The following is a 72,089-nucleotide window of genomic DNA, read 5'->3' on the forward strand; positions in this document are numbered from 1 at the left end:
CACGGCGAAACACTAGGGCGAACAAAACCCTTATCTAGCAATTCCTGGAGCTGAACTTTCAACTCAACCAACTCTGCTGGAGCAAAACGATAAGGTGCCATAGAAATCGGCGCCGTGCCGGGCACTAAATCAATGGAGAACTCGATCTCCTTATGAGGTGGCAAACTAACGAGATCCTCGGGAAAGACGTCCGAGTACTCACAAACTACCCTCGGCAAAACAACCTGGGTTTCATCACACTCACCACTCTCAAAGCTAGCAAGTAGACCACTAAGCTCACTTCGCCCTCGCGAATCATACCCCGGTGGCAAAACAAAACCAACCCGGTCTCCCAAGAAATGGAACCACTCCCCGCTCAAGGTACATAACGTGACCCTCTGGCGGTAGCAATCGATAACAGCCCGGTATGACGATAGCCAGTCCATACCCAAAATAACATCAAAACCCTTCATGGGCATGACAACAAACGGAAAAGGAAGCCTATGGTCGGCGACCTCTATATCACAACCTCTAACACCTTGTTTCAAGATCAACTCACCACCCAAAGGCGATACCACACAAATAGGAGATGCTAACTGTGCTAACTTCAACTCCAAAACAGATGCAAATGCAGCAGATACAAAAGAATGAGATGCACCCGTGTCAATCAACACACTAGCAACCGAGTTGCAAAACAGAAAAGTACCTCTCACTACCGACGGAGCCGGTACCAAATCCTGCGCGATAACAGCATACACGCGCCCTGTGGGCCCCTGATCCCCCTGCTCACCTCTAGGAGCATACGACTGCTGTACTGACTGGGATGACGAAGCCCCCTGGTTGGCCCTCGAGGCCTGCATAGACTGAGCTGGCTGAAAACTCTGCGTCTGCCTGGAACCAGACGCTCCCGAAGTGGCACTCAACTGCGGGCAAAACCTCTTCAGGTGCCCAGGCTGTCCACATTGATAACAAGACAAGGGTTGCCCCCTGCCCAAACTCTGACTCTGCGGTCTAGCTGAAGAAGAAGCAGCTCTCTGACCCCCACCCTTCTGCGGGCAAACTGAAACCTTGTGACCCAGCTGGCCACACTTGTAACAAGCAAACTCCCCCTGATTGCCTCTCCCCGAGCCTGCACTCGGCACTGGAAAGGTCGATCTAGAAACTACACCCTGAGGCTGCTGAGGGTTATAACCCCTCTGTCTCCTGCCATCACCCTGACCATCCTGGCTCCTCTTGGAGCCCTTCTGCTATTCCTCCTCTTCCTGCATCATAATTTCCATATGAGCAGCAGCATCTACCAGGTGTCTATACTCTCGGATGTAAGACCCACCAACTCTCAACTTGAGGCCTCGCCTCAACTTCTGCTCAAACTCATAGCAACGGCGTTCCTCAGACGCCACCAGTTCAGGTGCAAACCTGGACAGACTGGTAAAAGTAGCCTCAAACTCGGCCACTGACAAGCCCTGTTGTTTAAGCTGGCTAAACTGATCCCTCAGCTTCTCCCTAGTTGCTGCAGACAAAAACCTCTCCTGAAAAGCATTGACAAACGCCTCCCATGTACCCCCAACACGAGCCTTCTTGTACTTCCACCATTGACCCGCATCTCCCTTCAGCTGGAAGGATGCCAAGGTCACTTTCAGTGCTCCGTCCTTGATGCCAAGCATCTCGAACGTCTTACTCATTTGCTCTAGCCACTCATTTGCCTTTAGTGGCTCCTTCGGATCCCCGATAAACTCATCCGGATTAGACCGAAAAAACTCCCTCTTCAAGAAAGAAGGCCCTGCCTCAGCTGCCTGATTCCCAGCTCTAAGAATACCCAAAGCTCCTGCTATCTCTCTGGCCAAGGCACCCATAGCCTGTTGACCCGCTGGCTCGGCCACATTGGCCTGGCCAACTCCCTCCTGCACTGTCGGAACCTCCTCCGGTAATGGTACTTCCTGCCTCGCAGGCCTACCACGCCTAGCACCTCTTCCTCGTCCTGACATCCTAATAAAGGTAATACAGAACGTTAGCACATTCACAAATGTGCCGAAACTAAACACTCACGTCCTAATGCATGGACAACTGTAATTCACTCCATGTAAGCACATAAACACATAAGCACTTACGAATTTCATTTCCGGATAATGATAGTCCCGAGGCGTTACTAGAGTTCCGGTTAGAAACAGCATTGATCAAGTGCCTTTCCAACAAGACTCACAGAAACCCAAGGATCCAATCAACATCCTAGAAACTAAATCCCATATCCACATAGTCACATAAGCATGTTATCAATTAAGCACATAGCATATGACACTACATCTAAGTCTCTATCAAGCGAGACAAACCCATTGTGATCCTAATCACTTCCCACATACCCAAAGTACTCGAACCCGGTACGCTCTGATACCAAGTTGTAACGCCCTCAAAATAATAACATTAAACCCTCAATTGAGACATTCCTTGACAAGCAAAATAACCACATTCTTCTATTAATCAAAGTTTCATTACTATAGTATTACATGTTAACAACAAAAGCAAAATGCCCTACGGGCTTACAGCTTTCCAAGTTAACACTTGGTTACAACAAAAGGATGCTAACTCATCTACACATTAAGCCCTTGGCTTGAATATACATGTAATACATCAAAAAGAAACTAAACAGCAAAAATCAGCTCGCATCTAGCCTCCCAAGCTATGTCCTTGGAAGTGGCATGCTACCTGTACCTGAAAATGATGTTCCCATATAGGGTGAGCCACAACCCAGTAGAAATACACTAAACCAACCATGAACAATGACTAAAAGATTAGCAATTGATAGATGGCCAACACTGATACATCCACATAAATCACATTTTATGTCATACGACTTATGAGTCCAAGTTACCTTTCATTTTCCCTTTTTCACATGTAAGCATATTAGCTCTATCATCATCTCAACAGATATGTATAAAAATTATATCCCACATTCACAGATAAGCATATAAGCTATATCCACATTCTCAACAGATATATATAACAACTATATCCCACATTCACAGACAAGCATATAAGCTGTATCTATACTTCACAAAGATAAGCATATGAGCTCTATCTTCACTTCTCTAGACAAGCATATGAGCTGTATCTACGGAGTTCATCCCCTATCTTCTCCCAATACTATCCGGTTTAGAGGTACATCCCCCATCTTCCCCTAAACCGCGGAGTACATCCCCCATCTCCTCCTCTACACATAACGTATACAAACACATTGGTTCTATATGCAATCACCCAATATATACAGTTAATGTATTCTATCAACCGTCAAATTCCATGACACATTCTATTGATTAGTTTTCGTTTGCCTAATCATCATGCATTGTCTACAACAATCACGACTATCCTCCACCGATAGCCCAAAGCAGTTATCTCTAAACAGAAAATAAATGCACAATGGATATTCAATCAACATTACATTTCGGTGAGTGATAATTAATTCAACTACACCCTTTAACCCCATACATTCTCAATCTCAACAATTTCATTTCATTTCCTCATTTCTCACAATTAATTATCCCAATTAATCAAACAATGTAATTAGGTCATTTCCATAATTAACATTACGACCCTTAGGTCCCATTTTCATCAATGATTCAACATTTGTTCCATTTCTCTATGCCAAACATGCATCTAGGTTTATTACAAATAAAACCCCAACTTTTGCAAAATAACACAAAAGCCCCAAACTTTCACAAAATTACCAAACCAACCCCAACATCTCAAAATACTAAAATTTAAAGACAAAATCCATAGAGAGGAGTGGGATATCCCTACCTCAAATCCGGAGTCCCAAGAGAGAAGATGACAAAACCCAACGTGCTCCAAAACTCGAAATTTTCAGATTAAAATGTAGCCCTCGACGATCAACAACTTTTTGTAAAGGCCAAAGGTGAGCAAATCACTCCTACTAGATCAAAACCTAGAGAGAAGGTAGAGTTCTAGAGTGAGAGGCTCAACAATGGTGTTTTTGGAAAAGTAGGGGAGAGAAGAGAAAGTGAGAAAGTGAAAAAGTGATTTGAAAAGTCAAAACTCGGAACTTAAACCCAGTCGCCCCGCTCGAGCGTCAAACACCCCGCTCGAGCTTCACTCACAGACTCCCGCTCGAGCGTCAACCATCCCGCTCGATCGGCGGATGCACACTCCCAGAACTTTTACAGAACCAGGTCTCCGCTCGAGCTTTCAACTCCCCGCTCGAGCGGCACTCACACAACCCCGCTCGAGCGGCCAATCCCACGCTCGAGCGTCCAACACTGCACAGGAAATACTGGATGGGTGCAATTCCCGCTCGAGCGCCAAAACCCCCGCTCGAGCGGACAGGTCAAAATCTGGGCAACTAGTTTTGGTTTCTAAACTCAACCAACCTGTAACAAACATGCCCAACACATCCCATAACTCAACTACAAAGTAAAAAGGATGTAAACGAGATAATAATCAACTACCAACCTCCACGGACACATGTCCGGATCACTGTACAATAAGGGTAAACCCGGGATCGCTATATATATTTTAATCAAATATAAAAAAAATGTATTTATAATTTACCCATTTAAAATTAAATTTATTCACACCTTGAGACTTTGATTAAACCACGATGCTTCATTTGCACTCCTTGAGACTTGGATTAAACCATGGTTCTTCATTCACACGTTGGAACTTCCAGTGCAGCACCGCCTCGTCTTTTGTGCTTCGTTGTGTTTACAATTTTTTTAGTTGGAAAATTTTAAATATATATAAAATTAATAAAAAAAATTGATAAAAATAATATGGAAATATCATTATTATATGATATTTTGTTTTCTAGTGAAAAGTTTATAATAAATCAAATTGTTATGTATGAAAATTATATATAAATAAAAAATTTATATAGCATTACACTCTTTTTAGATGGAGAGATTTGGTTAATAGTATGACTTATCTTTTTTTATTTTTTCATGTTAATATATCTTTTTAATTTCTTACCTTTTCTCCATTTGTTTATATTAAATTCTCTGCTAAATTAAGTAGAAAATGAACTAACTAAATAAAGGTATTTTAGTAATTTAATCATTACATTTAACAGTGATAATCACTTACATTTGAAAAGATAAAAGGGGTGCAGTGTGATTTCAATAGTATTCAGGGGGTTTACCGTAATTTAATTATTAAAAAATTGGAGACAGACAAAAACATGAAAAATAAAAAGGAAACCTATTAGAAAATCATAGATTAATAAATAAAAATTTGTTCTCTATTTTCATTTCCATGTTGCTCATTCTAAACAATGTATTTAAAAAATTATCTTTTCTATTTTTAATTAAAAAAATAGAAAATCTTATTATTTAAATTAGATATACCGTTCGAAATTGATTTTTGACAACGTGACTCAGTAAATTAACAACATTATTACAAATTTAGATTTGTAAACTTAGAATTTATTTAGAAAAAGATATTGACAATTTAAATTCATTTTATTCATAAACTCCCTAATATAAAAATACATATTCAGAATAAATTATAGATTGATAAGGGTGGGTGCATAATATTTTTTATAAATTAATAACCAAAAAATGAGGTACGGACAAAGAAGCTGCTACGGCGTAAAAAATGATAACAGAAATATACAAATGCTCTACCAAAAAATCAAACCATATATGTATATTACATATGAACCAATAAATATAAAACAAATCTGTGATTAACATAAACATGTACATAAACATGGACATAATCACTCTCATAATGTTTTCAACTTAAACATTTACATAATCACTCTCATATCATTCCTCTCTGGAACTAACTAAAAAAAAGAATAAAAAATCCTTCATCACACTCCAACAAATAATCCCAAATAACTCCACATATATATGTATGTTTGTTTTAAGAATCGGAGATCTAGTGCTTCATGAGCGCGAGAAGAGACAAAATAATCGAAGAGAAGACGATAGCTGCAGATATAGGCAATGAGTAAGCAAATCCAGCGTCCATTGACGGTGACGGTGCTAGAGCCATTTCGAAGTCTTGTGAGGATCCAATAACAGAGAAGATAGCGATGACCAAGAAAATCGTCAAAGCCTTGAATGAGCTCAATTGGGCCATTGTAGATCAGAGAGATAGAGAGGGAGAGAGAATGTTTCTCTATGGAGATTGAATTTGAAACAGAAGAGATAGTAGTAGTAGTGATGCTTGTAATAGGATGGAAGATAGTGAGGCAAGAAGGAGATATATATAGGAGAGGGATTTTCAAAGTAGGGTTTAGTTTTTGAAAAGACTCAAATTAAATGATGAGTGGAGTTTTTTTTTTTTTTTTAATTGGAAAAAAAAATTAAAAATTAAGATTTGAATATCGAAGTTAGTAGGGTTTAGATTTTCAAAATAGGGTTTAGGTTTTCAAAAAGGCTCAAATTAAATGATGGATGGAGGTTTGTTTTTTTTTTTAAAAAAAAAAATCAAAAAATCAAAAAATTAGGATTGGCATATTGGAGCTCTCACAGGCCTTGGGGGTTAAAAACCCCATTTTGCTTAATATGTAGTATAAACTAGTCTATCACCCGTGCTGTGCACGGGATAATTATAGATATTTATATTTGTTTTAGATTTTTTTTACTATATAAACTATGTTTTTAAAGATTTTTTATAAAAATAATTTAACAATCTTATCACTAACCATAGTGTATGAGAGAAATTGAAAAAGGTACTACAGTTACTATACACAGATTATATCTATAATTATTTGTATGAGGGGATTTTAAATGCTAATCAAAAGATTTTGACCAAATCAATAAATGCAGGCATGTGGAAAGACATGTAGATTGAAAAAAGTTAATAAATGCTGATAAGGAGATTTTTACCAAATCAACACCAAATCAATAAATGCAGGCATGTGGAAAGACATGTGGATTGAAAAAAGTTAATAAATGCTGATAAGGAGATTTTTACCAAATCAATAAATGCTGAGTTTTTTTTTTTTAAATAAAAAATTTAGATTGGGATATTGAAACTCCCACAGGCCTTGGGGTTAAAAACTCCCTTTTGCTTAATATATAGTGTAGATAGATAGATAGATATTATAAGATGAGAGAAATAAAGTACTATCTTATTATAATGGATGAGATCTTATAAAAAAAACGTCTAGACATGAATGACCTCCTATTTTATTGTGTTTACAATTATCTATATATGTGAATTGTGATTTTTAAATATATTTTTTTTAAATGTCTTCTTTTTTTCCTTTTTTATATTTTATTAAAGTTTAATATTTTGATAACAATCATATGTGTTAGACTTTTCAAGGAATTAAATGTCTTTTTTTATTATATTGTATTAAAGTTTAATATTTTGATAATAATCATATGTGTTGGACTTTTCAAGAAACTTTTTTTTATGCTTGTTCTTAATGCATTAAAGTGTTATTATGAGGGATAATAATCATATGTGTTGGGAATTTTCAAGGAATTCATATGTGTTGGATTTCAAAGAATTTTTTTATACTTGTTCTTAATGCATTAAAGTGTTATTATGAGGGTAAGACTTGGGAGTTGGGATAAGGTAATAAATGCTAAGATTTTATTTATTTTTAAATCAAAAAATCAGGAAATTTAGATTGAGAGATTGGAGCTCTCACAAGGCTTGGGGTTTCTATATATGTGAATTGTGATTTTTAAATATTTCTTTTTTAAATGTCTTCTTTTTTTCCTTTTTTATATTATATTAAAGTTTAATATTTTGATAACAATCATATGTGTTAGACTTTTCAAGGAATTAAATGTCTTTTTTTATTATATTATATTAAAGTTTAATATTTTGATAATAATCATATGTGTTGGACTTTTCAAGAAATTTTTTTTTATGCTTGTTCTTAATGCATTAAAGTGTTATTATGAGGGATAATAATCATATGTGCTGGGAATTTTTAAGGAATTCATATGTGTTGGATTTCAAAGAATTTTTTTATACTTGTTCTTAATGCATTAAAGTGTTATTATGAGGGTAAGACTTGGGAGTTGGGATAAGGTAATAAATGCTAAGATTTTATTTATTTTTAAATCAAAAAACCAGGAAATTTAGATTGGGAGATTGGAGCTCTCACAAGGCTTGGGGTTAAAAACCCCCTTTTGCTTAATATATAGTATAGATAGATATAGATATTATATTAAAGTTCAATATTTTGATAATAATCATATGTGTTGGAATTTTTAAGGAATTTTGTTTATACTGGTCTTTAATGCATTAAAGTTTAATTATGAGGGTTTTTGACCAAATCTCCCAAAGGCATGGAGGTTGGGAGAAATTAATAAATGCTGAGGTTTTTTTTTTTTTAAATCAAAAAATTAAAAAATTAGAATATATCAAACTTGTAAACTTTAACTTTTTCAAGAAACAAGTATTACTTTGGTATCAAACTTGTAAACTTTAACTTTTTCATCATTTTAATAAATTAAGAATGTTAAATTGCTACTACTTATCTTTCCTCGTATAGAAGCAAGATTCCTAATTCATTCACTTCTTCCATCAAAGACAAGGTTACCATTCTACTCACATAGAAGCAAGATTCCTAATTTATTCACTTCATTTGCACAAACGGTGTGGGTATCTAATCATTGGGTAGTATGGGTCTATAATAAGTACTAGATACACAAATCAATCATAGTTGGGATCCAATTTCATTGTAATTTGGGTGGTGGGAGTTTTGGGGGGTTGTCTACATCCTCAATTTTAGGGTAAACGTATTTTAGTTTTCAATGCTTGTAATTTGTAGCCTAATTCTATTTAGGACAAATTATAATGGTAGTTTCTATATTTTAGTTCTTGTGTCATTTTGGTTTGTATAAATTTAATTGACTTGATTTTAATCTTGAATTTATGACTTTATTTCAATTAGGTCAAATTGATTACAGCTCTTACCAGTTTTTTTAATAGTATTTGTAATATTTTTAAGGCCAAAATTATGAATTTACTCAACTTAGTGGGTTAATCTCAACCAATTCAGTGATAATTTTTCATCAAAAATACTAATCACATTATCAATTGGATCAAATTGATATAAAATCTAAAATTAAGGGTTAAAATTGAGTCAATTAAAAATGTAAGAACCAAAATGACACAATAAATAAAATACACGGATTACCAATATAATTTCTCCTTCTATTTATATGTAGTCATGTGCAGTTATCTTTGTATCTCGTTTTACGAACTCTCCAAAACACTACCAGTAAAGTTAGTTTAATGGATGGAAAGGGTGTTGCAAAGGGAAGGGCTGCGTCGTAGTATTGCTGAATGGATCTCTTCTCATTGTGATTGGGTTAAATTGAATGTGGATGGAGCATTGATTGCTCCCTTCGGTACACCGGCAGCTGGGGGATTAAATCGAGCTTCAAATGGCGAGTGGAGGGTGGGGTTTCAATGCTGCATTGGCATGACCCACTGTCTTGCGGTGGAGCTGTGGGCACCCAACTTGGGGTTACATCTAGCATGGGTTGAAGGTTATCATTTCATCTTGGTGGAATCTGATTCATCAGAAGGGGTGAGCCTCTATCTTAACTTGAATGATGTACATCCACAGGCTGGGTTAGGGAGGCAAATTCAAGAACTTCTTCACAGAGATTGGTGTTGTGATCTGTGGCATGTTCCGGGTGTCAGACATATATCTCACATCCTTACAATTGTTATATCCATGGTTGTTGGGATATTAAAATTCACAATTCGATTCAATTCATATGATTGGATATGAGTTTTAGAAGAAAGTAAGAATTGTTGGGGAACTTTAAAAAATAGTAGTTTAGTTTTTTGGTATTTTTAGGACCTTCCTTATTTTCTTTTGGAAAGCTTGAAATAAACTTAGGGACCTTGTCCCATATTAAAAATGTGACACCCTAAAAATCAGGAACACCAAAAAATATATTAATAAATAAATATAAGGTTTTGCTAAGGTTATGAGTGAAGGAAATGTCACTAATGAGTCTTTTGGTCAATAACCAAGTAAGATTTCAAGAAAGATAAGAAGAGTCAAAATAACCTCCATTGTAAGTCCAAGCTCCTTAGATAGCAAAGTTACCCTTTTGATAGATCTTAATAAGATATTAACACAAGGTCTACATGAGTTGACGAAATATAATGATAGGTTACAAAAAATATATATACATATATAAGCAAAATAATAATTACAAGATATATGTCTTAATTACATCGAGAGTTTTAACACTTACAATCCCAAACATGGTTACAAAAGGGACTGAACAACACTAGTATCTAATTCTTCTAGGGTAACCATACGTCCTCAAATGCTTCAGCTTCGCCTTTAACCGGTTAATAGTTCTCAATACCTGGTATTAAACGCCATGAGTTTGGAATACCCACTAAACACATACACACCCCGTCCATTTTTCCCAATCCAATACACAATTACAATTATTACAGGTAATGAAGCATGATATTCAAGTAAACAAGCATGATATTACAGCTTGGCTCAAGACCTTAGGCCTGGCCCTAGGCCGTCTATTTTGAGGCCCGGTCCATTAAGCCTGAAAAATTTTCCCCTAATGGTTGGCTCGACCTGGTGATGTAGTTCAAAATTTTAAGAATTTTTATATTTTTAGTTTTAATATTTTTGATATATTATGTAGGACAAGATTTTAAAAATTCTTAAAATCTTGTCCTATATCACCTGGCCCCAACGTTAACCTATGTAGTAGCAGCAAAGGTTAATTTTTTTTTTTTTTTTTTGAAAAGGTCATTTGACCATTGCCAAAAACGACCAATTTTTTTTAATTTCTATTTCGACCCCAACTCGTATAGATACCACTCCTCTCACATTTTATATCTCACAAACACAATCACAACCAAATCTCTCTCTCAAACTCTCATTCTCTCTCAACTCTCAACTCTCAACTCTCAACTCTCTCATTTAATTTTCAAGTGTCATTCCTAATTGGCAATTGCAATTTTGCAAGAAGCTTTTACCAGAAGAACTTAATTTTTGTATCGCATGCGCCAGTCAGTAACATTAACTATTTCAATTAATATTTATTAGTTACTCATTGTTTCACATTAATTGTTTGTTGACATATATTACTTCGTGTTATTCATATTTATTATTTTCTATTTATTTTAACTAATTATTAGTTAATATATATTATTTTATTTAAATTGTTATTCAAATGCTTAGAGGCTTCATCAACTGGAAATTTACAAAACATTTTCATATGATCCTGTATGTGCAAAAGATTCTGTAGTTAATTATATTATTAAAAAAGAGTAACTTTTTACTGCAAATGTCCTGATTTTTTAGAAATGATTCACGGAGGTTTCGCACCTCAATATCAAGGTTTTTCAAGAATTAATACCAGAAATAGGATTTTCAAGAAATTTGAGGATATTAAAATTGAATTATTTAACATTTTTAAAGATTTAAAAATAGAAGAGTTTATTTAATATCTGTTCTGTGGTCAAATAATGGTTTAGAATATCAATGAATCACTGCTTATTATATTGATAATGATTAAAAATTAAATAAAAGAATGATTTCATTTAGATTAGTTGAACTTCCATGCAATAGTCATTCACTTGGGGTAGCAATAAGGAATGTATTATATAAGTGAGCTTTGTAAAATAAAACATTTACCATTAGTTTAGATAATGTATCATATTACAATCAAACTATAGTGCATTTGAAATTAACTTTACAATTACTTGTTGATAGTGATTTATTTCATATTCGTTGTTATGTTCATATTTTAAATTTGATTGTTAAAGAAGTTATGCAAGTATATGACACTTCTGCATGGGTAATAAAACATGCGGTTCTCACTATTATGTCTTCTCCTAATCGAATTTCAGAATATTGGAAAATTTGTCAATGAGAAGGCATGCAATTTAAAAAATTAATTTTAGATGTAGGCACGAGGTGGAATTCCAACGTATAATATGTAACGCCCTCAAATTAAACCCATAATATACATAACATTAACATGCATTAATAAAAGAAAACGAATCATTTGAATTATTCATCAGAGTACTTTTATTGAAAGACATCACATGTAACATCAAAATAAATGCCCTAAGGGCTTACATCTTTCCAAGCTAACACTTGGACACTAAAGAATGAGTACTAACTCATTTACAAGTTAAGCCCTTGGCTTGAATGTTTACATGTAATCTCAAATAAAAACAAATAACTAAAGACAAGTCTTCAAAATCCAAAAAAAATTGAATTCTTCCAAGCTAAGTCCTTGGAGGTAGCTTATCACCTGAACCTGAAAATGATGTTCCCATAAAGGGTGAGCCACAGCCCAGTAGAAAAGTACTAAACCAAATATAAGCATCGAATAAAGCTATAGCATTCAATAGATGGTTAACCACGATAATCAATTATAACTTAATACTGTTTCATGACATTAATGTCTAAGACACGTTTTACTTTCCAATATATTAATTCAATATGGCTCAGAACTTGGCCAAACTTACAACAGTGTACTATATATATATCAAATTCACATTCTTCCAATATCAACAAACAAATGAGACTCAGGCTCATATCAAAACACTTCATACTTCCCGTTTGATACACATTTTAGTGCTGTATCAATAACATGTAAAACACTTCAATATAATAAGCACACATAAAAGTGATGCTAATGGAGTCCATCCCCTATCTCCTCCCAAACAATAAATCCGGTTTAGAGGTCCATCCCCTATCTTCCCCTAAACCGTGGAGTACATCCCCTATCTCCTCCCAAACAATATGCATATGCAATGCTCAATCAATACATGTATATTCTGCATTAATTCAATAGTCTAAATTTATGACTTAAACAATTTGATTAGTTTCAATTTTCCCTAATCCACATATAATGTCTACAACAAACACGACTATCCTCCACCGATAGCCCAAAACAGTTATTTCTAGACTGGAAATGAATACATCAACAATTCAATAGGTGAGTGATTTAAATTATACAACTACACCATTTAATCAATGAATTCCTCAATTTCATGAATTTAACCAAATTCCCCAATTTCCTGAAATTAATTATACAAATTAATTCATTATTACAACTAGGGTTTTTCCCAAAATTACCAAAGCATTCCCAACATATCAAAATACCAAAACTTAGAACAAAACTTATAAGATGGAGTAGGAAATCCCTACCTTGAAGAAAAGAACTCGAATGGAGAAGATGACAAAAACCAAAGTGCTCCAAACCCAAGATTGTTCAGATTAAACGGAAGCCCTCGACCCACTCTATCTTTTTAACAAAGGACTTAGGGTAGAAATACACTCTAAGTAGATCAAACCTAAGAGAGAAGGTGTGTAGGGAGAGGGAGAAGACGGTTCTAGGGTTTTAAAATCAAAAAGGAGATGAAAAATGATCCAGAAAGTCGGATCTCGGATTTTTATACCAGTCGCCCCGCTCGAGCGTGGAAACCCCCGCTCGAGCGCCACTCACAGACTCCTGCTCGAGCGGCCAAACTCCCGCTCGAGCGGCGAATGCACACTCCCAGAAGTTTTTGCAGACAGGTCCCCGCTCGAGCTCCCAACTCCCCGCTCGAGCGTCACTCACGACTTCCCGCTCGAGCGTCCAATCCCCCCCTCGAGCGGCCAACATTACACAGGACATACTGGATGGGTGTATTCCCCACTCGAGCGTCCAAACCCCCGCTCGAGCGGACAAGCCAAAATCTGGGCAACTAGACTTGGTTCCTAAGCTCAACCAACCTACTCCAAATCTTCCCAACACAACCCAAGACTCAAAATAAGGATTAAAGGGTGCAAACAACATACTCTCAACAACCAGCTCCACGAACCTAAGTCTGTATATAACAAGTAAAGAAAAGGGAAACCGGGATCGCTATATAATATGTTAAAGAGAGTTTGTAAATAAACAAAAGCAATAGGTTTATTTTTTGTAACAACAGCAATAGGAGGAGTATTGATTCCCACAAAAGATAATTGGTGCCATATAAACTTATATAAAGATTTTCTAAAAGTTTTTCATACTGCAACAAAATTATTTTCTTATATATATATAACTTACCATTTATTTTACATATGTTAGCATAAATAATGAAAGTTTCACAAAATATTTGAGTAATAAATATTATATCGTCATTATTACTGCAATGAAAAAAAAAAATTGATAAATATTTTGATCCATTGCCTCATCTTTTAGGTTTAACCATTGTAGTTGATCATAGGTGTAAAGACATAGGCTTACAAGAATTTTTAAAACTTATTTTCGCTGATGAAAAACAATTTGACCCTATTATGCAAACATGTAAAAAATTATTTGAAGAGTATAAGGATGTCATACTTGCAAATAGACCTACACACACTACACCGGCCTCATCTCGAGGTCGAAGATTAAATATTTTTTCAGCAATTAAAACTAGAAGAATATCTCAAAATGCAACTGTATGTAATTATGAATTACAATGTTATGTGGATAACCCACGTGTGGATGATGAAGATGATTTTGATATTTTGGATTGGTGGAAACAAAATGAAACTATATGGCATGTGCTTTTATAGATGACCCGTGATATACTAACCGTTCCTATTTCTACATTGGCTTCTGAAATAGCTTTTAGTACAGGTGGACGGGTATTGATTGAAGAATCTAAAAATCCTCTATATTGATTTGTGATTATATATCAATTTTATGCAGTAAATAACAATCTCAATCAAACAATCAAGACAAATCGACACAACGATTTTATGTGGAAAAATCACAATTGGAGTGCCTCTAATTGTGATAAAAAAAATCACGAGCAGAAGTCACAAAATAATCCGCTAAGAAGACATAAAGGAATTACACAAGTGTACTCTCAATTACCTAGCGAATCCATACTCGAATCAAACCGATCCCTATGTGCCTCTTACAGCCTCGTCTTCACCTCGGAATTGACTTGTACAGCGTTGAATCCACAACGCCGATATCAAATCCACCACAATGAGCCACTCCAGAATCCATCAAAGCTTCAGGCCCAAATTTCCCAAATTTCACCTAAAAACAACTCTCTCTTTTGTACTTAATAAATAAAACAAACAAACCTTTTGATATAATCCACAAGAATGACCGCTCGAGCGGATCAACGGTCGAGCGGAAAAAAATAACTCCCAGTACTTTTGCAGGCAAGTGAAACTTCTGAAAGGTTGAGATCTCCACTCGAGCGCAAGAATGGCGGCTCGAGCGGAAAAACAACTTCGACTACAATTTAGCCTTTTGCTTCGAGGGCGCTACCTCTTGGGCCTCCTCAAGCTGACCAGGCAGCTCGATCCCCGACATAGTCAGCAAAGTGGCAAACATGAAAGAACTAACTTCTGAAACATTTGTGCAAGGCACAATTTTGGTTGGATCCGCATCTAAAAATTCATAGCCTCGCTGAAATAAAAGTTGCACAAAATTACAACTGAAAGGAGTTTTGTCAAACGGGATTGCCAAGAACAAAAACCTAACAGAGTGATTACCGCAATAGACTTTCACTCGAAATGGTTGAGGCATTTATGATATCGAGAGATCATATACATGCATTTACAAGAAGACAAGATTGTAGTAAAAATGATAGAATTCAAGGTGATTTAAATGATATATCATTGGGCTTCCCAAGTGAATTGTCCAGCTTCCTCGATAATTGATCAACAATTTTTTTTTCACTATTTAATTTTGTAATGTTTTTATTAGATTATTGAGGTGGAGTATAATGCAAATGATTGGTAGGCTAGTAGGCTTGTAGGTGCCAACCTAGTTGGAATGTACTTGACCTATAGTGATGCAATTTCTCTACCATCATCAATAATTTAAATCTATTTGATGTAATGATATAAATTTTTGTAATATTTTATTTCATTTTAATATAATTATTCATTAAATGTTATCTATTTAATTTAATGATTGTAAAATTTCGTTTCATTTTGATATATATAAAATTATACATTTCATTTCTTTTCTTTTGGGAAAGATTAAATAAGTAAATAGGATAACTTCATACTTTTTGAGTCATAACTATAAAACATAATCTAATAACCAAATATCTCATTAATCATTACTAAAATAATGTCATAACTTAAAAAGAAAATTAGTCATAACTAAAGTGCAAAAGGACATAACTTGATACTTAGTCATAACTAAAAAAAATAAGTCATAACTAAACACCACATGAGCGATATCAAATAACTTTCATGAAACATAATAACTAAAGTAATGTCATAACAAAACAAAGAAATTTTATAACTTCATACTTTGTTAGTCATAACTAAAAAAACATAAGTCATACATAACTATTACCAAATACCATCACATGAAATATAACCAAACATCTTGTTAATTTTAACTAAAATACTATAGTACAAAATTTCTTTTATTTTTTTATCCCTTATAAATAACCTATATATATATATATATATATAATATGTCGATTAGTTTTCGCCCAAAAAAAAAAAAAGGCCCACCAGGACTGTCTCGCGGTCCAAGCCCAAGCCTGGCCTGTGGCTTTATTTTGAGTGGGCTTGGGTCTAATTTTTTGGCTCGTGGGCCTGCTTGAATTTTGATAGGAGCTAGCATGGCCCTATAGTGGCCTGGGCCGAGCCTAGACTCGGGCCCGAGTGGTCAGGCCAGGCCGAGCCCGACCAATTTTACATCCCTACCCACAATCTCCTCTAACCTTATCATACTGAAACCACCTAGGGTTCAAATACAACCGATCCATTCAAGGGTACTGAAATAACCACTTGCGCAAGACTTTACTTTCAATAGGGAACATGTCCAGCCAACCAATTCAAATGTAACACAAGTATTATCTCATGAAGTTGCTCAAGTGATCAAAAACCCATTTACCACCCCAATAAAGTTTCTTGTTGAGTTAGGTGTTTCAAGTTAAGGTCAGAACAAGCTATTGAGACAATAATTTATATACAAGTATGAGCATCATCAAAGCACCATTGTAAAGAAATATACTCACAAACATATGTAAATATCATACTAAGGCTCAAACAAGTGAAAAAAAAGCACATTCAAGAAATAAAGAACATGAATCGTTAACAAAAAAATAAATTTGCAAATTCACTGTACTTCAAAGATCACAAGCTAAGAGACAATTTCAGACTTTTTCCGAACTCAGCCTTCCTAGGTTTGTAGAGAATTTTATCTAATTTCCAGATCATTTTTCAGAAGTGAGATAGCTTTCCTATTGGCTGTTACGAAAATCAAATTTTCTCTCAACCTGCTCACTCTCTTTTAACAAAACCAAATTTTATTGAAATTTAACATTTAAAGGAAGGGTTTGATATAAAAATTAGGTCAATGGATTTTTTTTTTTCATTTTTGAAAGTGGGCTGAAAATATCGGTCATATATGCACAAAACTTGAAATAGAAAGAGCAATAGAAAATGAGGCAACCATGGGTAATTTTCCACTTCTCTTATGATGAAAACATGTCAAATAATATATTAATAACTCAAATTTTTTAGTTTGAAGGTGTGCATTTGAAAAAACAATGTAAGATATAGGTAGAAATAGGTGTCTTTGTTCTAACAAGGAAAGAATACATGCAAAGAAGAAATCAAAGCTCAACTTCTTTTACTCAAACACAAGAACAATATTCATACACATTTGAAAACAATATTTTAAACATCTAATATCATGTATTTGGAAAAGAAAAGAAAAGAAAATAATATTTTGTGTTGTATTGTGGCTTACTTATTTGCTAGATTACTAAGACATAGACAAAGTTTGCTCTCTTTTTCTTCCCTCCTCCTCCAAGTTTACACTATCTCTTCACTCTCTCTCTCTCTCCCCTTCTATGTCGTGTGGTGTGTGAGTGTGTTTGAATGTGGAGAATATGCAAAGAGGGTGGTCTTATTTATAGTAAAAATGTGGTGACAGGTCCTAAATACCCTTGGTTCTTATGGAATGGGAAAATTTTGTATTTAGTTAAAGTGTAATGGAATGAGGGGTGATTAGGAGGCCTAATTAAGTGTTAAACATGATCTAGTTATATATTTGTCTAGGATAGAATTAGAGTTACAAACACATCCCTTGATTTATGGTACTTGGTCAATTTTTCTTCCTAGATTCTTGCAAATTTGTTTCAAAAAGTACACTCAGATCTCCTTAAGGGAGGTGGCCGGCCACAAGCATCCCTTGATTGGGGTTTTATCATTTTTTTGGGTGTACAAATTACATGTATATATTGTAGATATTTTGGTGGAAAAAGATTAAAATAATGGGTTGTACTTTTATATGTATAAAGAATGATTTGGGGTCAAAATGAAATTAAAATAAAATGTGAGCGCTTGGGGTTGATTAGAATATCCATTTCAAGTATAGTATTAATTAAAATAGTGTTAGGAAAAATAATTTGGTTCGAATTATCTCTCTTTAAATTAAAAGACACATAACCGAATGAAAACGATAAAAAAAAAAAAGGGTTTTGAGAAATTAATCTATAATTAGAGAGTTAATTAATTAATATTAGAGTGTTAGAAATCACTGCTAAGCTACCAAGATCAATTAGGGTTTATAAAAGGTCATTCGCAATGCGTTTTCGGTTCTAGGGTTAAATTTGCAAGAAAACGAGGAACCAAGAGCTTTTATTATAATAATTCAAAAGTAAAGGCCTTACTAGGATTTATAAAAGTTAAGGATCTCACAGGAAAGAGAGAAAAACATGGAATACTTAATAAAGTGCTACATGGAATATTCCTTTGAATATGGAATTGTGGAATGGATGTTAGTGTGCATGCTCGCACACTGCTTCTCACTATCCTCACATGCACACACGTATGTGCGTGATGTGGGCAATGGGCTGTGTGGTGTTTAATGGTGCATTTTGTACATCAGACAAGTTGGAGCGACGACGTGGATCGCCACATGGCATGAGTGACGTCAACATCGCGTGACAGTGATATGATGTGCGTTGGCGATGAGTCAACTAACCGATCGAACAGTTGCATGTCTGATCTGGAGTAGTTTGATCTTAGCCATTGATTGGAGAAGCGCATGATCATATAAATGAGATGGCACTCGATCGTGATTAAGTGTGACCAGTCAAGGCATTTATTCGGTGTGTGATTGATCCACATCGTAGATCGTCGATCCAACAATCAAATCTCATTGGGTTTGGTCAAGGGACATGCCCATTCGATTAGTTGCATCAAGGGCTATAAATAGGTTGCGAAATTAGCCATTTCATTCATCCAAAAAATCTAGAAAGCATTCTTACAATTCTCTCCCTCTTGATTTAAAGTTTTCAATCAAGAGTTTTTTAAGTAAGTTTTTACTTTCCTTCCTAATAATCATTTCCTACAGATTTGATTATTAATGTCTTGGTTTTCTTAATTATATCAAGAGTATTCTGATCTACTATCGTCAGTGCAAACGTTGGTAAAATTGATCCTTAGATCAGGCTTCATTATATTCTGGAGGCGAATTTGCTGTAATTCCCAGCACACCTTTTAGTGGGTTAATAACACAAACTTGAAGAAAATATTTTTTTGGTTACATAGATAGAGTGATTGCCAATTTTTGAAGACCCAAAGACCACCAAGTGAAGAGTTAAAGTAGATTTTCTCCAACAATCTAAAGATAATATCTTGATATAGCAATGTTTATTCAAAAAATGACTCAAGATTTCATGAAGCTTGACCTTTTGATGGAGGAAATTTTCGATGTTGGCAAAAGAAGAAGCGCTTCCTACTCACCACTCTTGAAATGGTCTATGTGTTGACTACCCTTTACCCGGCAAAGCAAGAAGACGAGACGATGCAGCAAACCGGTGCTAGAACCAAATGAAAGAATGACAACTACATCTGTAGAGGACACATTCTGAATATGCTATCAGACTCCATGTTCGATGTGTATAAACATATGAAAACGACAAAGCAACTCTGGGACATATTGTAGTCAAAGTACCTCACTGACGATGCAATTAGTAAGAAATTTCTTATTAGTAATTTTATGCATTTTACTATGATTGATACAAAGCCATTATGGAACAATTCCATGAGATCTAGCATTTTCTGAGTCAGTTTTGACAAAAGAATATGAACATAGATGAATCTATTATAGTGTCATCTATAATAGAGAAACTATCGTCTTCTTTGAAGGATTTTAAGAAAACCCTAAAACACAAAAAGAAAGATTTTACTTTAGAGGAATTGGCTCAACACCTCTGAGTTGAGGAAGAGTCAAGGCTTCTTGAAAGTAAAGATAACCAAATGGCTTAGACTTTCAAGATCCACATGGTGGACGATGCCAAGAAGTTCAACAAAGAGAAGCATAAACGCGAACCCCAACCCAAGAAAACTACTAAGAAGCCGAAAGGCGCTTGTGTAGACACCCCATTTTAACCGGCCTTAAGACTTGGGTGCTTTATTCTGAGCACCCGATGATGAAAGTCACAATGTGTAGTCTTTTGAATTCCTCAATAGGAAAGCCAAAATGTAAGATTTAATCCCAACTATCCCAACTATCCCAACCTATACTTGTTTTTGCCAACCATTTTTGACCTTCTCAAAACCTTTTTTTTCCAAATAGTTTGGTTGTGTGGTTCCAAACATTTGTACAATGTTTCGAAGCTTGCGTTTTCAAACTCTAAACGTTGTTTTTTTAGTGGACCGAGCAAAGGATAGAGTGGAAGTGAATGGAATGGTGGAATACTTTGAAAATACCTACTTTTCCTTCAAGTTATGCTAGCCTCACACTATTGATCCAACGGTACATTTTTCTCACTGGCCCTATAACTACTTGTGGCCGAATGAAAAATGTGGTCGGCCGAATTAATAATGATACGGCCTGCTAAATTGTCTGGGTACAAGACATTTTCTGGAAATTCAGCTTTTTCTACAACTTTTACACAAATATCTTAGATATTTTTATCCCAAAAAGCCTATAAATACACGTCTCTGGTTCATATTAAAGGGTTGGAAAATTTTAAAAGAACTAAGAGACTTGTTGGGGAGCAAAACACTCCTACTTTCTTGAGCCATCTTCAACTTCCACTTTTCTCACATGCCACCCAAACACCCTTGAAGCCTGGGCTTGGAGGTCCTTGTTGAGGATTCTAAGTTATACTAAAGGGCATTAAGTGTTCTAGAAAGGAGTTTGACAACCAAGAAGTTCAATTTCTCTTCAATAGGTAAAATTTTGACCATTTTTTATCTTCTCTCCCTCTTTTTTCATTATCAACCTTCATACTTCACAATTGCTGTGTTGTACTTATGTGATTGGAACCTTGTGGATGTGGAGGGAGTTAGATAGTAGCCACCCGTCCACAAGTTTGATTTTGTAGTGTAATTTCTTCAATTTCCATACACTTTCTTATCATCCAAGCATGTTGGTTCATGTGCTTCAATCCATACTCACTGTAATGAGTAGTTGTGATTGTTGCATGGAGCTAGTTGGATGATTCTTGAGGTTTGGTGTTGAGAAGGTTGTTGGCTTTCATTGTTATTGATATTTTCTTAGAAGTAAAATAAGAGTTTTTAGGTCAAAAGTGTTGTAAACCCTCTTCTCAATCTATCACGAGCATGGAAAGGGTTGCCACATCCTTATTCCATAAGTTGGAAGAGGAGTCTTCAATCACATTTGATGAGTCTCTTACTTTCAAAGCGAAGCTTCTACCAAGAAATGGTGGCAATCTACTCTCTGCAGTTGATAGTAAGCATTTGGGTATTAATTTACCTTTATCTACAAAGAGATAAATATAGGTTTCCATTTATTTCTTGTGCTGGATTTCTTCCAACCTCAATCTCTGCTTTATTTGATAAATTGCTCTAAATATCCTATTGTATATAGCTTCTTGTATTGTTGAGTGAGGATTGAGACCATCTACCTCTTCTTTGATTGTCTCTATGAGAGAAAGAGGTAGAAATGATGAGCACCTTTTGGAAGATGTGTTATTGTTCTATTTTGTTCTACTACACAAAACAGAGTTCCCTTGGATCTTTTATCCAGCCAGCCAGGAAAACAATCTAGCTAGCAAATCTTTCATCCGGCCGGTTGACCTTTTCCAGGCAGAGCAAAGTAGAACAAGGCAATTTCTGCAGGGTGATCTCCTAGGGTTTTGAGATTGTTGCTTATAATTTTGTTTTCTGCTCTCTTATGATTTGTTAGATTTAGCTTAATTTGGCTGAATCAATCATTGTTGTAATAACTTCCAACCCCACGTCTTTCAATTTATTCATTATTGAAATAATTTTCAACTACACATCTTAAATTCATTCATTTTTATAAAAACTTCCAACCTCACGTCTTTCTATTCCTTTTATTTCTATGCTTTCCATGTTTGTTGTTAAACATGATGTTTTGTTTATCATATCTCTGCCTTGCATCCACTTTTCATGCATATGGGTTTTGGTCATCTATATTTGTGAGATTTATCATTTGAAACATGATTCTGTGTGCTACCTTATGCCTTGAGATGATTTACATATCACGTATTAGTAGTCGAATCTTTAGTTGTATTTTGTGTATGTATTGCATTAGCTATTTGTATATAGGATCATGCATATCTCTATAGCATATTATTTTTGGCATACCATGGATGAATGCTAAGTGAGAATTTCTCGTTTTAGAATCCCGGTTGTGTATGTTATTTTTACTATGTGTGACATCATACCATGTGACTACTTGCTTATCTGCAATATCACCTTGAATGCTGGTGAATGAAGGTTGTGCTGCTTGGGTTGGAATGATATTGATTGCTATGCATGTGGGCTCAATTTTGTTCAAGTTGTACATTTATTCAAAGCAGTCTTTCAAAAATGCATGAAATCAAAGCATGGCCAAGATAAGTGACACAATCTATACTCATTTGCTTTACATAGTATTGTTAGCATTATTAAAATAACCGGAACATGAGCATATGGTGGTTATAAAACTCATATCATGACTTAGTAGAGGCTGATCTTTTGATCAGGTGAGTGGGGGTACTCAATCCATGACCGTCCCCCTTCATACCTAAGTTCTCGAACCGAGACACTTTGGTTATGATGGACGGTGGCCTTTGGCACGAGTCACGCGCTTCTTAGCTTTCCCAAAAGATTAGGTGGCGCTTCTAAGATCTGGTGATGTGGTCCATTTTGGCAAGGTTTTGTAATAAAATGGATTTTCTATAAAAGTTGTCGGATTTGGACTCTCATTTACATTTCACATTGCACTTATGAGACTAGATCAGGGGATTAAGAGTCTGAACTATTAGGCGCACTCGGGTACCCCCCAAAAAAGCCTACAATTTTTTGGCAACTTTTCTAGGAATCTCAGAGAACTTGACTCAAACTTCATGATATGAGATTTATCTTCATTAATATGTTCATTTCATTTACATGCATGGTATACTTAGGTCACTGTATTTTCCATCTGATACCTTAGACGGCTTGTCAGACATGGGCTCTGTCGTGGTAGGAATACAAGCCTCGGATCTAAATTGCTAACATGCCACTTGATCCTTTCTTCACTTATAGGTGTTGGGTAGGATAGGTATATATAGGTGTCTTGCTGGGGTACCCTTTTTGACCAATCCTACCTAGTGCATATACCGAGCTATAACACCTTTCTAACTTAGGACATGGTGCTCCTCCATTTTCAGGATGTTACGATACTACCTATTTAAATAGTAAAACCCTAGATCATTCCAAAGCTATGACATGAAAATCCTAACTTCTAGGGGTGTTTGGAATGCTTGCTTATGTGCGAATGTGAAATCTTGTGAAAAAAAAAGGCACCTAATCTTTGGAGGATCTTAATTTTAAGGGGATTTCTTTCAAAACTTAGGATCATATTAGAATCAAAATTTGGGTCAGAATCTAGGCGGCCATGTTTGATGGAGGATCAGAATTTGGAAATTGTAACTGAATGCGTGAATTTACAGCAAGATCAAAACTAGGAAGCCAAAAAATTGTGTCTTGTTGTGTTCAGGCCAACATGTCCAGTACCATGATTTGATGAGATATTTGTTTTGATACTAGGATTCACTGAGGTTAAGAGAACTTGGTCTTACATACTTTGGTGGATCACCCAGGAGAAGCCATACTCAGCTAAGAAAAAACCTAGTCTAATCCAACTCAAAAAATCTTGTTTCACATAATCTGACCTATCCAAGTAAAAAACACTCAGGTCCATTCAGTCCCAAAAAAGCCATCTCTGAAAATGTCCAGTCCATTCAATCCTGAAAAAGCCATCTCCGAAAACACTCCAGTCCATCTGATCCCCTCCAAAAAAAAAAAAAAAAAAAAAAAAAAAAAACCATATGGGAAAAGCCCAATTCAGTTCAATTCAAGTCCAGTCAACTCAAAAAAGCCTAGCTCTGTCAATCCATCTAGACCAATCGAGTTTAGATACACCAAGCTTACTAATGGTTGAACCCACTACTTCTAAGATGTTGAGAATGATCAAAGACCGTCATAGAACTGTGGCAGATTTAACCTTTGGGGGTTTTGGCCTAGACATCGACCACATCCCATGTTGGGAATTTCACATCAAAGAGCTCTCCAAGCTTGGGGCAAGCTAAAAATGGAGTGGGCCAACCCAAAGTCAAAATTATGATAAAGGCTGATGGTAATAGTAGGAGGGTGGCCCAATTGGACACATTGTTCAAAGACATCTCAAGCTTAGTTGATACCATGACAAAAGCAAATGGGCTTTGCTCAAATATAGCCATTCAATTCATTGACAAGGCTGAAACAAGTAGTAAAAATGAGTCTGGGACAAGTATTGTTCCTTGTGCACATCTCTAATGGGTTATTGTCACTCTGAAGTTCAATGGCCTAAACAAGCAGTAAATCCTTACAGTTGTTGAGAAGGTTGTGGATGAAACTTTTGCTACTTAATACACGAATGCCCATGTAAGGGGTATTGCAAGTGAATTCAGTGAGAGAAGCTAGGCTGAGGACACTTTGAATCAAGGGCCAACAAACAATGGAAGGCTGAACCATGGAGAGCGATACTTTACTAGAAATACTCATCCTAACTCAAATCCCAAACCTATAGGAGTCCTTTCCATGAGTACCTAGTCAACACCCGTCAACCCCTTTGCCAATACTTCTAGGACTGGTGCTCGTCGCTACCAAAGCCGCACCTTCAATCCCCTTTACATGGCCCGGTCCAAAGCTTTTCAAATCCTCATAGAGGAAGGCCATCTCAAACCTCTTGAACCAAAGCCGCTCACATATCCACTCTCAACTAGATATGACCCCACCTAGTACTGTGTCTTCCATCAACAACATAACCATGATACTGACCATTGCTTTCACCTCCGCCATGAAATTCAAGACTTAATTGACAACAAGGTTATCACCCTACCTAAAAATCCTGAGGTTGTCAACAATCTTTTCCCTAACCACAATAAATTACCACCCCACAATATAAATTTCATCATTGTCTTGCCAAACAATCAACCTCGACCCGAGCCAATACATTATGCCCGACAACCAATGAGCCCAAACCTATTATATTTATTCCTAAGCCTTCAGATCTCTACCCATTGTAGACACCCCATTTGATCGTTCTTAAGACTTGGGTGTTTCATTCTAAACACTCGATGATAAGACATTACGCTGTGTAATTCTTCGAATCTTCAGCAAAAGAATTTGGTTTCGAGCTTCAAACCCAAACCTTGAATCCCCTTTGGACCAAAACCTATTCCTCTGGTTTGATCACTTAAAGAGCAGCAAGACAAAAAGTTGACCGGCAGGCCACATTATTTGGGCCGGCTGTACATCCTCTTGGCTGGTTGGCCATGTTCAGCACAAAAGATATTTTTGCACCACAGGCTGCTCCCATGCACAGAATTTAGCTAGCTGCTCTCCTTTGAAGATATTCCCGATGTGAGACGTCGAAATTCTATAAATAGAGCACCTCCCCTCAGAGTTCAGTGTTAGAAAACTATTCCAAAAGCTCTTCACCCTCTTAAATATAGATACACTATAGATACACCATTGAAGCTCAAACTTGAAGCTTATTGTTGAAGTTTTGAGCCTTATTTCAGATACTTGTGGGTGTTTGGATTGGAGTTTGTGAATCAAGAAGCTCTTCCTCTTTTTAAGAGGTTAATCTTTGAACACTTTTCATAACCTTTTCCTTCACTCTTTTGTTCTTCATTCTTTGTTATAATACTAATTTTCAGAGTTACTTTAGGCATTAAAATGTGATTTAAACCTTGTTGAATTTGGAAGGGTTAGTCACCCTTCCATAGGCTTATCCATTAGTTATGATCTCTTTGTTTACTCCATGCTTTTTCTCTTCTCCTTCACCTATTTAGATTGATTTCAGCATTGTTTTAGTTAGTTTTTGTGTGAATATGGACTGTATTTAAATAGATAGCTTAATTCTTGAATCTATCTCTCTTCTTCAAAGTTGTTGTATGCTCTCTTCTAGTTCTATCTTTGAAGCATGGAAATGGATGTCTTATCTATATTCCATGAGTAGGAAGATGAGCATACAACAACTCTTTATAGCTTTCATTCATTTACGTAGTCTCGTTTTGATTTTGCTTTGAAGCCATATGAGAGCCCTTTCATTGAAAATATTAGAAACTCTCTCCTAGTTCCATTTTGAAGCATGGAAATGGATATCAATGTCTGGCAGCAAACAGAAAGGTTTCCGGAGGATGTTCTTGCTTGTGTGCACGTAATTTTCCGATTTTCATTCAATTCCTTTAGATTAGTGGCTTTGAGATTCATATTTGTAATAATTAGTTCATTCATTTGTGTTTGCAATAATTAGTTAATTAGGACATTTGGACCCTCTCGTAAGAGGGAAAATTTGTAACACTAGATGTATGTCTTCTAACCTCCTTTTCTTTCTTTATTTTATTTACACGTTTACCATGTTTGTATAAAGCATCATGTTTTTCTTCATCATTTCTATGCTTCGTATCCATTTTTGCATGCATTAAGGATCAGCTTATCACTTTGATGCTGTTATCATTTCCTACTTGATTATGTGCGCTACCTCATGCTTTGAGTAAATTCACGTGTCATGTTATTAGCCGAATGTTGTAGTTGCATTTTTTATGCGTTGCATTAGGCATTTTGCATATTAGGATAATGCATTTTTTTTTTTCTAACTATCTACTTTTCTTTGGCTTACCACGGCCGAGTACTAGGTGAGCATTTTTGCTTTAGCATATTATATGTGTGTTTGTGTTGCCATGTTGAGCATACTACCATGAGGCTACTTGCTTACTTGGAATATCTCTATGAATGCCTGTGGATGAAAGCTATTTTGCTTAAATTGGAAGAACTTTGATTGCTGTACATATGAGCTTATTTTTTCATTGAGTTGTACATATTCTAAACTCTTTCAAAATCACATAAGATCAAAGCATTCCAAAGTAAGTTTCGTGGTCTGTACTTGTTAGCTTCACATAGTAATGTTAGCATATTAATATATCAAAACATGAGCATATAATGTCTATAAGATTCACATCATGATTTAGTAGAGGCCGATCTTTGATCGGGTGAGTAGGGTGTTCAATTCATAACATTCCCCTCTCATGCCTAAGTTCCTGAATTGAGACAACTTTGGTTATGACAGACAAATGGCCTTTGGCACGAGTCACAGGTTTCCTAATTCTCCTAAAAATATTAGGTGGCGACTCTGAAATTTGGCAATGCAGTCCATTTTTGGCATCTCAGGTGATTAATGGATTTTTCTAGATTTGCCGGATTTGGACTCTCATTCATTTTTCTATTTTCACATTGCATTTATGAAGCCAGATTCAAAACCACGGGAGTCCAAGCTGTAAGGAATTAAATCCAAGGAGACTAAACCCCTCTGAGGAGTGTGAAAAACTAGCTACAATTTGTGGCAATTGTGCTGGGGATTTAGAGAACTTGACATGAACTTCATGATGTGAACTTTTATTTACATATATATGTTTTTTGCATTGCATTGGCATGGTGCTCTTAAGTCATCGTGTTTACCGTATGATATCCTGGAGGACTTGCCGGAGGCCTGCCAAAAGCTTGCTAAAAGGCTGGCCGAACATAGCCAATGTCACATTGGGAACATAACCCATGGATCTGATTACGCAGTACCGCTTGATCCTCCTTTCACTTTTCGGTGTCAGGTATAAGAGGTATAGTAGGTAATCTTGCTAGGGTATCCTTTTGACCAATTGGCCTAGTGCATGTAGTAAGCTCTAGTGACTTTTCCAAAATAGGACAGGAGGCTCTCCTATATTCAAGATGTTGTGATATGCTTGTTTGAAATAGTGAAGCTCTAGATCGTTACAAAGCTAGGACAGGGTAAACCTACCCCTCATAGGGGTGTTTTTGCTCTCTTTGCCTGCTACATGCTATGCATTGAATCTATATAGGGGTTCTTGAATTTAGATTAATGGTTCAGTTATATTAGTTTATAGGGTAGAATTCAAGGGAGCACAGTCATTTAGCTATGATCATATATGTTGAAAATTGGGTTGAGGTGCTATCTGTTTTTTTGTTTCTTTTGCTAGGTAGTCCTAAAACCATAGCTTCAGAAGGTTCTGATATCCTCTAGGTACTCTGGACTCGTGTTGGTAGACTTTGTAAGGTCGAAGATTTAGTTTAGGGATAGCTAGTGTGTGCTTCACTTTTGCCGGTGGCAAGACAAAGAAGGACTAGACAGGGTTCATTGGTTCCACTGTTTCGACATTCACCAGTTAGATCACCTTTGTTCAGTTCATCCTGGGCACAATCATCTACTCTTGTAATGGCTTAGCCTCTGACAAATTTAGGGGATTTATTGATCTGTCTTTAGCAATTAGTAGATTCACTCCAACATGATATGGCCTGACAAACCGAGATCACCAATAGGTTGCAACAACAACAACAGCAGCCAGCTATGGCTTCTGTTTCTCATACACTTGACACTGCTACTCCTATGCAAGGCACTACTGCCAATCCTACGGCCCAGGATCTATCAGCTGAAGGTGTTCTTATTCTTCTAGTCTAGGTAGATCTAATTCCGACCCAGATTTTTAAAGCTCTAGTTCATCAGAGGCACCTTTCGAGGTCGAGTTGGACCTTACCCTACTCAAAGTCAATAAACTTGAAAAGTTGTTCAAGAAGGCACAGGGAGTTAGTTCTATTCCACATATCAAAGACGGGTACACTGAGTCCACTGTTACTCTACCAGAGCAGTTCAAGATGCCTCATATTAACTGTTTTGATGGTTCTAGAGATCCGATCGTACATTTGTGTCTTTTTTCTGATATTATGAAACTGATGGGTTTGACCAGAATCTAAAAGTTGTTGTTTGTAAGGACTATGTTCGGTACAGTTGCCATCTGGTATGCTAAACTAGAGGACTTTGTAAAATAGAGTTGGGAACAGTTGGCCGAATCTTTTGTCTCCCAGTGTTCCTACAACACGCAAATCGAGGTCACAACTTGTGATCTTAAGGGAACACGTTAGGAACCAAAGGTGGCCTTTTCAGAGTTTGTTACTAGATAGAGGGCAAAGACGGCTATGATGGCAAACAGGCCTCTAGAGAAAGAGCAAGTTCGTATAGCTGTGAGAAATCTGCATGGAAGGCTATTGCATAAAATGATAGTCCTCCCACTATTCAATTTTAAAGACCTCCATGAAATTGGGGTTCAAATCGAGGATGCCATCAGACAAGGATCATTGTGGAAGATAATGAGCATATGAGGAAGAATGTTGTTTGCAGTTCCAATGCTACTACCAGTGGTAGCACAACTGCAAAATGCTCAAAAGTAAACACTATCACCACTCCCATCAAAAACCTTTTTGCTGATAATAGCCTAAAACCAACCACTTCAACTTGGCCCTAAGCTCGAAATTTCCATCATTTTTACATGGATCTCTCTCAAGCCTTGAAAATTCTGCTAGAGAGAGGGCACCCAGAGCTTCTAGAACCCTGACCCCTCCCAAGTCCTTTTCCACTAAGACATGACCTGACTAAATACTGTGCCTATCATCAACAACATGGTCATAATACAAACCGTTGCATCCACCTCCGTCATAAGATTCAGGATCTTATCGACGAAGAGATCGTGGCTCCACCAAAAAAGACCTCATGCCACCACTAACCTATTACCTCCACACCTCAACCTAATCCATACACTGCCATCCACCAACAACACCAGCATATACATCGCCCTAACCCATTTACCTAACAGTAAGGTGTTCATTATAGAAAGCACGGATTTATGTATAATGGATGCACTTGAACTCTGATCATCTCAAACCCAAAAACTTGAACTCCAAATAGCCCAATTCCAGTCCAACCTGCTCCAAAGAGCCTATTCTAACCAATTCATCAAGACCAAATCGGTTCAAATACACCGCGGGCTCCAATGGCCAAACCCACTGCTTCTGAGCTGTTGAGCATGACTGAAGATTTTCCGAGAACTGTGGCAGATTTAGCCTTTGGGATCTTGTGTGATAACCCTGTCCCGTATTATGCTAATTAGTCTCTATTATGAAAGTGATTATGTGTTTGATATGATTTAGAGTGCCATTTATGTGAATATATGTGGTTTTGAATTTCTATCTGTTCACCGTAGGAAAATCTATTTGATTCGCTACTCTAGAATTTAAATTGAAGGCCCTATCGGCCATAGAATCCGAAATCGATTACGCCATTGTGATTACTGTAATTTTTAGAGCCTACAGTGAAATTTAATTGAAAGTTTGTTCGGATCAAAATAATTAGATTCAGAACGATTAATTAAGCTCCATTATTTAATTCTAATCACTTTGACTAAGAGAGCCTATAAATAGGCCTCTATACACACAATTCCTCTCTTTGAATTCATTTTTGCTGAGATTACACTCTAGAGAGAGAGTGTGTAGGTCAATTAGAGAGAGAGAGAGGAGGTTCAAGTTGAAGAATTAATTAAGAAGCTTGAAGATCTTGAAGATCAACTCAAGAATTAACCATAATTTGGGTGATTAGAGCTTCTAGTTAACTACTTGAGTATGAATTCATGAGTATAAGTTTGTAAATTTGTGTATTCAAGCTAGTTGGGTGATCAACAACATCAATTGAGATGAAATTGAAGAATTGAAAGCTTATATGTACATGCATGCATAGAATTGCTATGAATTTGCATAGTTGAGCATGAATCGTGTTAAACAAGGAGAATGGGGCACCAAATCTCACATGCATGTATAATCTCCATGAGTTTCATAATTACAAGTGTTATTTGCACTAGAATTGGAGTCAAAATTGATATGCATGTTTGATTAAGGGAAATATGAAGATTATATGAAGTTTGAATGCATGGGTTTCAACCGTACAAGGGAAATGTTGATTAATTTGAGAGTTTGATTATGGTTTTGAACAATTGGCTTCATATTGGTTGTGTCCTCACATTATGTAACATGTTTATATGTTTTTATGTCCAAAAAACTTGAGTTTGAACCTTGGACCTTGAGTTTAAACTTGAAGAACAATTTTGAAAAACCCAGAATTGGGCATGTCCGCTCGAGCGGGGAAACCGCCGCTCGAGCATAAAATGCGAGCTCCCAGAATTTTTGCAGACATTGATGCCCGCTCGAACGAGGACCTTAATGCTCGAGCGGGGAGCCATGTAGTGTGACTTTCAGCTCGAGCGTCCGAATTCATGCTCGCGCGTAAAAATGAGGCAACTAGTACTTTTGCAGACCATGGGGTCCGTTCGCGCAGTAGAAGCCACGCTCGAGCGGGAAGCCATTTTCCAGAAATTTTGAAAAGTGGTTTTATGTTTAATTTTCCGTTCTCTTTCATCTCTAAGAACTCTTAGGCATGTATTGAGCATCATAAATGAGTTAAAAAGATGAAAAAAAAAAAAAAGGAAGCCTAAGAGGGATGTATGAATTAAGAACGGATTGACTCGTTTATGACCCATTATGTTCATGAAATGTGTAGGGTCAAGCACGAGGGCAAATCCATCGGCAAATCACTGTGAGTAATATCTTAATAAAGATATTTGAAGTATGTTATTTGTCCAATTGCTTATTTCCATATAAGTCTTATAAGTTTGTTAAATCGAATTGTGGACAAACATTTGTTATGCCATATGGTTGGGTCGAAGGTCGTTTGACATGAATGATCAGACCAAAGTTCGTTTGACATGAATGATCGGGCCGAAGGCCATTTGACATGAATGATCGGGCCGAAGGCCATTTGACATGAATGATTGGCCAAAGGCCGTTTGACATGAACGATCGGGTCGAAGGCCGTTTGACATGAACGATCGGGTCGAAGGCCGTTTGACATGAACGATTGGGCCAAAGACCGTTTGACATGAACAATTGGGCCAAAGGCCGTTTGACATGAACGATTGGGTCAAAGGCTGTTTGACATGAATGAATAAATGGGCCGAAGGCCGTTTGACATGACTGAATGAATAAATGAATGAATGAATGAATGGGCCAAAGGCCGTTGGATACAATTGTTTGGGCCAAAAGTCGTTTGATATACATGAATGAATTGGGCTCGAGGCTGTTTGTTAAAGAATGAAGTGGGCCAAAGGCCGTTTGATATGTTCGGGCTTGAATCGCCTAATGTACCAAAATAATGCACCGAATAGAATTCTATATGAGCCCAAGGCAGTTCGATATATGTGAATCTCATATGTGTACCTTCCTTATTTGATATTATTCACTAGGCTTTCGCTCACACTTATTCATGTATATGTAGGTGAGCAAAGAGATGTCCAAACACAGCGCCGGTGAAGTCTCTGAGAAAGGTCAAGTTTTGGAGAGTTAGCCCAAACGTCTCACGCATGAGACTTACTTTCGCCTCTTTTGATCTTTTGTTATAATCTCATTATGTTGGCGAAATTGTTGAATTACCTTTGTATATAAGTTTTGGTTAGGTTGACTAAGACTTGAATGATCTTGTGGGTGTATAACATTTTAAGTTGATTTCCCTTTTGCTGTGAGTCATTAACGAATGCAGATATGTGTTATTGATGTGCCATGTAAGCACGGCTCTATGAACAAAATTTTTGAATTTGCTTCCGTTTGGCCCCTTAACTCTGATGGAATACGCTTTAATTGGTTTGAGGCCGCAGGTAATCCCTTGATTATTGGCTGGTTATGACCTTAATCCATAGGGGCGGGTTCAGGTCATGATAGAGTGGTATCAGAGCATGAGTTAATAACTTACACACTTGTCCAAATGAGCAATATGTGTCTAGGAAAGATCTAGGATGCATTCATGTGATAAGTATGAATTCGAAAGCATCAAGAATATGCTTAAATGTTTCAAAGTGAATGGTTATGTGCTATAAGTTGTGATTTGCTTGCATTTCGAATTGTTTGAATATATGTGCCCTTTAGTATATGCATACTTGTGAATCTTTTGTATAAAGAATAATGTAAGTCTAATCAGATGGTAAGAACAAGAGGTGATGAAATAGAGGAGTCTTCTACTGCCAGAATGGAAAGAATGGAAAGATTAATTCAGGAAATGACAGAAACATTGATGCAACAACAGCAATGGCAACAACCACACCCTCCGCCTCCTCCTCCAGTACCACCTGTGCAAGATAATCAGAATGATGATCGAATAATAGCTCTCACCAAAGAGTTTAAGAAAATGAAACCGTCGCAGTTTCATGGGGGATTGGATCAGTTAAAAGTCGAAGCATGGGTTTTCGACATTGAAAAGCTATTTGAAGTGTTTTCCTGTTCAAAGACACATAAAGTGCTTCTAGCCACTTTTACTCTTGAAGATGAGGCAAGAAGGTGGTGGATGCTAATGTGTGAAAACAATAAGGGTGTTGGTTGGACACGGTTCTTGGAAATTTTCTATGATAAGTACTTTCCACAGTGTGTCCGTGATAGGAAGATGTCGGAGTTCATGGAACTTAAACAGAACAACATGACTGTAGCTGAGTATGAAGCCAAGTTCACTAAATTGGCTAGGTTTGCACCACATGTGGTTGACACCGACTACAAGAAGGCGAGACATTTTGAAGGGGGACTCCGGGATGACATCTTAGAAAAGGTGAATGTTCTCAAACTAGAGACTTATATTGAGCGGGCCATAATATCAGAAGCTAACATAGCTAGACAAACTAAACCAACAACTGACTGGAAAGGTAGCACAAGACAAGGCTTCTTTTCGAAGAAGAAATTTTCAAAGAAGCAAACTTTGAGCTCCTCAAGTACTTCGAATTCTTCTCGAGATACATCTCCTATGTGCAATATTTGTAGTAAAAGGCATCGTGGAGTTTGTTACCATGTGTCAGGAGCCTATTTTAAATGTGGTAAACAAGGGCACATGGCTAGAGATTGTAACCAGAACAGTGGAAAATTAGTTGTTAGCTCAACAACATCCATCCCAAAACCGAGAAATACTATGAGATCTACTACCGCTGGAGATATCGTGAGCTAAGGGAGAGTTTTTGCGCTTGTTCTGGGCGATACACGGAATGCTGAAGCCATTGTCTCAGGTACTATCTCTATATGCAATCAGGATGCTTTTGTGTTAATTGATTCTGGATCAACACACTCTTTTGTAACTTGTGCATTTCCATCTAGACTGAGTAGACCCCTAGAACCATTACCATATTTTCTATGTGTGTGTGTTCCATCTGGGGAATCTATGTTATGTGCATCTGTGTATCGATTTTGTGACATGTGTGTTGGGAATGCTATTCTATATGTAGATTTGTTGCCCTTGAACTTTAGACATTTCGATGTAATTTTGGGCATGGATTGGCTAACTAAATATTGTGCCACTATCGATTGTGTGACAAAACGAGTTGTATTTAAACCTACAGAACAAGAAGAAATTGTGTTTGTGGGTAATGGGTTAGTGCCTCCACCTTACTTAATATCTACAATGAAAGCATGTAAATTGATCAGGAAGGGGTGCCAGGGTTACTTGTGTTATGTGTTATCTGAACAATCTTTGAATGTTGAATTGAAAAGTATCCCCATTGTTAGCGAATTTCCAGATGTGTTTCCAAATGAATTGCCAAAGGAATTAGTGGATAGTGAGATAGAATTTACTATTGAAGTTGTGCTAGGCACTCAGCCTATTTCTAAAACTCCCTACAAAATGGCTACCACTGAAATGAAAGAACTGAAAGAACAATTGCAAGACCTACTTGACAAAGGGTTTATCCGACCTAGTACTTCACTATGGGGTGCACCGGTGTTATTTGTGAAAAAAAAAAGGATGGAACCTTGCGCCTGCGTATTGACTATCGAGAATTGAACAAGGTAACAATAAAGAATAAATATCCCTTACCACGTATTGATGACTTATTTGACCAGTTGCAGGGATCACAGGTGTTCTCCAAAATTGATTTGAGATCAGGATACCACCAATTGAAAGTAAACGCAGAAGATGTTGAGAAAACAACATTCAGAACGAGGTATGGTCACTATGAATTTCTTGTTATGCCATTTGGGGTAACTAATTGTGGACGTCCCCCAACGTCCCAGGAGGGAATCCCGTTTTGTTCATTGGGGCTTACTACAGTTTGGACTCAATGTCACGGTCCTGTATCTAATCTCGCGAAGTGTAATGCAAGACCGATGAATCATCAAAGAGTCCAAATCCGGCAAATTGTTTTGAAAAACTGATTTTTAGAAAGACGTGCCAAACATGGACTGCTTTGCCAGATACAGAGTCGCCACCTAAATATTTTATTTTGGGAAAATTTAGAAAACCCTGACTCGTGCCTAAGGTCACATGTCCGTCATCACCAAAGTTACCTCGGCTCGGGAACTTGGGTACGATTGGGAAAGGTCATTTCATGAGCACCCCCGCTCACCCGATCAAAGATCGGCCACTACTAAGCATGATATCGAGTTTTGAAAACATTATGCATTCTTATTCCGGTTATTAGCCTAGAATTACTATGTGATACGCACAGCATACAAGTATAGACTGGATTGCCCAAGTTGGAACAAAGCATCGCATATCCGTTTGTTTTGAAAATGGTTTGAAGTTTGCTACTCTCAAGTAGGCTAAAACACGGGTTTCGACGAATTATTTTAATTCAAGCAACCCAACCTTCACCCACAGGCATTCAGGCAGTTATATCACATAAGCACATAGCCTCATGGCAAGCATGCTATCATGACAACACTCACACTCATGCAAGATGCTAAAGCATAAAAGCTTACCTAGTACTCCGAGCCAAAACAAGAAACTAGTTAGGAATCATGCATGATCCTAGTTCATGTTAAGATGGCTAATGCAACACATGCAAAATGCAACTAAAATAGGCTCAGCTATTCTAAGAATGGCATGTGAAATGTGGCAACTCGATACACGTATTCAAGTTGGAATTGAAATGCTATGCAATTAGCATGATGCGCCGAGCCCGGAGCATGCAATACAGATGAATGATGCAAACATGCGAGCATAAGTATGTTAATTGAAACATGCCCTAAACTAACCATCAAAAGCTCATAAATAAAAGAGAGAAAGACGTGGGGTTGGAAGACATTCACACACGCACGCACACTTATTACAAATTCGCCCTCTCAACGGAGGGTCTGAAAGAATAATACAAACCCAATAGATAATTAACTACTCTATCTAATTAATTATTATAGTCCCTTAATTAATTAATGAATTAATTACAAAATAAACTAAGTATGAAATTCAAAAGGCCGCCGCGGCTCTGCCTCGGAATGATTGGATGATGCATGCTTGATTTGCCTTGCTCGGAAACCCGTTGTAATGCCTCTGTTGCCTCTGTTTGCATTATTCTACACCTCTGATAGTTGTGAAAACCCTAAGGTTGCTTCTGAACCACTCCCTGAACACTTTGGGATGCCACCGGCTGAGAGAAAACACCACCGGCCATGGAAATATTGTCACCGACCAAAAATGGGACCACCGGCTGGATATTGATAGTCGACCGGCACTGAAAGTTGCCGACCGGCCATTTTTTCTTGCAGAATACTGGTTTTGCTGCAACAGAGGACAGACAGTGCATGGCGTGGAATTTGCAAGCCAAATGTATGCACGGCCACCTTCCCTATCATGCTATGAACTCAAGGGAGTATGGCTCTCGACCCTCGGGCCATCAATCACGCATTTCAACGTATGATGGCCAAAGGAGCCAAGTGTGCAGATCAATGTAAAATGGATGCACAAAACAAATGGATGCCACACACTCAATCATGTTGGATCAAGAGTGACGGCGACTGAGGATTGAGATACGTTTTGTCATTTCAAGTACGAACGTCCCTCATTCCTCATGTTTAGTTTGACACCCCAAACCAAATATAATGCAATGTATGTATGCCATATACAATGCAGGGCATGTAACTAAGGCAATGCAATATGAGCATGTTAACTCAATGTAACCCAATGCTACCTAAGCATGCAAGCTAATGCTAATGTAACATGAACATGCCAAGTATATAGCAAGGTTATGTAATGCAACTAGCTAATCATCATGTAATACACTAAGTATATAAACATGATGGAATGCGAATCATGCAAGTAATGTAATAAGATGCAACATGCCAAATATGCGACTATATGCAAAGGTGGGTTTAAACCGAAATGGGAGACCTCAGCTATACCCAAAAACAGTGGCCAAAAGTGATGAATGAAGGCACCAAAATGCAAAGCAAACATTCATGCTAACTAGCCTATCACTTAAGCATGGAAATGGGGACTTTTAAACATATTTAAAAAGAGACTAATGTAGACAAATGACATGCATGCTAAGCTCTGAAAATGTGTAAAGGATGATGCCAAATCAACCAAGCCATGTCAGTAAAGCATGCAATAAAGGCCAAAACTTGAGGCTAACAAAAGGGGGTCAAGCTATGGTCATACCAACCAAGCTTCAAAGAACCAAAATGACTTAAATCAGTCCTAGGGTAGACCAAAATAAGGCTAGGACATGTATGGAACATGACCAAAACATGCTAAGAAATAGGCACCAAAACAAGGGCATTCAAGACTACAAAGAGAGTATTCCACTACAACTATCTCAACCAAACATGGCATGGGTTAGGCAATGAAAAACAGAGCTATAACATGCCAAAATGAGTCCCAAAACCCACTAATATGGAAGCCCAAAGACTTGAACAAAGAGGCATGCACAATGACCCCTTTTCAAAGCATAGAACAACAACTCTTCAAAGTATTGAAAGGATGGTAAATGCAAGCATACAAGCATGGAACATGGCCTGAAATGGCATGATAAGGGATTCCAAATCGCTGAAATAGCCCAAATAAAGCATGCTCATGACTCACACACCCAAAGCTAAAAAGCTAAAATGCAAAGTGGCTACACAAAGCATGGCAAGCATGACCCAACAGAACAAAAATAGAACTTAAGCATGTCACAACATAGCTAAAAGCTTCATGAAGTCAAGCTAAAACATGCATGCATGATGGTCTAAATGCATGATACATATTATGACAATAGAGGGGATTACAAAGCAAGCGCATGATGCATGCAATAGGCCATTGAACCAACATGAAACAGAGGTATAACATGCTAAACTAACACCAAATATCCACTGAAATGAAGCCAAATAAAGCTAAGCAAGCATGTTACCTTTATAAGCCTTAAACACAAGCAAATGAAATACAAAGGAAGAGGGGTGTCCCTCCCCTATACATGACTTCAAAATCACTTCTCCACCACTGAAAATCCTCTGGATTTCAGTGGTGAGTAGATCGAAATAAAGGGGTTCCAAAGCCCTAAGAGAAAGGCTCAAAAAAAGGCCAAACAAGGCCTAAGAGGGTGTAAACAACCCCCAACCCAAAAGCAACCTTAACCAAACATCTTAAGCATGAAAATACAAAACTTTTATCAGTTATACACTAAGCTCAAAAAAGCATGCAAGATAGGTTAAAAGCTTAAGGCAAAATGGGAAATAAAAGAGGTAGTTCTCACCCTTGAAGAACACTTCAAGAACACCAAATCCAGCACCTCCTTTTGATCAAAACTAACTCAAAAACTCTGAAATCAACCCTTCAAGACCTCAGTAACCGAAATATGGTGTAACACTTGGTGTCTTAGTGCAAAACTAAGAACAAAAACCCCTTTGGAACACTTTTACACACACAAATCAAGAGAGAGAGGGAGATATAGAGAGAGAGTGATATATATCATATATATCAGATTGTTCAACCTCTAGAAAGGGAGGAGAGGGCCTCCTCTTATAGGAATCCAATTCCTAAGCTTCTTGGAGAAGCTAACATAAGGGAGCAAATCCCTCCATACGTGTATGGAAAGGGTTTATTGTAGATGCTAGCTGTGACAGCTGGCATAAAATATCTGTCAAAAGCAGATGGAAAGGGGTTAGCTGAAAAATATGGCCGATTAACCAACAAAAATGGCTGGCCGACAAAAAACATTACCGACCGACCAAAATATTTGGCCGGTAGCAAGAAAACAGAGCCGGTGGCCTCAAGCCAAGGTCGGTGAGGTGTGGGGATGGCCAACAAGCCATTCCTTGCCCTCAGAAGCAAAAACACAAGTGTTTGGTGTACAACCAAGCACAAAACAAACAAGTCGAGAGGTCTTGAGGCAAGGCGCGCGGCCGAAACCTCTGAGAACTCAAGACGAACACGAACATGGATGATCACCTAGTGTTCAAACAGTGACATCCAAGTCTTGAGGACGGTCAAAAATGGGGTGTCTACACTAATGCTCCTGCAGCGTTTATGGACCTAATGAACTGAATTTTTAAGACCTACCTTGATGAATTTGTTGTAGTTTTTATTGATGACATTTTGATATACTCAAGGAATAAACTTTAATATGAACAACATCTGAGGACTATCTTGCAAACACTTAGAGAAAAGAAATTATTTTCCAAACTAAAGAAGTGTGAATTTTGGTTGGATGAAGTTATCTTTTTAGGGCATGTTATCAATAAGGAAGGAATTTCAGTGGACCCGCAGAAGATAGAGGCAATTGTAAATTGGCCCACGCCGACTAATGTAACAGAAGTTCATAGTTTCATGGGTTTAGCTGTATACTATAGGAGATTTGTGAAAGATTTTTGAAAAATAGTTGTGCCTCTTACCCAACTGACATGCAAGGGACAACCATTTGAATGGAATGACGAAAGAGAATCTGCCTTTCATGAGCTAAAAATGAGATTGACTACTGCACCGGTATTGACATTGGCCACGGTATGGAAAATTTTGTAATTTTTAGTGATGCATCTTATAAAGGTTTAGGTTATGTATTGATGCAGAATGGAAAGTTTATTGCTTATACCTCCCGGCAGTTGAGACCACATGAGAAGAACTACCCAACACATGATTTAGAGTTATCTGCAGTTGTGTTTGCTTTGAAAATCTAGCGACATTACTTGTACGGGGCGAAATGTGAAGTCTACAAGGACCACAAAAGTCTGAAGTACTTCTTTACATAGAAAGAGCTAAATATGTGGCAGAGGAGATGGCTTGAATTGATAAAAGGTTATGATCTTGAAATCCAGTATCACCCCGAGAAAGCCAATACAGTTGCTGATGCCTTGAACAGAAAATCAATGGGGAATTTGGCTTGTTTGCTTACTGAACAAAAAGAAATCTTGCGGGATTTTGAGAAGTCTAAGATTGAAGTGGTATTATATGAGCAGGACGGATTGATAGCCGCTATCTCAATCGAACCAGCAATCATTGAGGAGATTAAACAGAAACAGGAGAATGATGAGTTCCTTAAAAAGATAGTTGATGAATTTGAAACGAATCCGAGATCGGGATATAGTGTGATAAATGGGGTGTTGAAATTCCAAGATAGATTGTGTATTCCGAACATTCCCGACTTAAAGAGAAGAGTTTTTGATGAAGCTCATAAGTCAGTATTTGCTATGCATCCAAGAAATAACAAAATGTATCGGAATTTGAAACAAAGTTATTGGTGGCCTAAAATGAAGGAAGAAATTACAGAATATGTGTCTCAATGCCTTTAATGCCAGCAAGTTAAGGATGAACATCAAAAATCAGGCGGTCTACTTCAACCTCTCCCTATTCCAGAATGGAAATGGGAACATGTGACTATGGACTTTGTCGTTGGTCTACCCCGAACTCCTCGAGGTATGGATTCCATTTGGATTGTAGTTGATAGACTGACTAAATCTGCACATTTTCTACTTGTTAGAACTACATTTGATGCTTATAAACTGACTACTATATATGTTGATGAGATCGTCCGTTTACACAGAGTTCCGGTATCTATTATGTCGAATAGAGATTTGAAATTTGTACCTAGATTGTGGAAAAGTTTGTAGAAACCTATGGGGACAGAATTGAGGTTTAGTACTGTATTCCATCCACAGACAGATGGGCAATCAGAACGGACCATACAGACGTTAGAAGATATGCTGAAAATGTGTGCTTTAGATTTTCAAGAGAGTTGGGAAGATTATTTGCCACTAGCAGAGTTTGCATACAATAACAGCTACCACTCCAGCATCGGTATGGCACCATACGAGGCTTTGTATGGTAGAAGGTGTAGATCACCAATTTGTTAGACAAAAATCGGGGATAGGACTTTGCTTGGGCTTGAAATTGTGCAAGACACTTCTGAGAAGATTAAAATTATCCAACAGAGGCTCAAAACAGCGCAAGACCGACAAAAGAGTTATGCAAATGTTCGAAGAAGATCTTTTGAGTATGAGGTTGGTGATCACGTGTTTATTCATGTGACTCCAATGAAAGGCCAAGTCAGGTTCGGAAAGAAGGGAAAGTTGTCGCCCCGTTACATTGAGCCATTTCAAATTCTGGAAAGGCTTGGTCCAATTACTTATAGAGTTGCTTTGCCACCGGGATTTGAGCAAATCCATAATGTGTTTCATGTGTCAATGTTAAGGGGTTATCTCTGAGATCCACTTCATGTGATTGATTACCACCGGATAGCTCTTGATGAAAATGTGGAATACGCGAAATGGCTGGAGTGAATTATTGACCAGCAAGTGAAACAATTGAGAAGCAAGTCCATCCCGATGGTGAAAGAGGAATGGAAGGAACACTATGGGATGGATGCCACATGGGAAAAAGAAGAAGAAATGCGACTACACTATTCACATTTGTTTCCCGACGAAGGTAAAATAAGTTTGGAGGACCAAACTACCTAAAGGAGGGAAGACTGTGATAACCATGTCCCGTATTATGCTAATTGATCTCTATTATGAATGTGATTATGTGTTTGATATGATTTAGAGTGCCATTTATGTGAATATATGTGGTTTTGAATTTCTATCTGTTCACCGTAGGAAAATCTGTTTGATTCCCTACTCTAGAATTTAAATTAAAGGCCCTATTGGCCACAGAATCTAAAATCGATTACGCCATTGTGATTAGCGTAATTTTTAGAGCCTAGGTGAAATTTAATTGAAAGTTTGTTCGGATCAAAATAATTAGATTCAGAACGATTAATTAAGCTCCATTATTTGATTCTAATCACTTTGACTAAGAGAGCCTATAAATAGGCCTCTATACACACAATTCCTCTCTTTGAATTCATTTTTGCTGAGATTACACTCTAGAGAGAGAGTGTGTGGGTTGGTTAGAAAGAGAGAGGAGGCTCAAGTTGAAGAATTAATCAAGAAGCTTGAAGATCTTGAAGATCAACTTAAGAATTAACCATAATTTGGGTGATTAGAGCTTCTAGGTAAGTACTTGAGTATGAATTCATGAGTATAAGTTTGTAAATTTGTGTATTCAAGCTAGTTGGGTGATCAAGAACATCAATTGAGATGAAATTAAAGAATTGAAAGCTTATATGTACATATATGCATAGAATTGCTATGAATTTGCATAGTTGAGCATGAATCATGTTAAAGAAGGAGAATGGGGCACCAAATCTCACATGCATGTATAATCTTCATGAGTTTCATAATTATAAGTGTTATTTGCACTAGAATTGGAGTCAAAATTGACATGCATGTTCGATTAAGGGAAATATCAAGATTATATGAAGTTTGAATGCATGGGTTTTAACCGTACAAGGGAAATGTTGATTTATTTGAGAGTTTGATTATGATTTTGAACAATTGGCTTCATATTGGTTGTGTCCTCACATTATGTAATGTGTTTATATGTTTTTATGTCCAAAAAACTTGAGTTTGAACCTTGGACCTTAAGTTTAAACTTGAAGAACAATTCTAGAAAACCCAGAATTTGGCATGTCCGCTCGAGCAGGGAAAGCGCCACTCGAGCGTGAAATGCGAGCTCCCATAATTTTTGCAGACATTGATGTCCGCTCGAGCGGGGACATTCATGCTCGAGCGGGGAGCCATGTAGTGTGACTTTCAGCTTGAGCGTCCGAATTCACGCTTGAGCGTAAAAATGAGGCAACCAGTACTTTTGCAGACTATGGGGTCAGCTCGAGCAGTAGAAGCCACACTCGAGCGAGAAGCCATTTTTCAAAAATTTTGAAATGTGGTTTTATGTTTCATTTTCCGTTCTCTTTCATCTCTAAGCACTCTTAGGCATGTATTGAGCATCATAAATGAGTTAAAAGGATAAAAAAAGGAAGCCTAAGAGGGATCTATGAATTAAGAACGGATTGACTCTTTTATGACCCATTATGTTCATGAAATGTGTAGGGTCAAGCACGAGGGCAAATCCATCGGCAGATCACTGTGAGTAATATCTTAATAAAGATATTTGAAGTATGTTATTTGTCCAATTGCTTATATCCATATAAGTCTTATAAGCTTGTTAAATCGAATTGTGGACAAACATTTGTTATGCCATATGGTTGGGCCGAAGGTCATTTGACATGAATGATTGGGCCAAAGGCCGTTTGACATGAATGATCGGGCTGAATGCCGTTTGACATGAATGATTAGGCCAAAGGCCGTTTGACATTAATGATTAGGCCGAAGGCCGTTTGACTTGAACGATTAGGCCAAAGGCCGTTTGACATGAATGGTCAGGCCGAAGGCCGTTTGACATGAACGATTGGGCCTAAGGCCGTTTGACATGAATGATTAGGCTGAAGGCCGTTTGACATGAATGAATAAATGGGCCGAAGGCCGTTTGACATGAATGAATGAATGAATGGGCCAAAGGTCGTTTGATATACATGAATGAATTGGGCTCGAGGCTGTTTGTTAATGAAAGAAGTGGGCCAAAGGCCGTTTGATACGTTCGGGCTTGAATCGCCTAATTATAGACACCCTATTTTTGACCGTCCTCAAGACTTGGACGTCATCGTTTGAATACTCGATGATTATCCATGTTCGTGCTCGGTTTGAGTTTCTAAAGGTCTCGGCCTTGCGCCTTGCCTTGGAACCTCTTAACTTGTCTATTTTGTGCTTGGTTGTGGACCCAGGGCTTGTGTCTTTGCTTCTGGGGGGAAGAGGGTAGCTTGTCGGCCAGCCATACAACCCATTGGCCAGGGCTTGTGTCCATTGGCCATCAGTAGTGGCCGGTCGGCTACACTAATGGCCGGTCGGCCCTCTTAATGGCCGGTCGGCCACTTGTGTTGGCCGAAAGACCTTTTTCTGCTTTTTAAGATATTTTGTGTGCCAGTTGTGCCAGCTGTGGGACACCGAAGCCATCCTCCATACACGTGTATGCAGGGATGGAAACAAGCTTCTAGCTTCTCAAGGAAGCTTTGGCTTACTTTGTTCTATATAAGGGGAGTTGTCTCCCTCATTGTAGGTTAAGAAATTTTAGAGGCAAAAAAATATCTCTATCTAGAACTCTCTCTCTCTCTCTATATATATATATATATATTGCTTGAAAATGAGTGTTCTTCACACATTTTGCCTACCACTCCTTAGCTAAACCTCTTGGCCTTGGAGCTGAGATTCCATAGGACTTGTTTGGGCATCCTAAAGTTGGTTTTGGCTCAGAAAAGCTACTGGTTTTGCTGTGCTTCAAGGGTGAGGCCTGTATCCTCTTCAAAGCTTTATTTTAATTGCTTGTTTGGCCATTCTTGCATGCTCTTTTAGGCCTTACTTTCAATTGGAAAAATTCTTGTTTTGAAGTGCTCAAAATGGTTGTTTAAGGCTTTGTTTGTGTCAGGGGTGGTCTACCCCCTTTGGTGGTTTCTTTTACTTTGCTTTGTACCATCTCTTAGGACCTTTGAGATCATTTTTGTTTGGCCTTTTAGCCACTGAAATCCAGTGGATTTTTAGTGGTGGAAAGTGTGTTTTGAGGCACCAAATGGGTGGGGGTTGTCCCCCTCCTCTTCTCTTGTTTGCTTGTGTTGATGGCCCATCAAAGGAGCATGTATTTCTCCCTTCTTGAGGCTTAGTTTGAGCATGTTTTTGTGACTTTTTTAACATGTTATAAATCTATTTTTAGTTGGTTTGATCACTTGTTGCATGCTCCTTACATGTGTAGTGTAAATCCTCTTTGCTAGCCTTACATGCCTAATGAGTTAGTTTGTTATTCTAGCATGTGTTGGCTTAGTCTCTATTTTAACATGCCATAACTCTATTTTTGGTTGGTAGAGCCAGCTCTTGCATGCTTCTTACACTTGTAGTGTAAACCTTGCTCACTAGACTAGTATGCTTGGTGTTTTGGCCCATTATTCTAGCATGTTTTGGCTCCTCTTCAGCAAGTTTTTTACTCATGTTTTAACATGCTTTAGCTCTATTTTGAGGCTTCTTGGTCGTATGATGCTTGTTACGCATGCTTGTAGTGCAATAGCCTTGAATAGCTTTGAGTTTTGAGGTATCTTGCATGCTTGACTTGAGGTATTTGCATGTTTTGGCGTCATTTGGCATGTTATTTCAGAGCATATAGTATTGCCACACTTCCATGTTTTTCACTCTTTAGGTGCTCTTGAGAGTTGCATCTTTATGCCTTGTTTGTGAGCCAATGCATGAGCATCATTCTCTTGCCATCCATGCTATCATTTCAGATCACTTTGGCCACTGTTTTGGCATGCATGAGGTCTGTTTGGTGTTGGTTTAGTCCATTGAGCATTATGTTGCATGGTCCTAGTGTTGTATCCTTCACTAGTGTTTAATGCCCAAGTGTTCTAGTATGTTGTGCTTGAGTGTTTGAATGTTAGAGTCTTGTGCATACCACCTTAACATGTCAAGATTAGCATGTTGTTTGCATGTTTGTTACATTGCATTGTGTTTGGATTGGATGTTGATCCAAACACGAGAAACGAGGGGCGTTTCATACTTGAAATGATGAAACGCGCCTCATTTCTTTATCGTCGTCCCCCCTTGATTATACATGATAGGGTGGAGGCCTCTCGAGTCCTATGTGTTATTTGTGCATTCATCGACATTGTGTAAGCTTGACTCTTTGGCTACCATGCATCGAGATGCGTGATTTGTGGCTTGAGAGTCGAGCACTACACTCCTTTAAGCTTGAGACATGATAAGGAGTGTGGTTGCACACACATTTCCTTGCAAATACACTGTCATGCCATTGTTTGTGCTCTGTTGCAGCAAAATGAGAAATTGGAGGAAACAGTGGCCGACCAGCCATCAAAGCTGCCGACCGACCACCAAGGCTGCCGATCGGTTATCAAAAGTGGCCGATGGCCATCAACTTTGGCCGATGGCTATCTCTCTTGGTCGACAATCCCTCAGCATGTTCCTAAGGTGGGTCAGAAGCATTCTAGAAGTTGGCATAATTTTCAAAAGTACAAAATTGGGTAAACAGAGGCATATTGAGGCACGGTAGTGGATTTCTGAGCGAAGCCGACCGAGCATGCATATCCCCCTCATTTCCCGAGGCCATTTGTTTAAATTGCTTAGCTAAACTAGTTCATTAGCTTAGTTACTTTGTAATTAATTAGTTAAGTGTTTAATTAGTTAATTTGGTTTGTACTTAATTAACTTAGAATAGTTAGTTGATTCAATTCGGTTTGTAATATTTAATTAGCTAGAGTTAGTTAATTAGTTGGTTTGTAATAAGTAGCTTAGCTTAGATTAGCTTAGCTTGTTTATTCGGACCCTCCGTCGAGAGGGCAAATTTTGTAATAAGTGTGTGTGTGTGTGATGCATGTCTTCCAACCCCACGTCTTTCTCCCTTTTATTTATCAGCATTTGATGGTTAGTTTTAGGGCATGTTTCAATTAGCATACTTATTCTTTGCATGCGTGCATCATTCATTCGTATTGCATGCACCGGGCTCGGCGCATCATTCAAACTGCATTGTATTTCAATACATTTACTTGAATACGTGTTTCAAAGCATGTTACCAAGTGTTGCATTCATATGCCATCTTAGAATAGCTGAGCCTATTTAGTTGCATTTTGTATGTGTTGCATTAGGCATCTTAACATAGCTAGGATCATGCATTGATTACTAACTAGCTTCTGTTTTGGCTCAGAGAACACTATAAGTGTTTATGCTTTAGCATCCTTGCATGAGTGTGAGTGTTGCCATGTGTGAGTGTTGCCATGACAGCATGCTTGCCATAAGGCTATGTGCTTATTTGATATTAACTGTATGAATGCCTATGGATGAAGGCTTTATTACTTGAATTGGAACAATTAATCAAATGTGCATTTTAAGCCTACTTGGTTGTGGCAAATCATCTTGTTTTAAGCCCACTTGAGGGTGGCAAATCCGCATTTCTAAGCCCACTTGAGGGTGGCAAATTCAAACCATTTTCAAAAACAAACATTGAATTGTTTTGTTCCAATTTAGGCAATCTAGTCTATACTTGTATGTTGTGCACATCACGTAGTAAGTTAGCTAAATAATCAGAATAAGAACACATGTGTTTTCAAAAATAACATATCATGTTAGTAGAGGCCGATCCTTTGATTAGGCGAGGGGGAGTGCTCATTTCATGACCTCCCCCCCTCGTAGCCAAGTTCCCGAGCCGAGGCAATTTTGGTGATGACGGACACATGGCCTTAGGCATGAGTCAGGGTTTCCTAAATTTCCCAAAACAAAATATTTAGGTGGCGACTCTGAAATCTGGCAAAGCAGTCAATGTTTGGCACTTCTTGATTAAAATCGATTTTCCAAAACGATTTTCCGGATTTGGACTCTTTGGTGATTTATCAGTCTTACATTGCACTGTGTGAGATTAGATTCAGAACCGCGATAGGAGTCCGAACTGTAGTAACTATGAACACAATTCACGCCCTCGTGTGCAGAGCGGAGTTCAGGCGGTCTACACTAATGTACCAAAATAATGTACTAAGGCCTCGTTTGGGAACCCTCTTTTTTAGCTAAAAAGCTAAAAAGTTACTAAATTAGCCAAAAAGCCAACAACCCATACCAAAAAGTCAAAGATTCTATTTTCACTCTACTTTTTGCACATCTTTTCGTAAAAAGTCAAAAAGTCATCCCAAACATACTAGTTTTTTTTTAGCTCATATTTTAGCCAAATAGCCAAAAAGTTACTAAATTAGCATGTTCCCAAACAAGACCTAAATAGAATTCTATATGGGCCCAAGGCCATTCGATATATGTGAATCTCATATATGTACCTTCTTTATTTAATATTATTCACTGGGTTTTCGCTCACACTCATTCATGTGTATGTAGGTGAGCAAAGAGATGTCTAAACCTAGCCCCGGTGAAGTCTGTGAGAAAGGTCAAGTTTTGGAGAGTCAGCCCAAACGTCTCACGCATGGGACTTACTTTCGCCTCTTTTGATCTTTTGTTATAATCTCATTATGTTGGCGAAATTGTTGGATTACCTTTATGTATAAGTTTTGGTTAGGCTGACTAAGACTTGAATGATCTTGTGGGTGTATAACATTTTAAGTTGATTTCCCTTCTGGTGTGAGTCATTAACGAATGCAGAAATATGTTATTTGATGTGCCATGTAAGCACGGCTCTATAGACAAAATTTTTGAATTTGCTTCCGTTTGGCCCCTTAACTCTGATGGAATACATTTTAATTGGTTTGAGGCTGCAGGTAATCCCTTGATTACTGACCGGTTATGACCTTAATCCATAGGGACGGGTTCGGGTCATGACATCTTGGCTCCATCATTGACCACATCACATGCTAATCATTTCACGTCAAAAAGCTCCCCTATCTTGGGGTGAGCTACAATTGTAAAAGGCCAACCTGAAGCTATCTCAAGTCTGGGTGATAACATGTCAACAATGAATGGACCTTGCCCCGATATAGCCAGCCAATCCCCTGGCAAAGTTAAGTCAAGTGGCAAGAACATGGTCCGGGCAAGTATTGATCCCTATGCACATCTTCGGTGGGCTATTGAGACTTTAAAGATCAAAGGATTGAACAAGCAACAAGTGCTTACAATTGTTGCAAAGACTGTGGATTACACTTTTGTCGTGGATGAACCCCTTACTGAATGCATGCATTTTACTCTAGACGCGGTAGATAGCACACACTGATTTTAGCAATTTGAAAATGTTTTTATTTTACTTTTTGGATTGGGTGTTGAGTCAGGGGGTGTTAACTTTGACATCATTATCTTGTTTGTGTTTGTCTTTTCACTATTTCTTTTGAGTCTATTTCTATCATTGAGCTAGAAGTTTTAAATGAAACTACAACAATTTTTACCTACTTCTCTGTGCCTTTAAATCATTGCATTGACTGAAGTTTTTCAAATCTATTTCCCAAACTATGGTGAAAACAAAAAGGAAGGAATTTCTTGGGATTCACAAAATTTGATCGACTAAGAGGAAAAGAGGTGTGCTGAACCCTTACTGGATGCGATCATGTCTGTTAATGTGGGTACTGAGAAGGATCCTGGCTTGGTCTAGATTGGTTCTACATTGTCTTCAAAAGAGCGCGAACGACTAGTCACTTTATTTAACAATTTCACAAATATTTTTGCGTGACCCTACGAAGACATGCTTGGAATTGATCTTGAGATTTTACAGCATAGGATCTCTCTTGACCTCAAGACCCAACCCCTTAGCTTTCAAACCTTGATTCAGAATGTTCAACGATCAACCAAAGTATGAGGCTTGCATAGTCGGATTGGAATCTACTCTTGAGCTAGGGGCAATAAGGTCGGATGTGATCGAAGGAAGCTTACATAGCTGGATTAGAAGTAACCCTTGAACTAAGGGCAAAAAAGGTCAGATGTGATCGAAGATTCAAAATTGGGTCATTTCTCAAGCCAATGGAGACCGACAAGAAAGTCAAATCCCAAAATTTGGGAGGATAAAATTTATTGCTGAAGGACAATCGAGTTCCTACCCACGATTCTAGGCGTAAATTCAGACCCAATTGGATGGGCCCTTACATCATCAAGACTATTTGGTCAGGAAGAGCAACTCTTCTCATGGATTTAGATGGCTTAAAGATCTCACAACTAATCAACATGGACAAGTTAAAATTCTCTATACTTGAGAGGCTCGCTAACCAAAAACCCAGAAGGGTGACCCAGGCAAAAGTTAGAGCAAGAAAAAAAAGAACAAAGAAAAATGAATAGAGAAAGAAAAAAAATAAAAAGCTTGCAAGGTCGAAAATGTGGAAGGGCAGCTTTGGCAAAAGTTAAAGCGTAAAAGGAGAGAGTTAATACCCGAGTGCACCTTAACTGGAACTATGCAAGACATGATTCTTATCTTTAGGATACATAGGCAACTTCATCCTGAGGTTCGACCCCAACCAGTAACTTGCTTGTTTCATCCATGTTGATTGGCTTATCCTTCTTCAACTCGGCTATCCTATCTATGTCCAATCAACTCATCCTCGTTCAATTCGGTTGTCCTATTCTGTTAAGACATTCAGTTGTAAGGCAGATTCTGCTTGGGTTATCTAATTTCAGTTTGTGTATCTCAAGGGTTGATCCCATGTTAGTCGGGTAGTGGCCATTTGCAAAAATATTTTTTGAGGATTTTTAGTGAAGTTAACTAATTTTCTCAAAAATTATTCCATTTTTTGAAAGTCGGACCATTTCTTGGACCCGAAAAAGAAAAAATTTCAGTTCTTACAACTTGACATACACGATTTTCAAACAGAGAATGGAACAAGCATGTCAATCTAACTCTCATGTTGGTCAAAATTGTTTTAGCAGAAAGTTAAAAACAAAAAAATATTGTCAAAATAATGAACTAGGGGCACAGTCGAGTCAGGTTTTTTTGTCTTTTCCCCATTATCAACGCACTCGTCGCAAAATGTACAGTAATTGTCTCTGGCGATGTCCTTTAGTTGGGTGATTGACCGGTGTTGTTTGTTTTGTGTCCATTTTATTTCGGCAAACGCAAATAGGTGCGTTTGGGATGTGTTCTTCTTGCCATTCAATTGTATTTTGGGTTTCTAGTCCGTTGAAGGCTTAGCATCCAATTCAGAATTCATTAAATCCAATCATTCTCAAATTCAAATTCAATAAAATATTTTCAAACTCAAATGCAAAGCCATTCACATTATGATGTGAAAAAATGAAATTTCTTTTATTCAATTCAAGGTGAGGCCCTGATCAGCACAAAAAGAAAAGAAATTTTCGAAACAACGGAACAAGGACCTATCTGAAGCAAATAGGTTCCGGACTACAGAGCAAAAGCAAAAAGAGAAAAGGGAAAAGTGGAGTATCTGAGTTTGTTTCAAGTTTCGAAAATTCTGAGATTGCATTCCGAATGCACTTTCTCAGGCCTCGCTATTTCTCTAGAGTATGAATATACCTCGACCCCGAGCTTAAGCTTGCTTTAAGTCAGAATGGTGATCAAAAGTGCTCTCCCTGAAAACCATTCCCCACCAGAGGCATCTTAGTTGTGTTTGGAATGAGTTCATAGAAGACCAATTGAGACGGTGGAAACTAGAGTTTGAATGGCAATGCCTAGAACATAAAGGTTTGGAATTTTCGAGACTAAAGTCTAGTTTGAATACCGAAGGGTGTATCCTCAGCTTGAAATCTGTATGGCAGCCCCATAGGTTGAGATAGCATGTATGAGCCTTAATTCTGGATATTAAATCAACCTAGGCTGTCACCTCATTGGAGAATAGGGAAAGTTGTAAATACGATTAGGAAGAAAAGCGACAGCCATAGCTTCCACATGCAGATTTCATCCATTTTAGCAGTTGAGGACCTTTGAACCATGAGTTGAAAGTAGAAGTTTGGAAAAAAAGAGAAAAGAGAGATCCCCGTCAGAGTAAGGTAGTTCGTTGCAACTCGCCCCAGGTGCCTTCTAAGGCACTGCTTTGTTTGTTTATTCTACTGCATTGCCTAAACATCATCACATGCTACATTGCTTGTCACACGTACCACATCATCTATTGCACCCATTTGCTTTAGGCGTTATCTTGTATCATCTATCCCTTTTATATTGAAACGCATTAAGGATCATTGGCCTTTCGTGCTTTGCATACACCATCACACTTGCACTGTCTATTATATTTGTCATGCGCGGTTACAACCCATTCACATCACTTCAATTTTTCTTTGGCTATAACATTTCTTCTCACGATTCCAACATGGTTAGAATGTGTCATTCCTCATACAATTGCAGCATGTTTGGAATTTGTTCTTCATCCTTTCACGATTTCAGCGTGTTTGGAATTTGTTCTTCCTCTTCTCACGATTCCAGCGTGGTTAGAGTGTGTCTTTACTCACACGATTTTAGCGTGTTTGGAATTTTTTCTTCCTCTTCTCACGATTCCAGCATGGTTAGAGTTTGTCATCCCTCACACGATTTCAGCATGTTTAGAATTTTTTCCTTCTCTCATGATTTCAGCTTGTTTGGAAATTGTTTTTCCTCTCCTTACGATTCCAGCATGGTTAGAGTATGTCCTTCCTCACACAATTTCAGCTTGTTTGGAATTTGTTCTCCCTTTTTTCATGATTTCAGTATGGTTAGAGTGTGTCATCCCTCACACGATTTCAGTGTGTTTGGAATTTATTCTTTCTCATCTCATGATTTCGGCATGTTTGGAATTTGTTCTTCCTCTTCTCACGATTCCAACGTAGTTAGAGTGTGTCCTTGCTCACATGATTTCAGTGTGTTTGGAATTTTTTTTGCATCTCCTCACGGTTCTAGCATGGTTAGAGTATGTCCTTCCTCACACAATTTCAGCGTGTTTAGAATTTGTTCTTTCTCCTCTTACGATTGCAACATGATTAGAGTATGTTCCCCATTCTATGTGATGTATAGTTTGGTTTGCAATTTCACCCTTATTACCCGAGTGTGATTCAGCTTATATTTTTTACCTACGCAATATGTAGTTTGGGATTGCCCCCTCTCATCTTCATGATTTTCAGGTGGTATGCTCATTTGTGGTTTCAATTGTTGCATTGCATTATGTATTATTTGTATCATATCCCTGAACTATGCTGGTTTGATTCCTTGCAAAGGGATATGTAGGCAATCCTCGGGTTCAACCAACTGCATCTACATTTTATTTGTTTACCCAAGTCTTATGGCCACGTCAAATGGTTCGTCTTCGGGCTTTGACATTCACTCACGTGATTTCATGACGATCCGAGCTCTGTCAAAGAGGGGCAACTATAGACGCCCAATTTTGACCGTCCTTAAGACTTGGGTACTTCATTCCGAATACTCAATGATGAAACATTACGCTGTGCAATTCTTTGAATCTTCAGCAAAAGATTCGGTTTCAAGCTTCAAACCCAAACCTTGCACCCCATTTGGACCGCAACATGTTTTTCTAGCCTGACCACTCAAAGTGTAGCAAGACCAAAGGTTGATCGGCATGCCACATTATTTGGGCTGGTCATACATCCTCTTGGCCGGCCGACCATGTTCAGCGCAGAAGATATTTTGACGTGAGATGCCGAAATTCTGTAAATAGAGCACCTCCCCTAAGAGTTTAGGGTTAGAAAACTTAGTTATAAAACTTTTCTAAGAGCTCTCCACCCTCTTAAATATAGATACACTATAAATACATCAGTGAAGCTCAAACTTGAAGCTTCTTACTGAAGTTGTGAGCCTTATTTCAGATACCTAAGGGTGTTTGGATCAGAGTTTGTGAATCAAGAAGCTCTTCCTCTTTTCAAGAGGTTGATCTTTGAACACTTTTCATTACCTTTTCTTTCGCTCTTTTGTTCTTCATTCTCTATTATAATACTGATTTTCAGAGTTACTTTAGGCTTAAAATTTTGAATTAAACCTTGTTGAAGGTGGAAGGGTTAGCCACCATTCCACAGGCTTATCCATTAGTTATTGTCTCTTTGTTTTCTCCATTCTTTTTCTCTTCTTCTTCAAATAATTAGATTAATTTCAGCACTGTTTTAGTTAGTTTTTGTGTGAATATGGACTGTATTTAAATAGCTAGCTTAATTCTTGAATCTATCTCTCTTCTTCAAAGTTGTTGTAAGCTCTCTTCTAGTTCCATCTTTGAAGCATAGAAATGGATGTCTCATTCATATTCCGTGAGTAGGAAGATGAGTATACAACAACTCTTTATAGCTTTCATTCATTTACTTAGTCTCGTTTTGATTTTTCTTTGAAGCAATATGAGAGCTCTTTCATCGAAAATATAAGAAACTCTCTCCTAGTTCCATTTTGAAGCATGAAAATGGATGTCAATCCATGTTTTATGAGCAGGAAGAGGAGTCTCTAATTCCTTTCTTCAATGATGTAATCTCTTGTTTACAAGCTTTCATTTCAAAAATGCCTTTCGCTAAACGTATTCTCTCCAAATTTGAGTACTCACTTACTCTTATTTTCCATGAGATATAGTAGGTTTCAACCATCTCTTTGAATACTTCTTCTTAATTAGCCTTAGTTTTGTATTCATTAAATATTTCGTTCCGTTGCTTCATTAATCATCATCTAAATATCCTTGGGATGTTTAATGATTTGTGAAGCAAACTTATTCTCTCCTTAAACATCTTCATGATATGAGGGAGCAGGAAGGATGAATATCCTTTGGAAACCCTCTATTTTTGCTCTATTCCAGTTCTGTTATAGCAGGTTTTTCTCTAGAAATAGTGGTCGGCCAACTGACCATTCTCTTGTACGGCCGACCAGTTCATTAGGCCAGCCGGCCAATGCCTTTATACGATAATGGCAATTGTTCAGCAAAATAGAGCAGATCTTGAGGCCAAAACAGAATTGTTTTTTGACTGCAAATAAAGCAATTTTTGGCAACAAACAGAGAAGTTTCCAGAGGATGTTCTTCTTTGTGTCCACGTAATTCTCCGCTTTTTATTCAATTCCTTTAGATTAGTCGCTTTGAGATTCGTATTTGTAATAATTAGTTCATTCATTTGTGTTTTTAATAATTAGCTAATTAGGACATTCGGACCCTCTTGTAAGAGGAAAAATTTGTAACACTTGATGTATGTATTCCAATCTCCATTTCTTTCTCTCTTTTATTTACACACTTATCGTGGTTGTATAAAGCATCATGTTTTCCTTTGTCATTCCTATGCTTCGTATCCATTTTTGCATGCATTAAGGATCGGCTCATCACTTTGTTGCTATTATCATTTCCTACTTGATTATGCGTGCTACCTCATGCTTTGAGTCAATTCACGTGTCATGTTATTAGCTGAATCTAGTAGTTGTGTTTTTGTATGCGTTGCATTAGCTATTTTGCATATTAGGATCATGCATTTTTTCTAACTATCTTTTTTTCTTTGGCTTGCCACGGTTGAGTACTAGGTGTGCATTTTTGCTTTAGTATATTATATGTGTATTTGTGTTACCATGTTGAGCATACTACCATGACTCTACTTGTTTACTTCGAATATCTCTATAAATGCCTGTGGATGAAGGCTATTTTGCTTAAATTGGAAGGACTTTGATTGTTGTACATATGAGTTTATTTTTTTCATTGATTTGCACATATTCTAAACTCTTTCAAAATCACATAAGATCAAAGCATTCCAAAGTAAGTGGCGTGGTCTATACTTGTTCGCTTCATATAGTAATGTTAGCATATTAATAAATCAGAACATGAGCATATAATGTCTATAAGATTCACATCATGATTTAATAAAGGCCAATCTTTGATTTGATGAGTGGGGTGTTCAATTCGTGACCTTCACCTCTCATACCTAAGTTCACGAATCGAGACAACTTTGGTTATGATGGACAGGTGGCCTTTGGCATGAGTCACGGGTTTCTTAATTCTCCTAAAAATATTAGGTGGCGACTCTGAAATTTGGTAATGCAGTCCATCTTTGGTATCTCTGGTGATTAATGGATTTTTCTAGATTTGTCGGATCTGGACTCTCATTCGTTTTTCTGTTTTCAAATTGCACTTGTGAAGCTAGATTCACAACCACGGGAGTTCGAACTGTAGGGAATTGCATCCGATGAGACTAAACCCCTCCGAAGAGTGCGAAGAACTAGCTACACTCATCAAAAAGTTTGAGAAAGAAGAACAAAATGAACCATGCTTTGAAGAGTTGGAAGGCTTACTCAATCTTGATGAGCTCGACCATAATGGTATTGAAATGAAGTGGAAGGCTTCCTTAACTATTGCCAGTAATGATGGTTGGAATGATGAGTCTCAAGATCAACTAGGGGCAATTGTTAAAAGAACTAGGAAATGACCTTTTGCACTAGGGGCATGGTGTGAGAAATTTTAGAGGGAATTTGTCTCGGTCAAGGAGAACTATAGGGGCTTCCAGGTTAATGGTGTGACTTGACCAGAACATCTAAAATCAAGCCTACTATTGGGTATGAGTGATAGGGGTGAGTTTGGACCCATCAAAGGGCTATTTGAAATTTGTCATGAATTCTGCCGATGGACTTCAAAGATGAAAACCCTTTGTGTGTTGGGATGATGGAGTGGTATCTTGTGGATGGTTGAGTTGTGTGTCAAGTTTAGAGTCTTGTTTTATTTGTCTTTCTTGAGTTTTTGTGTTGGTTGAGGCTTTTTCTTTCTTTTGAGTTACTTTTACATACGCTTTGTTCTTTGTCTTTTAGTAAAGTTAAAAAGTGTCGAGTTTTTATCATTCGATTATGCCTACAGTAATCCATGTGTGACCTAATGAAAACAAGAAAAGCTTTGAAAATTTTAGTTTAGCAAGGGAAAGGTGTAAATTGTCCCATGTGCTAATGAGACTAAGATTTCACTAATAAGCTTGAGTATTGAGAAGGATCCCCCAAAACGTTCGAATGAATTCTGAATTGTTGTCGTAAGGTTCTTCATGGTCATTCTAAAATTTCAAACAGCTTTTTTCTTTGCAAACTTGCGAGGATAGATTCGGAATCATATGCTGTGTTTTACACTGTTTTGGGAATTCTCTTCACACTTCAGCAATCATGATTGACGAGCACAAGATGGTTCTCAGACCTTATGGCCATAGAATTCCTCCTCGTGGCATTTTCATCAGTAGTGAAGTTCATGTGTTTGTTTACAGATTTGCATAGTAAAAAAGAATTATTGGTGATTATGGTTGCAATCGAAGTATCTATGTCTGTTCCATGCCGCAGATTTTGATCGAATTTTGTTTTCTTCAGTGAAGACCATAAAATTGAAGTAAAAAAATGGGTATCAAATTTTTTATGTTTTCTCTCATTTTATTTTATAAAAAAAATGTGAAATTTATTGAAAATTAAAGATTTTACTATAACATTAGATTTTTTGTGTAACTAGGTAAATTTAAAATATTTAAATTTCATTGTATTTTTTATTTTTATTCTCTTTCTATCCCATTAGACCATTACTGCTATTTGTTAGTTTGTTAATTATAATTTAATTAATTGAAAATGAAAGCTTAATATAACTTTTCATATATATTATAGTTAATTTGTTACAACTATAGTTATATATAAGCATAATAGTATATAGAAGAGTTAGATGGTTTCTTTTATCGTTAAAAAATTCAATCTATTTTTTTTTTTACTTTTTAATTTTTTAAATTGAAACATCAAATTGTTTATGTCCATAAAACAAAACGGATGATCACATATCAAAAGCTACACATTTTTCTTTTTCTTTTTCTTTTTTTTCATTTTTTAATATGTAACAAATGAAAAATGTTTGACATCCCCAATTTTTTTTCATAATCCAACTTATAATGATGTAATCATAAACGTCAGTTTTTATACAAATATGAGAAGAGAATTAATTAACTTATACATTTCAACCAACCACACACTCAAACTTTGATTATTTCAAAATGTCATTTCACTATAATTCCAATTAAGAGAATCTTCAACCCTTAATATATATTTTTTATCAAATTATAATTTGATAAAAATTTAAAAAGATGAAACGTTTAAAATTATTGTTTTTTCCATGAAAATTGGTAAAAAGAAAAAAATTGGATAAGAATGAAAGTTCTTTTAAAAATTGATAAAAATTTAATGAAAAAGTTAAAATAATTCATATCAAATCAAAATTTTTATTCAAATTTAAAATCAAATTATAAAAAAAAAATTAAAAGAAAATGAAGAAAGTTTGAAAATATTTTAAAACATTCTTATTCATAAAGACTAGAAATCCATGTGTGTATTATATTCGTAATTTATTTTTAGTTATGAAATTGAAATCAAAATAAATGTAAGTTAAATTACTAGATTAATAATAGAAACATCATAATTGTTAAATATCACTTCACTTCATATTGAATAATAAAATTATATATTTGTTTTAATTATAACTTTTAAATTTGTATATTTTCGTAACAAGAAGAGGTATGTCATAACTCAGTTAATTTCATTTAATCTGGTTTAACTTTTTTAATACAAATTATCAAAATAAAGTTTTAATAAACATAAAAGTAAACTTATAAATTTCATATGTATTGCAAGATAAAATATTAAATTATTTTAAGATAATTATAATGATTTTTTTTTTTAAATTTATAGAGTCTCGCGCATAACACGGGTCACTACTAGTCTATACTATATATTAAGTAAAAGGGAATTTTTAATCCCAAACTTTGTGGGAGCTCCAATCTCTCAATCTAAATTTTTTGATTTTTTGATTTTAAAAAAAAAAAATCTTAACATTTATTAACTTCTCCCAACTCCTAAGTTTTACCAACATAATAACACTTTAATGCATTAAGAACAAGTATAAAAAAAAATTCTTTGAAATCCAACACATATGAATTCCTTGAAAAGTCCCAACACATATGATTATTATCCCTCATAATAACACTTGAATACATTAAGAATAAGCATAAAAAAAATTTCTTGAAAAATTCATCACATATAATTATTATCAAAATATTAAACTTTAATATAATATAATATAATAAAAAAAAGATATTTAATTCCTTTAAAAGTTCAACACATATAATTATTATTAAAATATTAAATTTTAATATAATATAAAAAAAAAAACATTTAAAAAGAAGATTTTTAACCTCCAAGAATTGTGGAGTATATATTAAGCAAAAAAAATTTCCAACCACAACGGTTGTGAGATTTCTAAATCTTCAAAGTAAATTTGTTACTTTTTTTTAACTTTTTAAAGAATTAAAAAAAAAATCTATTGATTAATTCCTATATTATAATAAAAATAAAAAGAGGTGTGCTACATCTACACAAAATACACCACCTGAATCACCCGTATGAGATGGCAAAGTGTGCTGCCAATTGCGCCTTAATTGCTACATCTGTGCGCGAAACTCACGCACAACAAAACCAAAACACAGCGGCGGCTTCTCTCTCTTTCAAAGGGAAAATGACAAACGACGATCACCACCGACAACTACCATCGACGAACCAACCGCATCACCTCTCCTCTCCTCTCCTCCGCCCTCCTGTTTTAGATCTCACAAAACCCATCTATCTCACTAGGTTCAGCTCTGTCTGGCGACTCTCAGGTAAACAAATCTCTCTCTCTCTCTCTCCTCGACTCTCTCATCGCGGTCTCTCTCTCCCCCCTCCAACATTTATTCCAAATTTGGAAATCTTCAGATTTGGTTCATGATTGGGTTGGGTGACAGCTGGAGAGGGCAATAGCGAAAGGCGATGGACGAGTAGGGGAGACGGCATGGCTGGGTCACAATGTAGCAAAGGGTGACGCGCGAGAGGTGACCAGAGAGAAGAGGGGAGAGAGGGCAGCGAAGGACGACTGGGAAGAGATCGCCGTTGGAGGAAAGAGGTTGGGGAGGGAAATCGCCAATGGGGTTGGCCTTGGACGTGGCAGAATTATCTCGCCAGGGAAGAGGGTCGAGGGATGTGGGTAGAAGAGAGGAGGGTGAGAGGATAGAGGAGAAAAAGATGTGCGTTTGCATGGAGTTTTCTGTCACTCGCATGAGCTAAGAATTCACATGGGGATTGCCACCTCATTCGAGCAGAGCTCGAGCTCTTTTTTATCGGTGGATGAAACATTACTTAAATAATAAATAATAAAAAAAAAAACCTTTAATTATCTATACGTTTGAATTTCAAAGTTCAAAATATCCCACTTAATATGGCAAGTGTTGATTTCTTCCAATATTTCCAACCTCCTTTCCAAAGAAAATAAAAATGATAAAAGACCTAAATCTTTAAAAACCCTAAACAACCTAGTCCAATTTAAGCATACCCCATCTTCAATTTCTTTCCTGTGACCAACCAACTCTCTCCAAATCTAAGTGTGTAAAAAGGGTAGTCTCTCTTTATACTAATAATCTAAGTTTGAAGTAGCTATAGATTGAAGAGTAGTATTAATTTATGAATGTGTAAGTATTGGGTAGTGGCGAATGCTGTTATATATTGAACCATGTAAATCTATCTATATATACACACACATGTACTCAGCTATCTTTGTTGTTCTTAGAGTTGATTAGAAGTCGTTTTTAGATATGGTGTAAGCATTTTTTTATTTGGTGATTTCTTTTATTACTAAATCTTTGAGGTTTTAATCATATACATTTATATTTTTTGTAACTAATGATTATCAACTTATTTGTAAAAAAAATAAAAATAAAAAAATAAAATAAAATAAAAAAATAAAATCTATATATTGAAAAGTTGAAATTTATATCATAACAGTATTATAAAATTTATAAATTCAATTTCATAATCGTCCAATTTTGTGAATTCAGATCAAATTATAATTGGTCTAAAAACAAAATAGGGCAAATTTTACTTTGTCCCCCTGTGGTAAACCATGTGTGGTTTACCCTCCTAATATTTGAAAATGACTATGGACTAAAATGCATACTAATTTCGACCCTCATCTTCTTTCTTTCTACCCTCATTTTCATCACTAATTTCTAAGCCTCTACCCAACCATCCATTTTCTCTCACCTTGACCAGCCACCTATTTTTCCTCCCTTCCAGACCATCGTCGTTACTCATCTTTCATCCCTAACTGTCGCCATCATCATCATCTCTTCTCACATCCCAGACCATTGTCATAGCCTCATTTCCCACCCTGACCGTTACCATCATCTCCTCTTCCATCCTTAACCATCACCGTCGCTGCATCTCTCACCTTGAACAGCCACCCATGGTTGCTTAAAGGGGTTAACTAGGTTGCCTTGGAGGTAGAAGGGAGGGTTCAAGGATGGCATACGTAGGAAGGGGTTGTGGAGGTGCGATGCATGTGGGTAGTGAAATGATTAATGGCTGGTGGTTTGAGGGAAGGAGAGAGAATTGTAAGGGTGGTCACTGATGGCAGTCATCGGAAAAGCCAAAATAGGACACAACAATGAAGGTTGAATGGGGGGAGACTTTTTTACCTACTTTCTATAAGAGTGTATTCCCACTCTACTTCTAACCACAAAGAATACAATTATCACTTATGTATTCAACCCGAGCACCACTATCAATTTAAATGAAAATCTTATTGTATTTTTTTATGTAATTTAATAAAAATCATTTTTGTATTCAATTTTAATGGAAAGAATCATCAGAATTGAAACTCCAAATATATACATTTATATATCTATTGTTGGATATCAACCCATGTGAGAGGTGATCTATTCAGCTCCATGTGAGGAGCGGGGCAGAGAGTTAAGGAAGAAGGCACTGAATTCAGCGCACGCAGGTAGATGGATTTGGCACTACTAATCATGGAGTGGTTTGCGGAGGAGAGCCATCCATCTTCCTTCCTTGGTGTATAAATAGAGAAGCTGGTGAGTGAGCTCAGTGAGTGAGTTAGAAAACTGTGAGTGGGAAAATGTGGAGAGTGAGAGATGAGAGCTACCTTTGTGAGAGAGGAAAGCTCATTTTGTGTGAGATGAGGAGTTTAGTGAGAGTGGTCTCCTCTTCCGTTGTGTAAATCTCTTTGTAATCTCCATTTATAGTGAATCTCCGATTACTCTCCCGTGGACGTAGGCATTGGGGCCGAACCACGTTAAATATGGTGTCTTCTTGGGGGTGTGTGTGTGTGTTTTTCTACTTTGTATGATTTTTAGAAGGTCTTGGGTGGGATCATGGATCCCCAACAAGTGGTATCAGTGCGAGGTAAGGAAAAATAGAGTTTTTTTTCTCGAATGGCCCAGAAATCAAGTTGCTCGAAATCGAGGTTTGAGTATACCAAGAGGAAGGTCCCGACGAGAGGAATCCAGACCTAGAAAAACGAGCCCAAGTAGAGACTGAGTGGATCTAGCGCACTTTCTGAAAATGGTGAGTGAGAACTACTCTCGAACACGTGCCACACGAGCAGCAAGAGGTTGAAGAAAACCAATGTTCAGCAAAGCCGCAGTGTTTAAATATTAGTTAAGGAAAGTGTAACACATGGTGTGGATCTGGCAGATTGGATAAGGCACTGTGGTACTACTTGGTCAGTGGTTCAAAACCCCTAAGCTGTATCCTTAAAAATTAATTTTTTTTTAATGGAGGATGATGCAACGTTGACGTAGTGGATGACGTCAGCGACAAAGCAGGTAGGCCGGTCTAACCCAGCCCAGATCCAACCTAGGAGGAGTCCATGGTTGATAACGTTAGCGTGACACAGTGGTGGTGTCAACGTTGACGCAGGCAGAAGGCAGTTGACGCGAGGTGATGCCAGCAAACAAAATATTCCCTCTATTAATAAAATATTCCTAGAATTTTGGAAAATTGCAATGAAGGCCTAGATTTTTTAAAAATTGTGGTGTGGCCCAACTTTCAAGGATATTTTTTAGTGAGACCCCCGAAAGTGCAACGAAGGGTGATTCTAGCTAAATAGACTGTTCTGGACGAAATCGCAAGGTCATAATGGTGAAATTCTAAACATTTTTTTGAAGATTGCCAAAACATAAAAGGTTGTCATCTTCAATAGCCAAAGGAAGGTTACCAGATTTATGAAACGCTGCGGATTCACTGAGAAGGTTAGAATGGGCAGATTCTGACCAGATTAGATAACTAGATACAAATCAAGATAGATCATTTAAGACTAGAGGAGATAGGCTTGATCAAGTGGTGGATCGAGGGAGATCAGGATTGGTCAGGGGCAATTAGATGATAATAGAGATGCTTATCTCCAGAATTGAACGGAAGATCTAGTTCAATCATAACTCCACTCATCGACATGAAAGATGATTGGCAACCAGTACAGGCTCAGGGAAATGATGTGGTAATTGAAGCTACAATATATGAGTAGGTACTGGTGGTATGTGGACGAATAAAATAATAGTTGCAGAAGAGCATACTGAGCGCGAGCATAGAGGTACAAGAGCATAGATGGGTATGCAAGAGTGTCGTGCTAGGTGTAGATGTATAGTGCAGAGAAGGCATAGGTAGGGTGTGTAGTAGGGGGTTGTTGAAAGTTCACAAGAACTTCCAGACAAAAAAATTGAGATGGATAAGACACAAAAGTGCACGCCAAGGAATGGCAAGCCTTTTTTTTTTCTCTCTATGGTGGTTTCTTTAGTTCTATGGCAGCGGAGGATAGAGTTGATGCGGATCTCTAAGGCAAGCTTGATGCAGGGAGACCAGAAGTCATAGGTGTGAGCACTATGCAAGAAATTGCATAACTGACGATACTTTGATAGATGGAGCTACTATTAACCATCAATCTACTGAACGTAGATCAAGGATTGCAAAGGCACAGACAACTAGCGTATAAGAACACTAGGAGGTTGTTCAGAAGTACAGAGGGCAAAGGCTGATAGTTCAGAGGAAAGCTCCGAGCAAAGAAAAATAAAGACATTGATGGGACAAACGGTGAGTTTTCTGTTGCTGTAATGATTGGTCGTGCAAAGTGATACATGATAGTCAAGGGTATCCTAGGCAGGGGGTGCAAGGCATCCAATCAGAGGGTACCAGATATCTTGGTTATGCAAGCTTAAGCATAGTATGTGAAGGCATCAATGACAGGGAAGCGTGAAAGAGATCTCTGAAAGACAGGAGCAGAGGCTCCCTCCTCCTCTTACATCTCTGTATTTTCTCCGATCTATTATCTCTAACTTCAAGGGATGCAAGCGTCTTAGTGAGAAGATGCAGACTATGCTTGATTTTGAGAGTGACAAGAATATCAGCAGTATGTGTTGTGGATCACCTTATATGGATTGAAGGGGTGATTTGTTGGATAACACTCCATGTGAAGAGTGATCCATTTAGCTCCATGTGAGGAGCGGTGCATGCGGAGGTGGAACGACGCATGCGAAGTAAAAAGTCAAGGAAGATAGCACTGCATTCGGCGCGCGTGGGTAGATAGATTTGGCACTACAAATCATGGAGTGATTTGCGGAGGAAAGCTAGCCTTCTTCCTTCCTTGGTGTATAAATAGAGAAGCTGAGGGATGAGCTCAATGAGTAAGTTGGAAAACCGTGAGTGGGAAAATGTAAAGAGTAAGACAGAGAGTCCCTCTGCATGAGAGAGGAGAGCTCAATGGGAGTTAAGTGAGAGTGGTCTCCTCCTCTGTTGTGTGAATCTCTTTGTAATCTCCATTTATAGTGAATCTCTAGTTGCTTTCCCGTGGACGTAGGCATTGAGGCCGAACCACGTTAAACCTAGTGTCTCCTTAGGTGTGTGTGTGTGTGTGTATGTGTGTTTTTTTTTTTCTGTTTGGTACGATTTCTAGAAGGTCTTGGACAGGATCACGGATCCCCAACATCTATATACAAAATTATACACTTAAATGTATACATGTATATGTATATATATAACTAGTGAAGGGTTTACTGTTGGTATGGTAGTGATGAAGAAATTAATTATTATTAGGAATTTGCGAACTAATGAAACAGAACTGTGCAAAGGAAGGGAAGAGGGGTAGAAGAATAAGGATTGGGGCGAGGGTGTGCTAATGGTTAAGGAAGAAAGGTGTAGAGAGAAAAACAATAGAAAATTAGGGAAATGACATTTTTTGTAAATTTGAAGATATAGAGAGGATATTTTCGTCTTTAAAATTGACCTACTCTCTTCAGGGCGTGTGGCTCTCACATTCTATCATCTTTGACAAAAAAATTAACAATGTGTTTTAGTCCACAAACTACGTAGGGGTTACGTGATTATTTCTAAACTTTAGAAGGTAAACCACACATGACCCAAATCACAAGCAGTAAAGTGAAATTTATCTAATAAAACAGTTCTTCAAAATTTGTTTCATAAACTTCATCTCACAATTAGATGTTTCTTCTTTCGTTTTATGTTTATCTATGGCATTTCTAATTTTTTCACATCATTAATTTTACAATTTCCAGTTTTTACTAATCAAAAAAATTATATAACTTATAATCTAAAATCTTTTTTTATTTTTTATATTATACATCCTAACCAATATATTTTATATTATGTTTGTGGTCATCCGCATCCATCACACAAATTTGACCACAAGTTACAGTTAAAAATTTAATTATATTTTATTTTACTTTTATCGGCGAACAAGAATATTTTATTAATACATAAAATGTTACAAGATCAAAAACAGGAGTATTAGAATAAGCATACCTAACAGCAACAGCGCACTAAACCCATGAAAAAACTCGTGTAATAACAATTAAAAAAGAAACTATTGGCAAGAAATCAATCTTACAACACAATAACATAAATTAAAAAAATAAGACATTCCTCAACCCATTTTCACTTCCCATGATTGCTTAATTAAATTATGAAATTAATTTGTTTGTATTTTGTTTTTCAATTTAGTGTTGATTGATCATGATTATTAGAATAGATATATTTACAAGCAATGAAGATCCAATGAATTTTCATTTATTTTTTGTGAATTGATTGTGCTATTATTTTGATATTTTTTTGTTGTCAGAAATGAAATCAAATTTTTTGGTGTGCACATTAAGTGGCAATCCAGTGGAATTTAATTATTTTTTTGCGAATGCATTTTTCAAACTTTAATTATTTAATGTGAATGTGTTTTTCTTTTCCTTTTATTTTCTCATACCTGCATGTACTATAGTCATGCAGTCCAGAAATTGATTTAAATCGAGAAAGGAAATTTATTGTTCTCACATGTAGGATTTTAATCTGATATGCTCAACAACTAGTTTCGTCATTATGATTTTATAGTTATGATTTTATAGATAAAGAAAAGAACAATAATCATAAAAAGCACTACGAAAATTCCGAAAATTAAAAGGCTTTTTTGTTATTTTTTATTTATTAGTATTTATATATAGAACGCATACAAAATTATTTATTATTTTATACGAGTTGAGTTCGAATTTATTTGAGAATCACTAATTTATTCTCAATTAGTGGTTAACCAAAATTTTAATGGTCAAACAACGGAATAAAGGGTGGAGGCAATGTGAGATTAGAGAAGAGAGGTTGTGGGTAGGGGTAGAGGTCGAATTGGGGGAATGTAAAGAATGGAAGTTAAAAGTAGGGGCGGTCATGTAGCAAAGGTGCTTTTAATAAAAGTTGATGTGATCAAAAAAAAGAGATGAAAATTAGAGAGGTGATGGTTGGTGAAGTGTAGAAACTTGACAAGAGTTATCAGAGAAATAGTATCGTGCTCCTCTTTGAAAGAGCTAGTTGACAAGTCTGAAAATCAACGTATAAGATAGTTGTATATAAAACCATTTAATAAGGAGGACAAGTTTCAAATTTTATACCAATGACTCATTTTAAATCACAAAATTTCGTGCATAACACGGATAATATATTAGTAAACATGTATATAAATATATTTAATTTAATGGAACTAGATATTTAATAGCAGTTAGATAGATTAGAAGGTGTCCCTTAAAATCATTTGTGATCTCTGCAAATAAAAGTAGAATGAATGAACAATTTGACTCCTAAACCTGGGGCTTTGTTTGATCGAACAAGTGAGAAATTTAGTAATTGCAAGCAGCAGCAGAGAATGCATTATTAGGAAGCTTCCTTGGATGTTTAGAAAGTGCCAGGAAGGGAAGCACCAACACAGGGAAGAAGATGACGAAAATGCCGTGTCCCTACTCCTACTACATCAGAGACGAACACCCATTTACACTCCGTCTTGATGGAGGGGTTTGGTGAAAAAAAAATGATAAAAATTAGAAATCAATTCGCATGTTTGGATAGTTAAGTAGGTGAGAAATGATAAACAAGAGTTGAATCACTAGCCAAACAAGTGAAGGGGTTTCTTATTCTGATCAATGCTACCCTTCACTTGTTTTTATATTGCGAGTGATGGTGATGGTGGTAGTAGTTGTAACAACCTTGTTACGTATTATACTCTTAATGTTTAATTTTGAATGCTAATTATGTGTTTCATATGATTTTTGGATTCATATGTGTTAGTCGTAGGAACATTTGTTGTGATTTCTATTATAATTTGAAATTGAAGGCCTCAAAGGCGTCATAAACCAAAGTTGGTTAGTTTATTGTGATTGGCATAATTTTTAGAACTTAACGGGGAGTTTGATCAAAATTTGATTCATATCAAATTATTTAGATAAAATCAATTAAGTAAAGTTATATTTAATTAAGCCTTAAACTCTAATTAACTATCTTAATCCCTAATTAGTGAATTAAGTTAATCATGTGTATATATATATGTTAAGTGACAAGATTAGTTCATTCTTGAGCTCAAAAATTCTGAAATTTACATTCTAAAGAGAGTGAGAGCAAGTTAGAGAGAGAGAGAGAGAGAGAGAGAGAGAGAGAGGGGGGGGGGGGCAAGAGAACTTGGAGTTTTGGCTAGAGACTTGAAGAATTAAGGAAGACAACTCAAGTTCTTGCTAGGATTAGTGTTCTTGAAGATTCTAGATAGGTGTTTACACGTTAATTTGTGAATTGAAGTCATCAATATGTGAATTCATAAAGGTTACATAGTTAAATGCAAGAAATGAGCTTAAGATGAAGAATCTAAAGTTAATTTATACATGCATGCACATAAGAGTGTAGAATCACCATTTTGATCATGAGTTTTATTACCTATGTTAATTTTAGAAATTGAATTCTACATGCATCCATGAATCATGTTGTTTTGTAACTCAATTGCACGTTTTTGAAGCTTTGAAAAAGAGTTTGGAAATAATTTTATACATGCATAGAAGTTTGGTTTCAAATTTGGCAATTCATGATACTTTTAAGCTCATGGTTTCAAATTAAGTTCATACATATGTATTTCCATTTTGATCCCAACATGCAAGCTTTTGCACTTTAAACACTTGATTTGAAGTTCAAACTATTTTTTGGAAATTCTAGAATTTGGCCTCATCGCTTGAGCGAACAAGTTGTCGATCTAGCGCACATTTCATGCATCTAATATTTTTGCAGACATTTGCAGTTGCCTTGAGCGACCAAGTCACCACTCGAGCGAACCTTGGCTCGAGCAAACATCCAATCTAGCTCGAGCCTAGATTTAGACCATCCAATACTTTTACAGACCATGTGGTCCGCTTAAGCGACCAATGTTGCGCTTGAGCAAAGTGCTCTATTTTAACATATTTTGAAAGACACATTCTGATCATGTGTGCATTCTCATTCCTTTTTTAGCATTCTTAGACATGAATTGGGCCTCATGAATGACCTAATAAGTAAGAAATAGAGTAAAAAGAATTAAGTAAAGAAAGAATTATTTGAATTGGTCAAATGTTCCAATGTGTGTTATGAGTTATGTGTAATGTAGGTTGGATCATGGAGGCATGACAATACTTCAACACTGTGAGTAATATCTTAGTAAAGATATTTTCTTATTTACTCTATTTTCTGAATATCCATGTGGTGAGTTTTTCAAACTTATGAATTTGCAAGTGTGAAAGAGTTTTTATCTGTCCAACCTACATGTTATCTGTAAATGTGATTGATGTTACACAAATGTGTATAATGGATCCAAGGTCGTTCTGTATATCTGAAATGGACTCAAGGTCGTTTTGTATATTTGACAAGATGGTGTACCTGGGTTTTTTCTCTCCTCGAAGAGGTTTAGTCTCCTCGGATACGATTGCCCTACAGTTCGGACTCCCGTAGTTCTGAATCTGGTTTCACAAGTGCAATGTGAAATAGGAAAAAAACAAATGAGAGTCCAGACCTGACAAATCTTAGAAAAATCCATTAATCACCAGAGATGCCAAAAATGGACTGCATTGCCAGATTTCAGAGTCACCACCTAATATTTTGGGATAATTAAAAAACCCATGACTTGTGCCAAAGGCCACTTGTCCGTCATAACCAAAGTGTCTCGATTCGGGAACTTAAATATGAGAGGGGAAGGTCATGAATTGAGCACCCCCCTTACCCGATCAAAGATAGGCCTCTACTAAATCATGATGTGAATTTTATAAATACTATATGCTCCTATCCTGATTATTTAATATGCTAACATTACTATGTGACGCAAACAAGAATAGACCACATCACTTACTTTGGAATGCTTTAATTTCATACTTTTTTAAAGAGTTTAGAATATGTGCAACTCTATGAAAAAATGAGCTCATATGTACAATAATCAAAGTCATTCCAATTTAAGCAAAATAGCCTCCATCCACAAGCATTCATGGAGATATTTCAACTAAGCAAGTAGCCTCATGGTAGTATGCTCAACATGGTAACACAAACACACATATGATATGCTAAAGCAAAAATGCTCACCTAGGATTCCACTGTGGCAAGCCAAAGAAAAGAAGATAGTTTAGAAGAAAAAAAAAGCATGATCCTAATATGCAAAATGGCTAATGCAACGCATACAAAAATGTAACTACTAGATTCAGCTACTAACATGACATGTGAATCAACTTAAAGCATGAGGTTGCCCATATAATCAACTAGGAAATGATAATGACATCAAGTATGATGATCTGAATCTTAATGCATACAAAAATGGATACAAGGCATAGAAATGATATGAAACAAAAACATGATGTTTTGTACAACCACAACAAGCATATAAACAAAAGGGAGAAAGAAATGACATACATCAAGTGTTACAAATTTGCCCTCTTACAAGAGGGTACAAATGTCCTAATTAACTAATTATTACAAACCCAAATGAATTAACTAATTATTTACAAAAGGAATTGAAAGAGAGTCGAGGAATCGATTGCTCACAAGCAAGACTATCCTTCAGAAAAACGTCTCTACTTATTGCTAGAAACTGCCCTATTTGCAGCCAGAAAACAATTCTGTTTTGGCCTCAAGATCAACTCTATTTTGCTAAAAAATAAATAAATAAATAAAAACCAACTCTACCATACAAAAAGTTAGTTGGCCGGCCTGATTAACTTGTTGGGTGTACAGAAGAATGGCCGGCCGGCCACTATTTTTGGAGAAAAACCTACTGCAACAGACCTGAGACAAAGCAAGACAGAGGATTTCCAAAGGATATTTCTCCCTTTTGCCCTCCCCTATCATGTAGGTGTTCAAGGGAGGGGCAGATTCGCTCCTCGAATCATCAACTACTACAAAGTTGTTGCATGATGATCTTAGAAGTGATGGGAAAAAAAACTTTACTAAACACAATGAAAAACAACCTCTTTCCTATCATGAAGTTACTTCAAAGAAAAGATGGACATGCTTTATGGACCATCAAACATCACAAGATAGTATGTGATGATCATAGAAGCGTCTTAGACAAAAAAATAAATAACATAACATAACATAAAATAAATAAAGAGGGGTAATCACTCAAAATTTGTTGTAAATTCTTCTTCTTACCCATGGAATAAGGATGAAACATCCATTTCTATGTTTCAAAAATGATCGAGAAGAGAGCTTTCAACACTTTTGACGCGGAAGCTACTACCTAGCTTCAAGAAAGCAAGAAATTTATAGCTAGTTAATCAAACTTGTGGAGAGGTGGCTAAAGTTTTAACCCTCCCACAACCACATGGTTCCAATATACATAAGGAAAGCTAGAAATTTATAGCTAGTTACTCAAACTTGTGGAGAGGCGGCCAAAGTTTGAACCCTCCCACAGCCACAAGGTTCCAATATACATAAGGAAAGTTAGAAAAATAAATGAAAAGCTATCAACTCAAATGGATTGGCGACTACGTCCTAAACACACCAAATCCATGAGGACTTGCAACAATACAGTTATAATATTCAAAGCATAAGTTAAACATTAAACATCCCATAAGCACCACACAAAAAAAAAAAAGAAAAAAAAATAACACTAAAACTAAGAGAAAGCAAGAAAAAAATAATAAGGAATAAGCTATAGTAATCAAGCCTAAGGAATGGTGGCTAACCCCTCCACTTTTTATAACTTTTAATCACATTCTTTAGCCCCTCAAAATAACTCAAAAACATTGTGTAAAACAATAAAAAGAAAGAAAGAGAGTGAAAGAGAAGTAAAGAAGAAGATGCAAAGTTGTACCTCTTGAAAAGAGAGGTAAGTTCTTAGTTGACAAACTTGATTCCAAACAACCGCAAGTATCTGAAATAATGTTCCCAACTTCAGCAAAAAGCTTCAAGTTTGAGCTTCAATGGTGTATCTATATCTAAGAGGGTAGTGAAGTGTTTTGGACAAGCTCTTAGGAAAATTTTGTTCCACCCTCAAAACTTTAGGGGAGGGGCTGTATTTATAGATTTTGAAACGTTTTGGTCAAAAATATCTTCAAAAAGGACAGGTGGCGAAAATCTCGTGCATGGAAGTAGCCTACTGCTATAGAAATATCTTCTGCGCTGAACATGGCCGGCCGACCAAGATGATGTACAGTCGGCCAAAGAAAGTGGCATGCCAGCCATCTGTTGGCCTGCTGCTCTCTGAGTGGTCAAGCTAAAAAAAAGTTTTTAGTGAAAATAGGGTGCAAGGTTTTAGCTGTTTGAAGCTCGAAACTAAATTCTTTTGTTGAAGGTTTGAACGATTGCATAGCATAACATTTTATCATTAGGTGTTCAGAATGAAGCACTTAAGTCTTAAGGACGGTCAAAAATGGGGTGTATACAATTGCCCCTCTTTGACAGAGATCGGATTGTCATGAAATGACGTAAGTGAATGTTAAAGCCTGAGGACGACCTATTTGACGTGGTTGTAAGACTTAGGCAGGCAAACAAATTGCAGATGTAGTTGGTTGAACATGAGGGTTGCCTACGTATCCCTTTGTAAGGAATCAAACCAGCATAGTTTAGGGACAGGATGCAAATAATACACAATGTAATGAAATAATCAAACCACGAGCAGTGCCTACC

At 36.9% G+C, this 72,089-nt stretch overlaps 1 protein-coding gene across 1 annotated transcript; it reads left to right on the forward strand.

Annotated features, from left to right (window-relative positions):
* Positions 1–33,665: 33,665 nt before the first annotated feature.
* Positions 33,666–40,828, forward strand: LOC145797733 (uncharacterized). The gene is made up of 2 exons (XM_082885145.1): positions 33,666–34,295; positions 40,496–40,828. Exons 1-2 carry the CDS (start codon positions 33,666–33,668, stop codon positions 40,826–40,828), a joined length of 963 nt encoding a protein of 320 aa, XP_082741271.1.
* The last annotated feature ends 31,261 nt before the right edge of the window (positions 40,829–72,089 follow it).

The sequence above is a fragment of the Camellia sinensis genome, chromosome 8 (assembly GCF_055761805.1).
Source record: "Camellia sinensis isolate YWXY chromosome 8, ASM5576180v1, whole genome shotgun sequence".
NCBI lineage: Eukaryota > Viridiplantae > Streptophyta > Magnoliopsida > Ericales > Theaceae > Camellia > Camellia sinensis.

Bases quoted from the DNA above. Each gene is read 5' to 3' on its own strand.
- LOC145797733 (XM_082885145.1), top strand. From the start codon at position 33,666: ATGTGTGAAAACAATAAGGGTGTTGGTTGGACACGGTTCTTGGAAATT. The intron at 34,296-40,495 runs GTGAGCTAAGGG...TTATATGAGCAG, and splicing joins CTACTACCGCTGGAGATATC to GACGGATTGATAGCCGCTAT.